The sequence below is a fragment of the Hevea brasiliensis genome, chromosome 8, assembly GCF_030052815.1.
Source record: "Hevea brasiliensis isolate MT/VB/25A 57/8 chromosome 8, ASM3005281v1, whole genome shotgun sequence".
NCBI lineage: Eukaryota > Viridiplantae > Streptophyta > Magnoliopsida > Malpighiales > Euphorbiaceae > Hevea > Hevea brasiliensis.
Genome location: NC_079500.1, coordinates 23,006,785 through 23,078,873, shown reverse-complemented (window position 1 = coordinate 23,078,873; position 72,089 = coordinate 23,006,785). Strand labels below are relative to the sequence as shown.

The following is a 72,089-nucleotide window of genomic DNA, read 5'->3' as shown; positions in this document are numbered from 1 at the left end:
GAGCTTGTTGGGAAGAAGTTGATTCCTGAGATGTTCAAGAGAAACGCCGAGCAAGGTCGCCCAATTTCTTGCCTCATCAACAACCCTTTCATTCCTTGGGTTTCTGATGTGGCGGCAAGTCTTGGTCTCCCTTCAGCAATGCTCTGGGTTCAATCTTGTGCTTGTTTCTCTGCCTATTATCATTATTATCATGGTCTTGTCCCTTTCCCTAGTGAGGAAAACCCAGAGATCGATGTTCAGTTGCCATGTATGCCTCTCTTGAAATATGATGAAGTTCCAAGCTTCTTATATCCTACAACTCCATATCCTTTCTTGAGGAGAGCTATTTTGGGTCAGTATGGGAATCTTGACAAGCCTTTCTGCATCTTGATGGAATCATTTCAAGAGCTGGAGCCGGAGATCATCGAGTACATTTCCAAACTGTGCCCAATCAAGCCGGTTGGTCCTTTGTTTAAGAACCCTAAAGCACCAAACTCAGCTGTTCGAGGCGACATCATGAAGGCTGATGATTGCATTGAATGGTTGGACAGCAAGCCACCCTCATCGGTGGTTTACGTTTCTTTCGGTAGTGTGGTGTACTTGAAGCAAGACCAGTGGGATGAAATTGCATATGGGCTATTGAACTCTGGTGTCTCTTTCTTGTGGGTCATGAAACCACCACACAAAGATTCAGGATATGAGGTTCTTGTTTTGCCTGAAGGGTTTTTGGAGAAAGCAGGAGATAAGGGCAAAGTAGTGCAATGGAGTCCACAAGAGAAAGTTTTAGCTCACCCATCAACTGCATGCTTCGTGACACACTGTGGATGGAACTCAACCATGGAAGCACTCTCATCTGGAATGCCGGTGGTGGCTTTCCCTCAATGGGGTGATCAAGTTACAGACGCTAAGTACCTGGTTGATGTCTTTAACGTTGGTGTAAGAATGTGCCGTGGAGAGGCTGAAAACAAGTTGATCACAAGAGATGAGGTTGAGAAATGCTTGCTTGAGGCAACCGTAGGGCCTAAGGCGGCACAGATGAAGCAAAATGCATTGAAATGGAAGGAGGCAGCGGAGGCTGCGGTGGCTGAAGGTGGTTCATCCGACAGGAATATACAAGCTTTTGTGGACGAGGTGAGGAAAAGAAGTGTTGAGATCACTAGCAAGTCAAGCAGCAGCCAGATCAATGAGCTTGAAGATTTGGTGAACAAGCCAAGCAGCAACGGAAAAGCACAAGTATTGGTGGAGTCCTCAGCATGAAGATAATGTTGTCATTTAATTGTTATGTTTAATAATTAAAATAAGGCTATGGTCTGTTGTTTTTTTTGTTCTTTTACTTTCAGTTCCTGGGGATCATTTTGCATTTAAAAAATATAGGAATCATATTTTGGGGTATTATCCTTGTTTGGTTGTTGTCAATTGCTAGTTGTTACTAAGCCTTTGAATATCTAATTAATTTTGTTTCTCCCAATTTTTATTTCCACTTGTATTTGAATCACTTTATTTAAAAAAAAATGTTTATATATATATATATATATTTCAAAAATAAATCTTCCTATTCCTCTCTTTTAAAAATAAAAAAAAATTGTCTAACTTAATTTAATTTAGTAATTAAAAATATATTATTTATTTAATAGATAAATTTAAAACTCATTCTTTAATTTCTCTAATTTAAAAAAAAAATAAATATACAATATCAACAGAGAGCTGAACCAGAATGTTAGGCCATCACATTTAAGCAGGCTTCAATGCGCACTTCCTCAGCAACCCTGCCCACCCATATCCTGGTACCTACCATACACATCCACCAACCTTACATGATTATTACCCGCTTCAAATATTCTCTTTCTTTTGGAATTTTCTTGACCGGTCCGCCGTAAATTAGAACATTACAATTTATATTTTAATCTATTATAAATTAGATATAGGTTAGAATTTTTCTTATTTTAAATCATCTAACAAGATCAATTTCCATTGTTTAAAAAAATCAATTTTTATTCTTCCTTTTTATTTATTTTTTTATAAATTTATATTTTACTTTATTTATTTTTTTAATTTTACTGAAAATAAACAATATAATTTTATTAAAAAAATACAAAAGAATTGTTATGATCCGATTTTTGAATCAGACTGATACTAAGATTTGGATCAGTATAAAGTCTCCGAAATTAGTAGTAAATCTAATTATTCTAACCCAAACCTTAAACCCATATAAGAAGCTTAATTTAAAAAAAATAAACGAATAAAGTTCAACCATAAAATAATAAGAATTTGAATATCTAATTAATTTTGTTTCTCAATTTTTTTTTCACTTGTATTTGAATTCATTTTATTTAAAAAAATTATATATATATATATTTTAATCTTTCAAACCCTTTTAAAAATAAAAGGAAAATTTTTAATTTAATTTAATTTAATAATTAAATATAAATTACTCTACTTCATTGATCAAATTTAAATCTCATTTCTTTAATTTTCTTACTTAAAAAAAAAATAAATATACAAGAACGAGGGAGACCTGGACCAGAGTGTTAGGCCGTCACATTTAAGTAGGCTCTGCTACGCACTTCCTCAGCAACCCTGCCCACCCATATCCTAATACCTGCCATGCACATCCGCCAACCTTACATGAATATTACCCACTTCAAATATCCTCTCTTTTTGGAATTTTCTTGACTAATAGAATTTATTTATTAAATATAAAAATTTTATATATTTATATTTTGATTGGTTACAAATTGGGTCTAGATAATTTTTTTAAAATAATCTAACTAGATCAATTTTCATTATTTAAAAAAAAAAAATCAATTTCCATTCTTTCTTTTTTTTTATAAATTTATATTTTACTTTATTTTTTTTTAATTTTATTAAAAATAAACAATATAGTTTTATTTAAAAAAATACAAAAGAATCTCTTCTTAATCTCTCATAAAGATAAATTAATACATAAAGCAAAATAAAATAATTTTTAAATATTTCTCTTTAAATCTAAACAGTTTAAAATTAGATCAAAATCAGAATAAAACTTCATAAATTTAAGTCAAATTAAAATTATTTTTTTAAAAGCATATTAAACATAAGTTAGTTGAATTTGATTCAAACTAATATTTTTTTAAAAGAAATTGAAAAATATTTTCGATCATTAAATTTAATCAAAATAAATAATTAATGAAGTTAAAATCAAAAGAACTCTAAATTTCGGCCTGAACTTTTGATTCTGAAGACCAAAATTTATAGGTTTGATTTGAAACTGAACCAGACCAGCTAGCTCACCAGCTCTCTACTCTTTTCCTCCAAAACAAACAGAAAATGAAGACAGAAAAAACATCCCTTCATTTTTTTACTAGGTGCTCTCCCTTTATTTGAATTCACTTCACTAAGTCATTTTTTAGTAGGAAAATTGAGAAAATGAAGACTCAAACTTGAATCTACTTGACATAGAAAATTAGTCAAATCTTGATCCAACATAAATCGTTTTAGCTACAATCTAATAAAATAAATAATAGATTTTGTTTCCTTTTATCATTTCTATTTTGGTAATCAGTACACATTTACAGAAGAGGTCGAAAGCATTATTACAATGTATGCACACAAATAATTGCTTAAGTATTCACAGAACTGTAACTTTCTCATATCACAAGTAGCCAATTCAAGTACTAGATTTGCCTAGTGACCTGAAAAATCTAATCATATGATTGAAAACATCCTCCCTTCCATGTACGCTCATGAGGAAGTCTAGGTGACCATAGTTTTCCAGATAAAGCAACTCAGGTTTGGTCTGCAACTCCTTGAGAGTGTGCTTCACATCTGTAACATCTGCCAAAGCATCATAACCCCCATAGCCCATCCATAATGGCAATGACTTGGGTATTTGACTAAGATCAAATGCTGGGGGTTTCACCCGACCATACAACTTTAGGTTCTTAAATATTCCATAATCATATTGTGAAAATGTACCTTGACGAATCACTGCCAAGCACAAGAAAAAGCAGAGAAAATTCAATTATAGAAGTCATTAGCAATAAATCAATATCCCATTAAAATGCATATAATTTGTCTAGAATCAGAGGAATGAAAAAAATATAGAAAATCTCTTCCAACTTCACAATATCCTACTCTCATCTTATTCTTTCCTCTTATATATGTATATATAAGATCCCATTACCATGCGATTTGCAGTGCTGAATCACCTTCTTTTAACTAATAGGAGGTAGAGACTGATGGATTGACTACCACAATGTCACTAATGGTTCAAAATAAGCCTTTTGAGAGTTTAACTAATTTTGATCAAACATAATAATGAAAAAAAAAAATCAATTGCAGAACTTAAAAGATGAACTTCATTGAAGTTACACATATATATAAGGGGCATACTCTGGAAAAGATGACGCAGATTTTTGGCAGATGATGGATGAGGTTCATATTCAAGAAATTTATCCACACGTGAGTTGTTAAGACAACAATTCTGCCCTGCAATTTCATAAAAATCCCTATTTTAGAAAGCTAAAACAGCACATTTATTCAAAAATTTAACATAGCACAACAGCACCTTTATCTAATTTACCCTCTCTACAAATTGCTAAGCCAACCATACGCTTGATTTTAAAGATATTTTTGTTTTGTTCAGAATTTTACTATTACCCTCAAACTTTGGACACATTTAACGATTTACTCATTCAGGCTTCACAAAAATAAGCAAAGGCATCATGATTAGAAGCTTTAGATACCATTATCGGCTCTTTAAGCACCTGATTATAATAAATATTTATCTAGTCTGACATGCAACTTTACATCCCAGGATAAGTATTTTTAGTGCTTCTACTCGAGGAATGGATATAAAATTAATGGTAGTTGACTTCAAACATCTCCAAAATTTCAAAAGCAAATTGCAGCACTAGAAAAATTGGATTTGGTTACAGCATGTTCAAAATTTCTCACAAATAGAGAGCTGAATTTATTTATTTTAGCTGGATGTCAAAGGCAACCTTAAGCTGATCATAATTCCTACAAGGTTCCCACGTGTTCTGACCATGAAGAAAGAGAGGCTTCCTGAGGATAGAGACAGGCTATTCATGCCAATTCATTCACATGCAGGAAAAGCAGAAAAGGCTTAAATATATGGCATTTCAACAGTACTCAAGTGGAATATGAAAATTTTTTTCTCTCTTTATCAAAGTAAGACTTAATAGGCATTTCAATATATGTGGTTGTTAAGAATACATGGCGGTATGACAAGCGTGTTGAGATGCATGTGGGGCACTAGGCAACATATCAAGTGCATAGTCCTGCAGAAACTAAAAAGATACCTGGGGTAGGCTAAGTGTGCATGTTGATATGAATGGAGATGGAAAATCAGATTTATCAAAAAAAAAAAAGAACAAAAAAGGCAAAATGCCAATTTTGGCCCTTAAATTATTGGCCAAAAGTCAAATAAACCCTTAAACTTTTTTTAGGTCCAAAGAAGCCCCTTAACTATTTAAAATGACATTATTAACTCCAATGTTAACAGAGTTACACGATGTTTACTTCACCTACCAAAAACTTTCAGTTTCTTCAAATATGGTGCTCATCCCATTTCTGTCAGAACTGTTATTTTATTCCATCTCTGTTTTAAATGCATCCCTCACTTGAGCAAATATGAATCCTAGGTGAGTTTCTATGGCAGTTTCAGTATTCCCAGCAACTTCATCATCTTCAATGCCAAACCATCAACAGGATCACTCAAATATAATGGATATTCAAATGTGATTTTACCATTCCGGACTCTGTACTTCCAAATTGATTTTGAAGGCTTCCCATAACAAATTTCTTGCTAAGAAGACATCCCAAAGCCAGTTGGTTCAAATACTTTGTATGGAAATGCGAAAAAACATGCAATGGTTTGATTTAATTATCAAAGGAATATCTAAACCTCGTATGGATATTCCCAGCGGAGGAAGAAAATCTCTATTCTATTATGCTAAAATTTTTATAATGTAGAAAATTTTAGCAGAAAAAAAAAAAAAAAAGATTTGATGAAATTATCAACAAAATGACAAAATCTCACCTTGAGCCTAACCTGGGCATCTCTATTCTCATCTAGGAACTTGACACTCCACATCATAGCAGCAGCAGTGGTGGTCTGCGCTGCGCTACAATTAGCAGTGTTAACAGGTTATCCATGATATCGAGTTGTCTAGCTTTTCACTGGATGGATATGAGACTCTCTATAATATGGACTGTAGGAAGTCATCATGGGTCTCCCTTCCTCCTCGTCTGTCACCAATCATCCCCTTGAAGGTTTCCATGAGCCTTTGACGTGCCTGTTCTATCTACTCCTTTTAGGCATTTACAAGAACAAGTTAAAGATATGTTCATCACAACTGGATTGCTACCTCTACTTGTATCCAGGATTTCCCTTTCTTAATTACCTTAATGCCTTTATAGTATCTGGTGCTAGGACTCATGAGAGGAAGGATAACATGCATGGCATCCGAAACAGCAGTGCAGGCTCTTTTTATCACTTGTAGCAAGGAATCCTCTGTGACACTCATTAGCATATTGCATATTGCATCAAATATCATTTGCATAAAATTTTTTTAGAAATTATTCACTTGACTATAATCACTATTTTACTTGCCTGCTGAATTTTAATCTTTAAGACTCGGCACTAGAAACAGAAGCAAACCAATTACAGAGTCCTTCCTCAACTTCTTACTTGAAATTTGCTTTCTCAAATCAGTGGAACAGAGTTTAAGAGTTGGCCATTTCCCCTCAATCACTCTCATCCCATGGAGCCAAGAGATGGAGGCAATGAATTAAGGAATCTCTAATGGGTCTAATGGCTCTGAATTGAAGAGATGACGGATTTTGTTGGAAGAAATCGTCTGTTAGTCATCACGTGACCACGTGACTAACATCTGGTTTAAGATGAGCTGATATCTGTTAAGTTTGGTGTATTTATGTCATTTTAAATAGTGGCCGGGCTTTTTTGGACCCAAAAAAAGTCTAAAGGCTTATTTAACTTTTAGCCAATAGTGTAAGTGTCAAAATGGGCCTTTTGTCAAAAAAAAAAAAAAACAAAAGCGCAGCTATAAACATTGTACACCACTATTAGCATCTGTTAGCCCTGCAAAATGAAATTATAACACATCTAGTTCTCAATAATGTTATGGAGACTTAAGGTTCTGTTGAAAAGGAACCTAACATGGAACTCCATGAGAGATCTTCAATTAAAAGAATTCTTATCTCTACAAGTGGCAAACCAAATAATACTAAGAACAATCTTAGGAACCCTCGGATCGTTATGCTGAAAATCATAACAGAGCACTAGCAAAAAATTATTTGGACAGGATGGCACAAAGAAGCAATTCCAAGTTAGAAATGCAAGACTCAGGCCAAACTGACAGGAACAGTTGTGAACCACCAAAGAAGAACAATTTGCCCAGTGAGTTCATGAATACAAACTCATAATATCATCGATGACAGTTTCTAATAGATGCAAAAATCATATGACTAACATAATTTGATTGAAAAGGGGTCCCAATTATATTAAATAGAACCAATGAACATTTTCTTTTCAATCATCAACTCTCAATAACCATGCATAGGGTTTTAATTTGTCCCACAGAACCCCAGTTTGAAACTACAAAAACCATTTCTGGATTTAGATAGTATCACGTGTCTGAAAATAATTGTAACTTGAGAAAGCACCAAACCAGATTTACTCATGCTGGTTACATTTAGAAACCATGGTCTCCACCAAAATTATCATTCATGACTCTGCTAAAGTGAAAGATACAGCCAAATCTTACAGCATAGTTCAAATTAATATTGTCCTTAAATCAGACAACAGAACATTTTCCAATTTAACAGATATCCAAATTAGAGTGCTTTGCTCTTTCCTCAACAATATTGAATAAAGTGCAAAATAGAGAATAAATTCACCAGCAGCATGGAAAAATGAACATTGTATAGGGGGAGAGATGACCTGTCATAGAAGTTAAGAAGTCATCACATTCTACATGACCATCGCATATGGAATCCAAGAGGTTAATCAACACTTTACTGCAGACAAATACAGTAAATCATAAAATGAATAAAGTTTAAATTGTTAAAACTCAGACCATTTCAGCAAAAAGTGTAAAACAAAATACGAAAGAGGAGTATAACAAAACCTTCTAAAGTTCAATTCATGTATACCTATGGCAAGAACCATCTGTCAGAGAAAAAAATTTCATTCAGTCAACAAGATCAGCTGCAAGTTAATGGAAAGAATAACAAAATATACCTGATCAAGATGTAAGCCAACCATTCGAAGTACAAGTGGAGCACTTATATGTTCCAGGTATGATATTGGACACAAAAGAGCAGCAGCTTCAACCATTTCCACTATATTTGGCTGAGTGAGGGCAGCCAGAGACATGATTGTCCCCTGTAAATGAATTAAATAAAGTAAGTGCCAACTGAGAGAAGGAACAAAAGCCAGATGCCCCAAGATGTAATTAAGCATGTGTTAGACCTGGGAATGTCCAACAACTAAAGTTTTGGAATTTGTTTTTGAATATATGTGGTGAATCATTTCTGAAAGGTCATATAGAGCCAATTCCTGCCAGCTCCAATCCCAAAATTCCTGCAAGAAAAAGGCATTCTGAGTTTCTGACTACAATCACAGTATGGAAACACAAAATGCACCCAAACATGGCCAGAAAGATATTGACAGGCTATCCACTACATGCACAACCAGCCATAGAATAACTAGAGTTACAGAAGCAGAAAGACATATTTTATAGATTCTACCTACCTTTTCTTTCTCTGACAATGATACATGCCCATAACTCCAAAATGTCCCACGTACGTTTCCAACCCATACATCAAAGCCCTGATCTGCAAGGATGTAACCTAATGACTGCTCCGGAGAGTCCAAAAACCATGCATCACCTGCCTGTTTGTTTTTTCAAAATGAGTAACACATTAAGAACTAAGGATGTGAAAAACTAAGCTTCAGTTCATTGTAAACAGCCAATTCCATATCTCAATGCCATGCTATGGGAATCAACAACAAAGCCTATTTGTCCTTCACAATATATTAGGTTACAAGATACCCCTTTTGCACACCTTTTTCATAAAGCAACTAAATTAGATTAGCGCATCCCAACAATTGATTTTATTTGGAAATGTACCCAACAAAGAAATAAATAACAAATAAATAATAAAATGAATTCTGACTTTGATTCAGAAACTTTTTTCAATTTAAGAAAAATAAACTACTGATAATTTAAGTTATTAAAAACTAAAAGATGTGCAAATGAATAAATAAATAAATTTATAAACAACCCTAATTAACATATTGAAATATATATGAAGCCTGGGTAATTTCCAGTTAGGGGAACGGTACAAATTCATTTAATACTAAAGCAGTGTCCTGAAAAGTAACAGAGAAAAGAAAGCATTTAACAATTAAAACCAGAATTTACGAAGTATTCAAAACCATAGTATCAAAGTAAAAAATCAGAAAGCAGAATGGGAAGCAATTTCACCATAAAGAGTCCATGTTGAAGCAAAACAGGAGGGCCACGTTGGAGCCTTATATTCCCATTACGAGATGAAACACGTTGAAGAGCTAGTAAGTAACCATCCTTCGTTTGTATCTAAAAAGGTAAATCATATCAGCAACCCAGAACACAAACACACACATATAGACATAGATAGCCTAATCATCAAGCAAAGCTTAAAAGCCTCTACGAAAACTACAAAAATACCTACAAGTTCAGAACAAAATTTCCCAATTCTACAGAAACAGAAATTTCACTTACAGCCTAATCACCAAGCAAAGCTTAAAAGCGTCTAAGAAAACTACAAAATACCTACAAGTTCAGAACAAAATTTCCCAATTCTACAGAAACAGAAATTTCACTGGGTAAAAAAGAAAAAGAAGTTAATTTTAGAAATTGGCTTGTTTAGTTGCTTGAGAACTAGAAACAAAATAAAAAAATCAAAATCTTCAAGAGAATGTGACATTCTTGCAATGAACAGAAATTGCTCAGAAAGATATAACTCAAGAATTTAAGGAATTAGAGAGAGAGAGAGAAAGAATACAGTGTGTTCTGTGCAAGGGTAACCGGCAGGTTCAATGAGTTGACTGCATAAGGTTTCTCCCGGTAATCGGAGCCGTAGATTAGCATTGTCGGAAGTGAATTCTCCTAAGGTAGTGGAGATTAAGAGAGAGAGGATTGTCAGCATTGTCATCCCCATTTTCTTGGATTGAATTGGCGCTAGAAACAAATGGCTGATGTCTAAAGCCCGGAACTGAGGAACTGCGATTCGCCTTGTTTGATTAGTTGAATTTGTGAGCTTAAGCTTATCCCACTCGCTCTAAGGAGCGCGTTTTATTACGAATCGGTTTAGCACTTGGGAGCGCTCATTTTTAGTAATTAAAATGAAACCTACTTTAAAATGCATAAATCAACCTAGACCTGGTCGGGTTCAAGGTCAGAACCGGAACGGTTTTGATTTTGGGAAGTGAGGGACTAGAGCCGAACTAGCTCAATCCAAATTCTTCTTGTTTCAGTCTTAATCGATTTTTTTCTTATTTAATAGGGACCAAAGAATTGAGGATTCGAATCTGAATTTAATCCCAATTTAAATTTATTAAGAAAATATTACACTTTCAATTACTAAATTAAGTCATAATAAATTTTTTTCTATCGAAAGATAAAATGCGTACATACACAACGCTCAAGGATAGGACTCTATATCTTAATAAAACTATAGCAATTTTATTAAAGAGTGGACATTAATCAACTTTAAATATATATATATATATATATATATATATATATATATATATATACCGTAAAAAAAATAACGAAAAACTTGTTTTTGTTTATGCCTTTGCTTAATTGTCCAAGCAATTGAAAGGTGGCCATTGACCTGTTTGGCCATCCTCCAAATAGTGGTTTTGAAAGGTTTTAAAAGATTTGTTGCCTCTTAATTATCTAGTCTTGCAGGTTGTTTGACTGGTGGTTTATTAGAGATGGGAATGCTATGAGATGATAAGATTCATTAGTGTAACTTGGCTATCTTCTTTGACTTTCGGTTATTGGAAGATTCCAATTTTGGTTTTGAGCATTTTAGTTTTGATATGTACATAGTTCAGCGCGGTTGGATTCAATTTTATTGTAATAAAAAGTCAATTAAAATGTTTAATATGTATATATATAACAAGGCCAATACTTTGTTTTTTTTTTTTTAGTATTTATATTTTTTAGAAATTTTTAAAGGTTTTTTTTTTCTATTTTTCTAACATATTTTTTAACATTTAAAATTTATATTTATTTATAATTAATTATGATTTTGGAAATCTAATTATGTGAATTATATCATTAAATATTAAAAGTCAATCAGAATGGATTTTAAGTGAAGCAATTTGAGTAATACACAATTAATTTCAATTAACCCTCAATTACACATTTTGATTAATCATTTGACGTTTGCCAGTATGAGTGAGAGCAACATAAACCTTGATAAATCAATGCTTAATTAAATCTTAGCTATAAAGAATGAGCCATAGAAATTATTTCCCATCATCGTATTAAGGTCGAAGGGAAGCATTTGTAATTATTTCACGAGTTGGTGAAAGCCAAAGCTCTAACATCCCTGTATAAAGAAATGCACTAAAGCAATGGTAGAAGAAATTGAGTCGATGAAATTTTAGGAATTGGTTGATTTGTTGATGTGACGCAAAGCCATTAGAAAGAAATGGTTTCTCAAATTATAAAACATAAGGTTGATGGTAGTATTGAAAATAAAAAATTAAATGATCGGATCTTTTTTTTTTCTCAATTTTTGGTATGCAAATTTCATACTTAATAAATAAGTTGTGTGACCAATGTATGCTTTGAGTGCTTGTTGCTATATACTTGTTATGATAATATAGTATATCACATCATAAATCTTAGAGTAGATACAATATGTGGTATGTTCTATTTTAGATCTTTATCACATTCAAATATCTTTCAATCTCTTTTATATATCATAAATTTATAATTTTGTCTGTATTAGAAAGATAATTATAATTGACTAGTCAATGAACATAGATTAATGTGACAATTCCAATACTCTTTCTCTTCTCATGATTTTCTCAACCTTAATTTAACTTGTTTTTCTAAGAATGTTCCGTTAAATCAAATATCATATAGTCCTTTGACTAAATTAAGTTTCAAATAACTGATCAAAATAGTAAGATTACATGGTAAAAAGTTACTTATAACATTTAGGGTCTCGCACAATATCAAGTAAAATATTACTTATATTTCTCTTATTGTGCATAAGCATATGTAATATGAATCCCATGCTATATCATTTTTTTAACTTTCCATGAAGTGTATGTCTAAATACCATACAAATGATAATTCAGGTATTCTTAATGCCTAACTTTATTCACTTGTCTACTCTTATTACAGTAAAATTCACACTGGCATTCAAACAGATAATATACTTAAATCATTTATTGTTAATGCAACTGTTTACGATGACCTTATATGCTTATTTCCACATGGGTGACATTCATGTTATAAGTTTGAGCTCTCAATGTTATCATTGAGATATAAAAACTTAAAATTATGTCATCTCCATTGACCGCTAAGATAATGAGGCGATTACCTATGTGTTAAGGCTAACATTTTTATTTATCCGATATACTTTTCATGTTTTCGATTTATGCACTAAACATAAATATAATATTTTTAATTTATATATTTTGCAACTAATGCAATTAGGCTTCAATAAAATTAATATTAATAATGTATTATTCGTGAATAATGTATTAGTCATGAATATTGTGGAAAATAAATAGTGTATAATTACATTAACATCTAAGCTAACCCAATGACTTGATATGAATATTGAAAAATGTCTTTTTTTTTAATAGGAACTGCTAACATTTTTAATATGTGGAGACATATTTCACATTCACTTCTTTATTTATGTGTAATCATGTCTCTAATAAATATATTTGGTGACTTTGTGTTTGGTTATTCCATAATAATTGTGACTTTTCGTATAAACTATTGCTATATATATTTGACTATCATAATTAAGGGCCCATTTAGTTGGCACACTGCAATCGAAATTAGTACTGAAATCGAAATTGAGTGAAATCGAAAATAAAATGATAAATTTTTATTTATGCTTGGTTCATTGTGAAATCAAAGTTAGAATTCTTTTCAAGGCATTTGATTTGCATATATAAGTCGCAAAATCAAAATCAAACTTATTTTTATACTTAATGAAAATCAACTTAAAATTCATTTTTTATATTTTTATATTTTTACTTTTTAATTTTAATTATTATATGAGAATATAAAAAATAGTATTTTTGATATTTTTTAGTTTGAATTAGTTATAATTATAATTTTAATTTTATTTTAATTTTATTTGATTACAAGTGTTTGTGTGTGTATATATATATATATATATATTATCTTTCTACTTTAAATAATTAAATTTAATTATATTCAAATTTTTTATTTTAATTAATTACATGAAAATATAAAAATAATAGTTCTATATTTTAATTATTATTATAATTATTTTAATTTTAATGTTTTTTATTTTAATTAATTATTCTAATTATTAAGATTATTTTAATTATAATTATAATTATTTTAGCTATTATAATTTTATAATTATAGTTATAATTTTTATTTTAAATAATATTTGAAATATTATAATATTATTATTACAATAACTCTTTTAAATATAATTACAATTATTTTCATTATTACAATTATTATATTTTTAATTAATTATTGAAATATAAAAATATTTTTTATATTTTTATTTTAATTAATAATATAAAAATATAAAAATTGAAACATCCTAATAAATACAAGGGTAAATTTGAGTATTTAACCTTTAATAAGATAATCAATTTAATTCATATATTTTCATTCCCACGTTGAAAAGGGAAATAATGATTTTCTTAATTATTGGAATCAGATTCTCTAATTTATAGAAATGAGAATGAAAAAAAAAAAAATCAAATACCCATAAAGGGAATCATTCTCTTTTATTCCCATTCCTAAATTTTTTTTAATGATTCAACTGGAGTCTAATTGTCAATGGGCCAATAACATTGTCAAAAGCTAATAGCATTGTCAAGCACCTCCAAATGTATAATGGATCGTCTAACCAAATATCCTTTTGCATATCAGCTAAAAAATGTCTTAGCTGAAAAATGTCTTAAATTTAGCTTCTATTATGGATTGGATGGGACTATATAGAATTGTGTATTACTATTCCTTATATAGTGTATATCATTTAGTAAGAAAGCAAATATAAAAGTAAATTTTCTCTAATCTTAATCTTCTACTCAAATTGTCAGTTGAATAGTCTTTTAATTGTAAATCATTCCTTAAAATACTACAATGAGTGATCGACTGTATTTTTTAGATACCTTAGTATACTAAGAATAAAAATCTAAAAATACACTTCTGGCAAAAGTTTAGAAATCCAAAGTAAACTTGAAGTATTCTAATATATTTGTTGAAGGGAATTATTAAATGAATTTTCATATGTTTTGTGCTGTGTATTGACTTTTTTAAATTGCACAATCTAACACGGAGTTGCATTTGACTTAATTAGCTATTTTTAAAATGTTTTGATAAGAAACTAAATTTAAAAGTTGAAGGTTAAAATAGATTTTAATTAAAATTAGGGAAAATTATATAAAAAAAAAATATAATGTGATTTAACTCATTTTCACCATCATTACGAAACGATGACTTTCCATCTTCTCTCCATCAAAAGGTGTTTACGTAGAACAAAAATCAGCAAACATGAAAGAGAAATCTACTGACGTTGAATAAAAAAAAAGTGAAAATTATAAAAAAAGTACCCAGTGATTTTACTCATTTTTACTTTAAGGTCCGTGATTCATTTTATGACAAAGTGGTATTATGAGGTTTTACACTGTTAGTAAATCAAGTAAATTATTTAATTCTCAAAAATAACTAAAATATGAGATCTTTCACTTTCAGAATACCATGGAAAAGTGTATACATGTTCTTTTTGAAAAACTCAATTTACCAGTTCTAGTATTTTTTAAATGCCAAGTCTCCAGAGTAGAAGAATATGACACGGTATCCAGAAGTGCTAAAACCACAAACTTCTCAAGGTAGTGTTGATGGAAGTCATACCCAAAGTGAAAAAAGGTATTAGCTACCTCATAGAAGGGAGGAACAGGTGACTAGCTAGTCAAGAGCACTAGTTCAATCTAGCCGCTCGAACAACAGAACTGTTGCTCCTACCCAAATTTTCAGTAATACTAATCCAGTAACTCACCCGAAAGTTTATGTAACACCCCTCACCCAACTACAATGTAGCCGAGCAAGGCGTGCTACATTCGGTGTCGAAACACCCTAACTTATCTTACTTTATTTCTTTAAAAATTTTATTCTCGTTATATTTAATATCGATTATTTTTTGACGGAGAAACTAACGGAATTTCCCCTATTTTATTATCGTTTGACTTGTTTTACTGTTCACCTGTTTGAAAATTTCAATAATATGTTGCAATAAAAATCTTATCAATTATTCTCATAATCATCTCATCATTTCATGCATCATCTATATATTTCTATTCTGTATTCAAATCCATACAATTTCATTCATATCCATTTCCATACATTCCCATTCATGCTCAACTCATATGTGAAAATTTTCTATCTCCATTAATTTACAACACGTAAATATTAATTATAATTTTCTGGTTTACAATTCTTAGTTTACATTTCAACATAAGAAATATTTATACTATACAAAATACATAAAATGACTAATGTGAGCCCTATCTTCATGCATTGCTAAGGAGTTAACTACCTTGAGCATTTCTGACACTTCTGCAGATCTGGACTCCAAAAATCCCAGTCAACTGTCCACTGGGTTTTAGCTTCAGTACCTGCGCGAAAGAAACAAATCTATCGCGCTAAGCATTTCTGCTTAGTGGTGCAATAATATAACAATAAAATAATATACAAATAAAGGCAGAAATAAACCATAATTTGAATAATTTAGATCTATAATTGATTTAGTTTCTAATATTAACTATCCTCTATCCTGCCATATTCTTCTTGGGAGGTGCTCAGTTCAGAAATTTGCATTAATAATGTACCAGATACGAATAATATAAAATTTAAACATATACTTATATTTTTATGTAAGTCACATTTGTAATGTTATTTAAGTTATAATTCTTCTACTAGTCTTTTTAACACTTCCTTGATACTTTCTAAGTTGTTTACAATCATTTCGTAATATTTAAAATTTTTAGAACTAATCTAATTTACTTCAGACCCTTCTAAGAAATAAATTTTTGGAGCTAATCTAATTTATTTCAGAACTTCTTACTCATTTATTTACTTTCTAGCATTTTTAATTGCTAATATTCATAACTTATTTTAATAAATTAGACTGCCCAAGTAACCTACGACAGGCTGACTAAACTGGATAATGGGTCGCTAGCACTGGACACTGCGGTGCCTCGTGCCGTCATACCATGGGACGCAGAACGTCAACTACGTATGCAGTCAGTATGGCTAAAAAGCCATGATAGCACATAATCGGGCATTAAAGCCATGAGTACAAACATAAAGCCATCAGTACGGGCATAAAGCCTTTCGCAGTACTGCTAAAATAATACCCTATTGGCATGCCAAACTATCCAATCTAACACATATGTCTAGGTAATACAAGGGCATATAATATCATTAAATATTAATATATTGTGTTTTATGACTTCATTTGTCACACCCCGGCTTAGCGGGCCCCAGCTCAAGCCCCTCATTGGGTGGCCATCTTGCCGGCGTACCCCCCTAGAGGCCGGCGGTGCGACTCACAAGGTACTGTCCGCTTTGGTGGAGTTCAATCCCTTCGCCCTGCAGAGCTAGGATTCGAACCCATATCACCTCACGGATTTGCTTCGCCTCTTACCAATTGAGCTGCAGCCTAGTGGAGAGTCATGCTCCACCTGCAGCAGCTGAGACTAGGGGCATGAGAGAATCTGCTCCGCCAGCTCAAGCAGAGCCTGCTCAGCCTCCACAGGCCATGTTCCAACAAATGGCCGACTTCTTTAGACAGATGGCTGGGGTAATGCCAGCAGCACCACCACCACCACCAGCTCCACAGCAGAAATCACACCTGGAAAGGTTAAGAAAATTTGGGGCAGTGGATTTCTATGGTAAGAGAGAAGATGACTCTGTTGCAGCCGAGAATTGGTTGAACAGAACAGGCAGAGTTCTAAAACAACTTCACTGCACTCCAGAGCAAAACCTGGAAGCTGCCATCTCTTTGCTGCAAGACGATGCCTATGAGTGGTGGGACACGGTGTCTAGTGAAGTGCAGCCAGAAGCTGTCACTTGGGACTTCTTTCTTTCAGAATTTAAGAAGAAATATGTGGGTACTGTATACCTGGAAGAGAGAAGAAGAGAGTTTATTAACCTGAGGCAGAGACAGCTGTCAGTGGCCGAATATGAGAAGGAATTTGTAAGATTGAGCCGCTATGGAAGGGAGATAGTCCCTAATGAAGCTGAAAGATGTAAGAGATTTGAAGAGGGACTAAATGACAACATCAAGATCCAGCTCACTGCCTTGGGAATCACTGACTTCACTAAGTTAGTGGAAGCTGCATTAAAAGTGGAGAAAGTGAGAGTAAATGAACAAAATAGAAAAGATAGGCAGCGTAAGAGGGAATTTGGACCAGGACAGTCAAGTATACCGACTGTTAGTAAGAAGTTTAAGGGTTCTGGTTCACAAGATCAGACACAGGGCCACAGAGGCCAGATTGGAATATCTATAGCTAGTTCTCCGGGCACAATAACAAGGGGATCAACCCCAAAGCCTGAATGTATGCATTGTGGTAGAAGACACAGAGGGGAGTGTCGACTGTTAACTGGAGAGTGTTTCAAGTGTGGGGCTACGGATCATTTCATAAGAGATTGCCCTCAGAGGAGTGGTTCAATAGCTCCAGTACAAGTTGATAGATCTTCCCCTATAGTTCAAAGGGGTAAAAGATCGGGTAGAGCAGAAACAGCTGACATTTCACAGAAGATTGTTTCTGAGACAGTTGAAAAGCACGAAGTCAGGGTGGTACCACAAGTATATGCTATGGAAGCTCAGGAAGAGCCAAACCCAGACACTGATGAGGCGATGCAAGGAAGTGAAGAAACAAGGAGGTAGCAACTCCCCGATTACATAAGTCAGGTAAATTTCGAGGACGAAATTTAAATAAGAGGGGAAGAGTTGTAACACCCTCCCCGTAGCAACTCCGTACATTCTACTGTTCCGGTGACCGGTGTCGGTCCGGACAGCTAGAACGTTCGAAAAAATATTTAAACTTAAGTGAGAAACCATAATTAACTCAAATATTAATGAGAAAAATTTAGTAAAAATTTTAGAAATAAAATACAAACAAGTTCAACGAGCCGGTGCCCAAGCGATAGGTAACCGGAGGGAAGTTGCGGTTCTCGCAACGAGGAGGCCTAGACCCGAGGGAAAAATTATAAAATAATTTTTGGGACTCCAGAGAAGGGTCATTGAGGTTCCTATGGCATTAGAATGCCAAGAAAATATTTAGAAAAATTTTTCAATCGGTACAGACAATTTTGACCCGTTAAGCCAAACGGAGGGCATTTTGGTCATTTCGCCTTCCGAGGTGATTTTTGGCCGACTTGTCCAGTTGAGTAAATAATTAATATGACATAAAATATGAATAAACATTACTAGAAATTAAATTGAAAATGAGTAATGAAAGAAGAAAAGAAAAGAAAACAAAAATGAAATAAAAATCAAATTTATGACATAGGATGATGCAATTAAAACCCTATCAACCAATCATATTTAATCAAGCATAAGAATAAAAGTCAAAAGACCCTAAATTAAACCAAAATTCTGCATCTTCTTCCTCCAATACGTGAACCTCTCTCTACTCTCTCTTCTTCATTTTTCTTCTTCTCCCAAGCTTAAATTTCCCACAATTCTCACCATAAAAACCCTAGCTCCCAACATTAAAAGTTGATTTTAGACCTTGATCAAGTGTTTAGTAGCAAAAAAAAAAGAGGATAAGTGAAGGTTTAACAAGTTGGGAATTTTATCAAATAAGGTTAGTGCCTAATTCCACTTATATCTCTATTATTCCATGTTAATTACTTAAAATAAGTATGAATTTGTGAACCAAATGAATGAAAGTTAAGGGTATGTATGCTATGGATTTTGGCTGCCCTAAGGAAGGAACAAAGGTGGAGTGTTTTTGATGGTTTTAATAGACTTAGAATGAATTAAAGATTATGCTTAAGGTGTATATACACATATATAGTGAATGGAAGTGCTTAATTAGGTGTATGTGTGAATCATAAGGGAAAACTAGGGTTTTGAGAAGTGAAAAATTGAATTGGCTTAGGAAATTGTTAGAGCACATTTTAATGGTCAATTAGTGACCATTTTAGGTATGTTGACCATAATTAGAACTTAAAAATAGAATGGCAAAGTGAAGGTGAAATCGCCCTAGGATGACATAGGGACTGAAAATTCAGTCCCTTTGCACTGCCATAACTTGGGTTGTGTTAGTCCAATTGGTGTTTGGCTAATTGGACATGAAACTAGGCTTATAATGGCACATTTTTGCTGAAGAAACCATGCCCAAAAGACCAAAGCAAGAGGACCAAAACTTGGCCCCAATCCGGACACCTGCCTGACCCTCTGCAGAATTGACCAAATGAACAGTAACTGTTCATTTGGCCATAACTCACTGTAGATTTGGTCAATTGACCTGAAATTTTTACAGCAACAAGTTAAGACATAGACAAACAACTTTCATGAAGGAACCTATCCCAAATTATGGCCAAAACCTAACCCAAATGGCAGTGGCAGCCACTGTTCAAACCTGCAACTCTGCAGATTTTGATTTGAGCAGCCATGTTTGGATGGCTATAACTCTCTCTAGAAAACTCGGATTTAGGCAATTCTTGAACCGATGGAAACCTAAGACATAGTAGAACATTTCATATGAAGAAAGTTAGACCAAATTATGAACTTAACTTGGTCAAATTATCGACAAAGTTGGACCAAAAATCTGCGGCACCCAATATAGCGGCATGAATAGTGCACGTGAACAGTAAACTTATTTTGGCCATAACTTGAGCTACAAAACTCCAAATGGAGTGATTCAAAAAAAGAAATTCAACTAGACAGAATAAGGAACAACTTTCATGTTTACCATTTCCTCAAATTCCCACTGTAGAAATATCAAATGGAACAATAAAGATGAAGCACCAAATCTGAAAATTTTGCTCAATTAGCATTAAGCTTAAAAATGGTATTGGCAACCAATACCAACAAGTTTGAAATACAAAATGTGGTATGTTTGAGGTGTTAAAACCAATACACCTATTTTCTATCCAAAAGTCAACATTTTTGTTGACCAATGAGGTGAATAGTGACACCAAAACCAAAAATTGGCAATTTTGCCAAAATGACCTAAGCTTTGAGAAAGTGACCAAAACCAACAAGTTTTGAATACGAAATGTGGTATGTTGGGAGTACTAAAACCAATGTACCTATTGTTTATGCAAAAGTCAACATTTTAGTTGACTAATGAAATGAATAGTGACATGAAAACTTGAAATTCAAAAATTGTGAAACTTAAAAATGCAAAATGCCTAGTAGGCCTAATGTGATTGGTTTGGATAGTTTGGCATGCCAATAGGGTATTGTTTTAGCAAGATCTGCGAAAGGAAAGGCTTTATGCTGTATTCATGGCTTTATGCGTATTCATGGCTTTTATGCGGTATTCATGGCTTTTATGCGATTATGTGATATCATGGCTTTTTAGCCATCTTGTATCACGTGGTTGGCGTTCTGCGTCCATGGTATATTGCCGAGGCACGCGGTGTCGGTGCCAACGACCGTTATCGATCCGATCGTCGGTATAGGTTACTTGGGCATGGAAAAGTATAAGCGTAATCGAGGCGATTGTTAAAGAAAATACGAAAATTAAATATCGGGAATGATTACGATAGAATACAAAGAAACTCAAGATCGGGAAGAAAATAAATAAGCGAATGCATGAAGAAGTTAATATCATAAAACGTAATTAGCCTCGACTAAACATTAAGTTGGTAATTATTCGGTTCTTATGAACACAATGGCTAAGAAATTATGATTTTTATATTGCATATTATTTCTTTCTATTTTATTATTTGCACCACTAAGCTTTATGCTTAGCGTCGCTTTGCAACGCGTAGTGCGAAGATCGATCGAGAGCGATGACCACAAATTGAGTAAGTCCATCTGCTGATTCTGCATAGTGTCGTGTCACCTCAGCATGCGATGCATTGGTAGGATGCCAGATGTCATTTTGGTATTTTGTAATTGATTTTATTTTCTCATATGTATTTGAAACTTATGTAATGTATTTTGATATTCATGTAAATGATGAAAAGTGTGGTTGTAAATGGAAAAGTGAATGTTATCTATGATTTATGCATGGTTTCATATGAGATGGATGAATGAGAACTGAGATTGAACATTGTTGAGAATTTGATAAATGGAGTTGAGATGATGGAAAATGAATATAGGAAGTGTTTTCCGAGTTCACGCTGTTTTCTCCATTTTTAGCAGTACTACTCCATGGATTTTCTTTAAAATTTTCGGAACCTCAAATAAATAGTAATTTCGATAAATGGCTTAAAATGAATTATATTTAACAAGTTATATTCAAAACTACGATAAAAATGTATTTATGATAAAATAGAGTGCTCCGGCACACTGAGTGGCATAACTTGCTCGGCTGTTGTAGTCGGGTAAGTGTCACATTTAGTGTATCGAGCACGGTTTAGGCGTTTCTGGGCCTAGATTGAGTCCATACCATGCATTGCATTTGTAAGAGTCGAGGTGACACTAACGCAGATCTGTTTATCTTTCTTATTTTGAATAGGATATGGATCCTTCCTCCTCAACGGCTCTCTGAGAGGAAGGATCCATATCCTATTCAAAATAAGAAAGATAAACAGATCTGCGTTAGTGTCACCTCGACTCTTACAAATGCAATGCATGGTATGGACTCAATCTAGGCCCAGAAACGCCTAAACCGTGCTCTGATACCACTAAATGTGACACCCCTTACCCGACTACAGTGTAGCCGAGCAAGTTATGCCACTCAGTGTGCCGGAGCACTCTATTTTATCATAAATACATTTTTATCGTAGTTTTGAATATAACTTGTTAAATATAATTCATTTTAAGCCATTTATCGAAATTACTATTTATTTGAGGTTCATAAAATTTTAAAGAAAATCCATGAGTACTGCTAAAAATGGAGAAAGCGATTCTTCTAACTCGTGGAAAACACTTCCTATATTCATTTTCCATCATCTCAACTCCATTTATCAAATTCTCAACAATGTTCAATCTCAGTTCTCATTCATCCATCTCATATGAAACCATGCATAAATCATAGATAACATTCACTTTTCCATTTACAACCACACTTTTCATCATTTACATGAATATCAAAATACATTACATAAGTTTCAAATACATATGAGAAAATAAAATCAATTACAAAATACCAAAATGACATCCGCATCCTACCAATGCAATCGCATGCTGAGGTGACATGCACACTATGCGAATCGCAGGATGGACTTACTCAATTTGTGGTCTCTCGCTCGATCAAGATCTTCGACTACGCTGCAAAGCTTACGCTAAGCATAAAGCTTAGTGGTGCAAATAATAAAATAGAAAGAAATAATATGCAATATAAAAATCATAATTTCTTAGCCATTGTGTTCATAAGAACGAATAATTACCAACTTAATGTTTAGTCGAGGGCTAATTACGCTTTTATGATATTAACTTCTTCATGCATTCTGCTTATTTATTTTCTTCCGATCTTGAGTTTCTTTGTATTCTATCGTAATCATTCCCGATATTTAATTTTCGTATTTTCTTTAACAATCGGGCCTGATTATACTTTTCCATGCCCAAGTAACCTATATCGACGATCGATCGATAACGGTCGTTGGCAATCGACACCGCGTGCCTCGCCGTCACATACCATGGGACGCAGTAACGCCAACCACGTATGCGTCGATGGCTAAAAGCCATGATATCACATAATCGCATAAAGCCATGAATACCGCATAAAAGCCATGAATACGGCATAAAGCCATGAATACAGCATAAAGCCTTTCCTTTCGCGATCTTGCTAAAACAATACCCTATTGGCATGCCAAACTATCCAAACCAATCACATTAGGCCTACTAGGCATTTTGCATTTTTAAGTTTCACAATTTTTGAATTTCAAGTTTTCATGTCACTATTCATTTCATTAGTCAACTAAAATGTTGACTTTGCATAAACAATAGGTACATTGGTTTTAGTACTCCCAACATACCACATTTCGTATTCAAAACTTGTTGGTTTTGGTCACTTTCTCAAAGCTTAGGTCATTTTGGCAAAATTGCCAATTTTTGGTTTTGTGTCACTATTCACTCATTGGTCAACAAAAATGTTGACTTTTGGATAGAAAATAGGTGTATTGGTTTTAACACCTCAAACATACCACATTTTGTATTTCAAACTTGTTGGTATTGGTTGCCAATACCATTTTTAAGCTTAATGCTAAATGAGCAAAATTATAAGATATGGTGCTTCATCTTTATTGTTCCATTTGAAATTTCTACAGTGGGAATTTGAGGAAATGTTAAACATGAAAGTTGTTCCTTATTCTGACTAGTTTAATTTCTTTTTGAATCACTCCATTTGGAGTTTTGTAGCTCAAGTTATGGCCAAAATAAGTTTACTGCTCACGTGCACTATTCATGCCGCTATATTGGGTGTTGGCAGATTTTGTCCAACTTTGGTCAGTAATTTGACCAAGTTAAGTTCATAATTTGGTCTAACTTTCTTCATATGAAATGTTCTACTATGTCTTAGGTTTCCATCGGTTCAAGAATCGCCTAAATCCGAGTTTTCTAGAGAGAGTTATAGCCATCCAAACATGGCTGCTCAAATCAAAATCTGCAGAGTTGCAGTGTTTGAACAGTGGTTGCCACTGCCATTTGGGTTAGGTTCTGGCCATAATTTGGGGTAGGTTCCTTCATGAAAGTTGTTTGTCTATGTCTTAACTTATTGCTGTAAAAATTTCAGGTCAATTGACCAAATCTACAGTGAGTTATGGCCAAATGAATAGTTACTGTTCATTTGGTCAATTCTGCAGAGGGTCGTGCAGGTGTCCTGATTGGGGCCAAGTTTTGGTCCTCTTGCTTTGGTCTTTGGGCATGGTTTCTTCAGCAAAAATGTGCCATTATAAGCCTAGTTTCATGTCCAATTAGCCAAACACCAATTGACTAACACAGCCCAAGTTATGGAGTGCAAAGGACTGAATTTTCATCCTATGTCGCCCTAGGGCATTTCACCTTCACTTTGCCATTCTATTTTTAAGTTCTAATTATGGTCAACATACCTAAAATGGTCACTAATTGACCATTAAAATGTGCTCTAACAATTTCCTAAGCCAATTCAATTTTTCACTTCTCAAAACCCTAGTTTTCCTTATGATTCACACATACACCTAATTAAGCGGGCGGCTCAAGCCCCTCATTGGGTGGCCATCTTGCCCTAGAGGCCTGGCGACTCACAGGTACTGTCGCTCTGGTGGAGTTCAATCCCTTGCCTGCGAGCTAGATTCGAACCCTTATCACCTCACGGGTTTGCTGCCTCTTACCAATTGAGTCGCACCATTGGTAAGAGGCAAGCAAACCCGAGGTGATAAGGGTTCGAATCTAGCTCTGCAGGCGAGGGATTGAACTCCACCAGAGCGAACCAGAGTCGACGCTCGTGCCTCTAGGGGGGTACGCCGGCAAGATGGCCACCCAATGAGGGGCTTGAGCTGGGGCCCGCTAAGCCGGGGTGTGACAATAAAAAGGCGCAGCTCAATTGGTAAGAGGCGAAGCAAACCCGTGAGGTGATATGGGTTCGAATCCTAGCTCTGCAGGGCGAAGGGATTGAACTCCACTAAAGTGGACAGTACCTTGTGAGTCGCATCGCCAGGCCTCTAGGGGGGTACGCCGGCAAGATGGCCACCCAATGAGGGGCTTGAGCTGGGGCCCGCTAAGCCGGGGTGTGACACTTCCATTCACTATATATGTGTATATACACCTTAAGCATAATCTTTAATTCATTCTAAGTCTATTAAAACCATCAAAAACACTCCACCTTTGTTCCTTCCTTAGGGCAGCCAAAATCCATAGCATACATACCCTTAACTTTCATTCATTTGGTTCACAAATTCATACTTATTTTAAGTAATTAACATGGAATAATAGAGATATAAGTGGAATTAGGCACTAACCTTATTTGATAAAATTCCCAACTTGTTAAACCTTCACTTCTCCTCTTTTTTTTTGCTACTAAACACTTGATCAAGGTCTAAAATCAACTTTTAATGTTGGGAGCTAGGGTTTTTATGGTGAGAATTGTGGGAAATTTAAGCTTGGGAGAAGAAGAAAAATGAAGAAGAGAGAGTAGAGAGAGGTTCACGTATTGGAGGAAGAAGATGCAGAATTTTGGTTTAATTTAGGTCTTTGACTTTTATTCTTATGCTTGATTAAATATGATTGGTTGATAGGGTTTTAATTGCATCATCCTATGTCATAAATTTGATTTTTATTTCATTTTTGTTTTCTTTTCTTTTCTTCTTTCATTACTCATTTTCAATTTAATTTCTAGTAATGTTTATTCATATTTTATGTCATATTAATTATTTACTCAACTGGACAAGTCGGCCAAAAATCACCTCGGAAGGCGAAATGACCAAAATGCCCTCCGTTTGGCTTAACGGGTCAAAATTGTCTGTACCGATTGAAAAATTTTTCTAAATATTTTCTTGGCATTCTAATGCCATAGGAACCTCAATGACCCTTCTCTGGAGTCCCAAAAATTATTTTATAATTTTTCCCCCGGGTCTAGGGCTCCTCGTTATAGAACCGCAACTTCCTCCTGCTACCCATCGCTGGGCACTCGTTGAACTTGTTTGTATTTTATTTTTAAAATTTTTACTAAATTTTTCTCATTAATATTTGAGTTAATTATGGTTTCTCACTTAAGTTTAAATATTTTTTCGAACGTTCTAGCTGTCCGGACCGACACCGGTCACCGGAACAGTAGAATGTACGGAGTTGCTACGGGGAGGGTGTTACATCATTATTTCATAATAATTTTCAATTATAATGTATACATTCATTTGATCATTTATATGATCACAATTCACATCAATTATCCTTTTATACCATTGTACTCAAAGTACTTTTCCTTTCTACAATAATGAGAACTAATGTCTCATTCATACATTAATATGGTTCATTTATTCATTCATTATGTTATTCATATTGATCATAATTCAAAACAATGGTTCACATGTACCATTGTATTCAAAATATTTTTCCTTTCTCATTTATTCATTTTATGAATTCTATTTGTGATGGACATATAAGCCCTAACTACCTATTCACATCAATTAGGTAGCTTACTTTTCATATTTCAAGTAATCCATGAACATTTCATGGATTCCAAATTTCATACCTTAATTCCCTCTACCAATTTAGTTCTTACACTTTGTGTCTTTGTACTACTATTTACATTACTATTCACTCAAATTATTGACTTTTTAATACATAATAAATTTATTAAACCTAAGTTTACCAAGATACCACATTTTGCATTCTAAAGTAGTTGGTATTGGTTGCCAACACCATTTCAAAGCTTAGTGTTGGTTACTTTACAATTTCAGATTTCAAGCACTAAGTTTTCTGTTCTATTGGTCATTTGTACAATAGGAATTTGATAAAATTGTCTTCATGAAAGTTATTCCTTATTGTGTCTAGTTATATTTCTTTTTTCGAATCACTCCATTTGAAGTTTTATAGCTCAAGTTATGGTCATTTTACCATAACTGGCCGGATTGACCTGTACCCAGATTTTCTGGGCAATTTGGTTCTGCCAGATTTTGTGACCTAAGTTCGGTTGGCAATTTGACTAGGTTATGGTCAGAATTTGGATTTATGTTCCTCATGATAGTTGTAGGTCTATGTCTCAGCTTTCTGTTGGTAAAATTTCAGTTCAATTGGACCTTTCTACACTGAGTTATGACCAAATGAATAAACACTATTTATTTGGTCATTTTGCCTAGGCAGAATGTAAGTCACCTAGATTAAGGTAATTTTTAGGTTAACTTAGTTTGGTTTTCTGGGCAGGGTTTCTTCACCAAAGTTTTTCCATTATGTGTCTAGTTTCATGTTAGATTGGCCTTGCACCAATTGAACCTATATAACTCTATTTATGGCTGCCCAAACTTGCTAGACTCACAACTAGTCCTGCAGGTCACCAAGGGCTGCATGCCTGAACCCAACTCCATTATCCTTACTCACTTCAATTCCTCCTCACACTCATTCAAATGGTCACTAATTGACCATTACAAGGTTAATATACCATTTTATAAGCAAAACTCCAATTTTTTCATAAACCCTAATTCCCAAGTGTCCATTTCATGCTTTTCATGTCATCTAACACATCCAATACACATAGTTCAACATCTAACTCAAGTTATCTCATCAAAAACCACTTCTAAACAATTCAAGTCATACAAATCAATAAATCTCATCCTTCTCCCATGGCTGCCAAAAATTAAAATGTTCCTAACATGCATATTTTCTTCAAATTTTCTCCATTTTCTACTCAAAATTCAAATAAAAAATATAAGGAGAAAAATAAGAGATTTAGCACTAACCTTGAATGGAGTCACTTCTAAGACTTCAAAACTTCACTTTCTTCCTTTCTTTTTACTGTCCAAAGCTTGCTCTAGGTGTGATGATAAATTTTTGTGAAGGGAAGCTAGGGTTTTGAGGTGGGTTTGAGGGTAGAACACAAGCTTGAAGTGTGCTCTAATGGATGTTTCTCTCTTCTCTCTTTCTCTTTTTCTCTTGTTACGGCTGCCCATGGTGAAGATGCAGATTTTTTATCAATTTGTCTCAGTTATCTCCCTTTTAATTGGTTTTTAGTGGTTTGTTGCAAGGTGATTGGGTGAGACCTAATGAATGACATCATGTAATGTCATATTTCCAATTTAATTCATTTTCATTTTCTTTTCTTTTTTACTCATTTTCAATTTAATTTTTAGCAATATTTATTCACATTTTAGATCATAATAATTATTTACTTAACTGGACAAGTCGGTCAAAAATCATCTCCGAAGACGAAATGACCAAAATGCCCTCCATTTGGCTTAACGGACTAAAATTATATGTACCGATTGAAAATTTTTTTAAACCTTTTCTTGGCATTCTAATGCCATAGAAACCTCAATAACTCCTCTCTAGAGTCCCAAAAATTATTTCATTAATTTTCTCACCGGTCTGGGGTCGGTAACTGTCTTTACCGATATTTTCCCGTACGGTCACCCATCGCTAGGGCACCGGTTCATTTAATTTGGTTGTATTTTATTTCTAAAATTTTTTTCTCAATTTTTATTATTATTATTTGAGTTATTTATTACTTCTCACTCTAATCTAAATATTTTTCCAAACGTTCTAGCTGTCCGGACTGACACCGATCACCAAAACAGTAAAATGTACGGAATTACTACAGTGAGGGTGTTACAGTTTATGCCACATCAACGATTCCGAAAGTGAATGTGTAAACTCTAGTTTCAAAAATTTATTAATAGTGATTACGAAAATCATGGTCTTCGTGCAAAATTCCTCATCAGCATACCTTTACTTTTGGCACAGTACACAAAGTGAATAAAGTCTATTTCTTGTATGAAATATTTTTGGTGATGTGTGAATTATTTTTTTTTAATATTAAAAATATTATTTTAATGGTACATTAGTGAAAATTGACAGTTTAAGACAAATGTTGTGCTTTGCTATCTGAGCATTAACATAGATACCACTTTATTATAAAGTAAACCACAACTCTAAAGTTAAAATGAGTGAAATCACCTGGTACTTTTTTATAATTAATCAATTATTTTATATTCTATGTTAGTGGCTTTCTTTTTCACCTCAGCAACTTTCTTTTTCATGTCAGCACCTTTTGATGGAGAGAAGACAGAAAGTCATCATTTGTTGACGGTATAAAACCTCAAGATATCAATTTGTCACAAAGTGAACTACATAGATCTTAAAATAAAAAATGGGTGAAATTACAAGATAGTTTCTTGTAATTTCCCCTTAAAATTAAAGACTAAAATCACTTTATAATATAAGTGAAATTTTATTAAAATAAAAAATGCTCTATTTAAATCTATATCAAATTTAAATATTAAAAAATTTAAATTTAATATTATTTTAATTTTAAACATGAATTAAAATTTAATTTTTATATTATTTTATATTCCACGTCAATGGCTTTCTTTTCTATATTAGCAGTTTTTTCTTCCATGTCAGCACCTTTTGATGGAGATAAAACGGAAAGCCATCATTTGTTAATGTTACAAAACCAAATTTCAAGATATTGCTTTATTACAAAGTGAACTACAAACTCTGAAATGAAAAATGATTAAATCACAAGGTACTTTCTTGTAATTTCCCTATAAAATCAAAGATTAAAATCACTTTATAATAAAACCAAATTTCAAGATACTGCTTTATTACAAAGTGAACTACAAACTCTGAAATGAAAAATGATTAAATCACAAGGTACTTTCTTGTAATTTCCCTATAAAATCAAAGATTAAAATCACTTTATAATATAAGTTAATTAAGAGTTTTTTTTTATAATTCAATACAATTTTATTAACTCTCTTGTTTATTGTAAAAATATAATTTTATTAAAATTAAAAATACTCTATTTAAATCAATATGAATTGTAAATATTAAAAATTTTAAATTTAATACTATTTTATATTTTAAACATGAATTAAAATGTATATATGTACACAACATAAATAAATCCATTTAACCCAAAAATAAGTTAACCCCAAACTACTTTTTAAATAAAAAAATCTATTGCGTTCTTTACTCTTTTTTTTTAATCAATTATATTTCTAATTTTTATCTATTACACTTTTTTATTTTTCTTAACTAATAAGCATATTTTTTAAATTTATTAATAAAAATAATTAAAATTTTATTTTTAGCCAATAGAGATAATTTTTAAAATTTATTGATAAAAAATCAAATATTGCACTTGACAAACATATTTTTTTTTACTCTTTCATAAAATTAAATAAATTTATGATTTATTTTAGTATTTATTATTGAATTAAGTAAGTTGTGCTTATGCTTTAAAAAAAATGTTCTTGTTGATTATAAAATATAAAAATTAATAAGTAAAAAATTCAAATACTAATTTGTGTACCAAATCAATCGCAGCAAGTAAGATACTCGCAAAATTCAAAATATCACAAAACGACCAGGTTCTATGAACCAAAATAGTATTCCCATTTCCAATGTCTCGCACACCACCAGCGGGTCCAGGGTGAGTCAAGCAGCCTCCATTATAGTCAATGTCATTGCTCGTTAAAATCCTACTCTCTCCCCATAACCACAGCAGCTTCCACCACCTCCACCAATCATTATGGCATTCTCAGAGTTTAAGCCACTTGATGAGAAATCTTTGATAGAGTACATCAAGACCAACCCCGTTTTATCCAACAAGATTGGCAACAATTACGATGACTTGAATATCAAAGAAGTTGGAGACGGGAATCTCAATTTTGTGTACATCGTCGTTGGCTTTGCCGGTTCTTTTGTAATCAAACAGGCAAGTGTTGAAATTTTCGAACTGGGTTTTCAGTTTTATTTATATGACGAAATTTACGAACTGGGTTTTGCTTTAGAAGTAAGCTATTCTAGATAAATTTTACTGTTGTTTAAATTTGACTGATGCTTACAGTTGAATCAATTCATGGTTGAGCTAAACTAATTTTCGTTCAAAATTGATATTTTACTTGTATATGAAGTGGGATACCATTATTTAGAGACAAAACTTGAAGTATTATTTATGGCCGTAGTTAAATTTTGCTGTGGTCTAGTGCAGGCTCTTCCTTACGTACGTAGTATTGGAGAATCATGGCCCATGACTAAGGAAAGATCCTATTTTGAGGCTCTGGCACTTAAAGAACATGGTCGGTTGTGCCCTGAACATGTTCCTGAAGTTTATCATTTTGACCGTACGATGTCTTTGATTGGTATGCGATACTTGGAGCCTCCACATATTATTCTAAGAAAAGGGTTAGTTGCTGGAATTGAGTATCCTAATCTAGCAGAACATATGTCAGATTACATGTCAAAGACTCTTTTTTACACATCCCTCTTGTATCGTACCACCACTGAGCACAAACATGATGGTTAGTATTTCTCACATTTGTTGTTTGCTTTGATTCTTTAGTGTTATATATATATATACACACACAATTTCTCATTATTGTTATCATACTGCTAATCTAGAAGAAATTTTGCCAACATGCTCACTTTAAATGCTTTATGCAGTTGCTGAATTCTGTGGGAATGTGGGGCTATGCAGGCTCACTGAGCAGGTTGTTTTTTCTGACCCATACAAAGTATCTCAGTATAACCGTTGGACTTCTCCTTACCTTGATCATGATGCTGAGGCTATCCGTGAGGATAATGTTTTAAAACTTGAAATTGCTGAATTGAAATCCAAGTATTGTTTCCTTCTTCGTAGCTTATTTTTCTATTTGTTTCGAATGGCATGATCTAACTGTGGATTTGATGAAATGTGTTTTGATTCTTCGAAATGAACTTGGTTTGCATTAAAATTTCATAATTTGTGTTTTGTGTTTAATGCTCATATTTAGTCAAATTTTTGAATAAATGTGATTTATATTCTGCATAAAGATTATTTTAGTATGTTGTGCACCACTGAGTCCTAGTACTCAGCGATAGCTTTTATTGCTGTCGCAGATATAGAGACTAGAGGAGCAGCAGACTGAGCTGCTAAGGATTAAAGATCATTCAGCTTGAAGTCATCGGGTATAATTTATACCCTAATTGTAAATATTTCTTTTGATGTATGTATTGCATATAAATGTATGGACATGTAAATGGGTCTTGAGCAGCTTGTACAAAAATTTGTATGAAATTTGTAATAAAGTTTAGTTTGTATTTCTTTTGATGTAAATTTTGTAAGAATGTATATAAATTGTTTTGTCTCTAATGAAATATGAGTACAACTATTTTATTTAATTTAAATGAAATGTATTGCTAGTATGCTGAGGATTATTGAATTTTTAACTTGAGAAATTTATTGAAATGATTGTGAAATTGATTGAGTTTGATTGTGAAATCGAAGTAGTGGTTGAGAAAAATTTTTAGAAGTGCTTTTTACAGGTATTTGAAGAACTGGTTTCTCAAAATACAGATGAACTCACAAAATTTTTATAAAATTTACGGAAAACTAAAATGGACCAAAAATATTAACTAGATTTACTTTTAATCATATGTTTTAAATACCTATTAGAAAATGCTCACCACTTGTCAAAAGTAAGAAAATTGTTTAAAATCCCTTGTAGGGTACTTAATGAGTTATCGGTAGGTGAAGTTCGGTAGTTCGTTAGGTATTCTAAGGGATCATATTATGCCTTACATAGGGGTAAGGTGTGACATATTTTAGTGGTATCAGAGCAAGTTTTTGAAGTATGTTTTAAATTGTGAATTTGTCTTTTCTTTGTTAAGTATAACTGCTCAATGTCCATAATTATTACATACAGTGCATTACATCATGAATATGAACTAATGGGGGGAAATCTCTATGTGTTATTTGTTCAGGAGATACCCTAACTTCAGATTGAAATGGAAGAAGGGGATCGCTCAGTTGAGCAGTCTGTTGAAGCTGAGGCACAAGGGGAAGCCCCAGCTTTACCGAATGTCAGTGGGTCAGTAGCACCAGCCCCGCAAATGCCGCAGTTCCCTGCACAGTTTGCACAGCAGATGGCGGCAATGTTTCAACAAATGGCTGGGGGTATGCCTGTTCAAGCTCCACCCCAACCACTTGTGGCACAACCATCGCCTCCAAATGCATAAAGATGATAAATTACTAAAGTATGGGGCTACAGTATTTAAGGGTACAGTGGACCCTTTAGAGGCAGAGCAATGGCTTGAAAGAATGGACAGAGTATTTAAGAAGCTACACTACCCAGATGAGCTGAAGTTTGAATATTCTGTGTCGCTACTACAAGGGGATGCGTATGATTGGTGGAAGACCATCCCCCACAGCTTGGCTGAACCACCAGCACTGACTTGGGATGACTTCATCAGAGAATTCAGACAGAAATACATCCTAGACGCATATGTTGATCAGAAATTGTAAGAATTTTTGAGTTTGAAACAAGGGAGCCGATCGGTGGCAGAGTATGAGAGGGAGTTCTCCCGCTTAAGTCATTATGCTGGGAGTCTCCTTATTACCAGCAAGGCAAGATGCAAGAGATTTGAGACGGGTTTGAAGCCCAGCATAAGGATGCAAGTTGTGGGATTTCGACACAGCAATTTTTCAGAACTTATGTCTCAAGCACTTGAGCTGGAGAGAATTGAATCAGAAGCAACCCCAGTGAAAGAAAAATCGTAAAAGCCGAGAAATCAAAAAGACAAGGGGAAAATCACTTGAACAAAGTTCGTGCTACCTGAAAGAAAAAGAAGTTTAGTGGACCCAAAGCAGGGGTCGAGGTGGAAGATTTGGTAGGGGCCGATTCTCCTGGACAGACCCCTAGGTCCGGTCACAATGAGCAGGTTCACATTCGCCCGCCGTGAAGACTTGTGGCAAAATTCATGGGGAGTGTTATTGGGCCACCGGAGCTCGCGCTTTAATTGTGGAGGCAAGGGCCATATAGCTAAAGACTGCACTAGTGCTCGAGATATGGTCCACTCCTACTATCTGAAGGATTTATTCGAGTCTTGCTCCTAGAGGTTCACAATGGGCGGCAGAAAGAGGCAGAGGTAGAGGCACCGCTTGCAATCGAGTGGCACGCTTAGTCGGTCCAGACAAGGAAGTGCTTCAACCAGAATCTACACAATGAGACAGCGAGAAGAGGCTGAGACTTCTGATGTGGTAGCTAGTACATTCTCTATCTCTGATCAAGAAGTATTTGTATTGTTTGATCCGGGTTCAACCCATTCATATGTTAGTGCTAGCATAGTCAGTTCACTTGCTGTTCCATGTGTGCAAATGGGTTTTGAAGTGCTAGTAACTAGTCCGTTAGGACAAGAGGTCCGGGTCAATAGAATTTATAGATACTGTCCTTTGGTGATCCAAGGACATGTTTTCATGTTAGACTTAATTGAAATGCCCTTCAGAGAGTATAATATCATCTTGGGCATGGATTGGTTAGCCAGGCATCACGCCATGATTGATCAGAGATCAAGATACCACTTTTGGTCTCCCTTTGTACGCTGATGTGGTAATACACGGGGAGAGGCATTTACTGCCATCAAACATCATTTCGGCTGCACTAGCCAGAAGAATGATCAGAAAGGGGTGTGAAGCATACTTGGCACATGTGATAGACACCCAAGTGGGGAGTCCAGCACTAAGAGACATCCCTACTGTATGTGATTTTCCGGATGTATTTCCTGATAAATTGCCAGGATTACCTCCAGAAAGAGAGGTGCAGTTTGAAATTGATGTTATGCCTGGTGTGGACTCAATCTCCATAACACCATATAGAATGGCACCAGCAGAATTGAAAGAGTTGAAAGTGCAGTTGCAAGAATTGCTTGACAAGGGCTTTATCCGCCCTAGTGTGTCATCTTGGGGAGCGCCAGTGTTGTTTGTAAAGAAGAAAGATGGCACTCTCCGCTTGTGTATTGATTATCGGCAGTTGAATAAGGTGACAATAAAGAATAGATACCCATTGCCCCGCATTGATGACTTGTTTGATCAGTTGAGGGGTGCAGCTGTGTTCTCCAAAATTGACCTGAGATCAGGTTATTATCGCTTGAAAGTACAAGAGCAAAGTATTCCTAAACCGCCTTGTAACCCACTATGGCCATTATGAGTTCCTAGTTATGCCATTCAGTTAACTAATGCTCCACCGCTTATGGATATGATGAATACTATCTTTAGACCATACCTCGACCAGTTTGTTGTGGTATTCATAGATGATATATTGGTCTATTCGAGGAATGCAGAAGAGCATGATAGACATCTGCGGATTGTACTGCAGACTTTGAGGGAGAAATAGCTATATGCCAAATTATCGAAGTGTGAATTTTGGCTGAAGGAAATATCTTTCTTGGGGCATGTAGTATCATAAGAGGGCATTAAGGTAGATCCAAGTAAGATTGAAGCTGTCCTTAATTGGAGGCCACCCAGAAATATCACAGAAATTCGCAGTTTTTTGGGTTTAACTGGATACTACCGTAGATTTGTGAAGGGATTCTCCATGTTGGCATCTCCATTGACCAAGCTGCTTAGAAAAGATGTGAAATTTCAGTGGACGGATAAATGCTAACAGAGTTTTGATGAATTGAAGAAATGTTTGACTGAAGCTCTAGTCCTGACTTTACCTACCCCGGGTAAAGAATACACAGTTTACAGTGATGCTTCTCACAATGGGTTAGGGTGTGTATTGATGCAAGATCGAAATGTTATTGCCTATGCATCACGCCAGCTGAAACCGCATGAGAGGAATTATCCGACACATGATTTGGAGCTTGCAGCTATTGTGTTTGCTCTTAAGATCTGGAGACACTATTTGTATGGGGAAAAGTGTTACATCTACACAGATCATAAGAGTTTGAAGTATCTGGGTACTCAAAAAGAGTTGAATTTGAGACAGAGGAGATGATTAGAGTTGATAAAAGACTATGATTGTCTGATAGACTATCAGCCAGGGAAAGCTAATGTTGTGGCTGATGCCTTAAGTCGCAAGACTATGGCAAGTATACGAGTTACTCCTTTGTCTTTGGTACATGAGTTAAGATCATTGCATGCCAGCTTAGAGATTAATGATGATGGGCAGACAGCAGTTGCATGGCATGTACAGCCAGTGTTGATTGATCAGATTAGAATGGTCGCTCGTAATGATCGTATCGGGTCGATGGAAGAAGTCCGAAAGGGCAAGAAACCGAATTCTCAATCGAGATGATGGTTCATCGCTACACCAGGGCAGAATATGTGTTCCTAATGATGTTGAATTGAGGAAGATCATTTTGAAGGAAGCACATGAGTCTCCTTTTGCCATGCACCCTGGTGGTACAAAAATGTATAGAGGGCTAAAGGAGCATTACTGGTGGATGGGTATGAAAAGAGATGTGGCAGAGTTTATTTCTAAATGCCTAACTTGTCAGCAAGTAAAGGCAGAGCATCAAGTACCCACTGGGTTGTTACATCCACTACCAGTACCAGAATGGAAATGGGAAAGAATAACAATGGATTTTGTAATGGGACTTCCGAGGACACAGAAGAGTCATGATGCAGTATGGGTCATTGTTGACAGACTGACCAAGTCTGCTCATTTTCGCCATCCGATGGACTACGCTTAGAAAGATTGGCCAAGTTGTACATTGATGAGATTGTGAGACCGCATGGAGTGCCGATCCATCGTGGTCGCATGCAGATCCTAGGTTCACTTCTAGATTCTGGGGTAGTCTTCAGAGAGTCCTAGGAACTAGATTGAATTTCAGTACTGCATTCCACCCACAGACAGATAGCCAATTTGAGAGGGTAATTCAGATCTTGGAGGATATGCTACGGGCTTGTGTGATTGAGTTTGAGGGCAGTTGGGATACACACTTGCCTTTGATTGAGTTTGCTTATAACAACAGCTATCAATCAAGCATTGGAATGCCTCCATATGAAGCTTTGTATGGCAGAAAATGTAGAACCCCATTATGTTGGGATGACGTGGGTGAAAGAAAGATGATTGGACTCGAAATTGTTCAACAAACTGAGGAGAAGATCAGGGTGATCAGAGATCGACTTAAGACTGCATCAGACCGTCAGAAGTCCTATATTGATTTGAAGAGAAGAGATATTAAGTATGCAGTGGGTGAGAAAGTTTTCCTCAAAGTTTCTCCTTGGAAGAGAATTATGAGATTCGGCAGAAAGGGGAAACTGTGTCCTCGTTTTATTGGGCCATGAGGTTCTGGAAAGAGTGGGTCCTTTGGCATATCGGTTGGCATTACCTCCAGAGTTGGAAAAGATACATAATGTTTTCCATGTATCGATGTTGAGGAGGTATCGATCAGACCCATCTCATGTACTACCAGTAGAGGAAATTGAAGTAAATCCAGACCTCACATATGAAGAAGAACCCATAGAGATTCTGGCTTATGAGGTGAAGCAGCTACGAAACAAGCAGATACCATTGGTAAAAGTGCTGTGGAACCATCATTCGGGCCAGGAGGCTACTTGGGAACGAGAAGAGGACATAAGGAGACAGATCCACACTGCTCGTGAGTGTGATACTGTAAAATTTTGAGACGAATTTTATTTAAGGGGAGAATTGTAACACCCTGCTTGCATAGCTGTAGATTTTATCGTTAGATGACCGGTGTCGGTCCGGACAATTAAGGGGATTAGAACCACACTTAAGACAACTAGAGAAGCTATAAACACAAATAATTAGTAATTGCCAATTAGTTAAGTACAAGTAAGAAAAACAGAACATAAGAAGTTAAACGAGCCGAGAGTCACAGCGATTGGTGACCTTCTCGGGAATGTCTGCGAAGTCATTTTAAACTCAAATTTCGAACCGTAAAAAGTGAGCTGCAGTCCTTAGGACCCTTATGAACATAGTGGAAAAGAGAAAATCACGAAAAAGAACTGTTAAGCTAGTCAAATAATTAGGTCAGGGAGCCGGAAGAAATATGAAATTATTTGCAAACCGGGATGAACCGGCGAGGGGCAATTTGGTCAATTGACCCCGAGAGTCGACTCGACCTAATCACAAATAAAATCGGAGAAAATAAAATTTCGGAGAAAAAAACTAATAGAAAAAAAAAAGAGAGAAAAATGAAAAAGTAAAAAAGGTGATGACATCATGCATGATGCCATAAAAGGTACAATTAATAAATTAATTAATTAGGTTTTTGTGGTCTTCCATAAGCAAAAATTGATAAAAGAAAACAAAAGAAAAAAAATATAAAAAAATCTCTTCTTCTTCTCCTTGGTGCCACCCCACTCCCTCCTTCATTTCACCATTGCTAATCCTCCATTAAAGCTTGCACTTGAGCTTTAATTCCTCCACTCAACCTTAATAACTCCCCTAAAAACCTCACTAGACCTTGCAATCTCAACTTAAGAACAAGAAAGAAAGAAGAAAGAAGGAGAACAATTGAAGATTTGGTGTTTAAGTTGAGGTTAGTATGTTAACTTGTCATTTTTCCATTTTAAATGCATATGTGATGGTTGAAATGAGCTTAGAATTAATGAAATGAAATGAAAATATGGGGGAAGGACCATTATTGAATTTTCAGCCAGCTTGAAGGGGACCATGATTTGCATGAATTTAATGGGTTTGAATGAGTTATGGACCTCCCTTAGTTGAATGATTATAGTTGGGAACTTTGAAATTGCTAATGGTAATTAAGTCGTGAGATTAGGGTTTGGAGGCCTATGGTTTTGAGGAAAATTTTAGAGAAATGCATAAATGATGACCTTGACCTATTGTGAAGTGAAAAATGGTCAATAATGACCAAAAGAGATGTGTGGGAATTGTTAGAATGGAAGTCAAATTCGTAGGGTAAATGGTCATGTCACGGCAAAGATGACCAAGCAAACTTTGAAGGACCAAAACAGAAATTTTACAAGTCCAATTGATATGTCACCAATTGGGGATGAAAATAGACATAAAATGACACAATTTTCATTAAGGAACCATGCCCAAAAACTAACCAAAACCTAGTGAACCAATTGACCAAAGTTGGTTAAGAGCATCACATCAGACAAACTGACCAAATGAACAGTATTTGTTCATTTGGTCATAACTCGAGCTAGGTAGGTCAAAATGACCTAAAATTTTACCAGTAATTAGACAAGATATAGATCTAAAACTTTCATGAAGAACACTAACCCAAATTATGCCATTAACCTAATCAAATTATTGAGCAAAGTTGAGTTACTGAACCTGCAAAACTGCAGATTTCCATTTAAACAGTAAAGTTCCAATGGCTATAACTCTCTCTAGAAAACTCCGATTTAGGCGATTCTTGAACCGATGGAAACCTAAGACATAGTAGAACATTTCGTATGAAGGAAATTAGACCAAATTATGGACTTAACTTGATCAAATTACTAAACGAAATTGGATCAAAAATCTGCCAGAACCAAAATTGCAGCATGAACAGTGCACGTGAACAGTAATTGTATTTTGGCTATAACTTGAGCTACAAAACTCTAATTGGGGTGATTCAAAAATGAGAATACACTTAAGACAATAAGGAACATTTTCTATGAAGGAAGGTTTGCCAAATTCCAACAGTAAAAGGACCAATGGAACAGTGCAACCGAGACACCAAAAACTGAAAATTGACAATTTTTCCTAAAAGACTTAAGTGTTGAGTAAACAACCAAAACCAACAAGTTTAGTGACCAAAATGTGGTATGTGGGTGAAGTTGGAGTTCCCATACCTATTAAGCCTTAGAAAGTCAACTATTTGACTTGAATAGTGTAGTGAATAGGAACCCGAAATACAAAAATTTTGAGAACGTCGAATTTAACACGTTAGAGCTAGGTAAATGTGAAGCTAAATTTATTTTGGATTTATGTTTAGTTCTAGTACTGAAACATTGTAAAATTGTGTGTTTCAATTGAAAAGAATACCGGGAAAGAACCCGAGGAACCGAGTCAAGGCCAAGAGGCGACTCGCTTGAGGTTTGTGCACAACATCACTATGCTTTAAAATTCATTGATAAAGTGAATGAAATATGCATTTTACTTTTGATTTAAATTGTGAAAGTTATTGTGTATATTTGAAATGACAATGTTTAGCAAATTGTTAAGATAAGTTTTGAAACCACAGTGTCATGACCATATATTTGAACACCTCACAAGCATGACTAGTGGGGGTAATTCGTTTCGAATTTTGATTCCTTCTCTGGAGAAGTGTTGAGGTGTGCCAGTAGAAGAGGATGTGAATGGATATCCATATATTTGAGCTAGCTAGCCTTGTGATGTGATTTCTCTTTAGCCTCTGGCTATTGAGATTCTATTTGTTTCGAATGGCATGATCTAACTGTGGATTTTATGAAATGTGTTTTGATTCTTCGAAATGAACTTGGTTTGCATTAAAATTTCATTATTCGTGTTTTGTGTTTAATGCTCATGTTTAGTCAAATTTTTGAATAAATGTGATTTATATTCTGCATAAAGATTATTTTAGTATGTTGTGCACCACTGAGTCCTAGTACTCGTGATAGCTTTATTCTCATGCCGCAGATATAGAGACTAGAGGAGCAGCAGACTGAGCTGCTAAGGATTAAAGATCATTCAGCTTGAAGTCATCGGGTATAATTTATACCCTAATTGTAAATATTTCTTTTGATGTATGTATTGCATATAAATGTATGGACATGTAAATGGGTCTTGAGCAGCTTGTACAAAAATTTGTATGAAATTTGTAATAAAGTTTAGTTTGTATTTCTTTTGATGTAAATTTTGTAAGAATGTATATAAATTGTTTTGTCTCTAATGAAATATGAGTACAACTATTTTATTTAATTTAAATGAAATGTATTGCTAGTATGCTGAGGATTATTGAATTTTGAACTTGAGAAATTTATTGAAATGATTGTGAAATTGATTGAGTTTGATTGTGAAATCGAAGTAGTGGTTGAGAAAAATTTTTAGAAGTGCTTTTTACAGGTATTTGAAGAACTGGTTTCTCAAAATACAGACAGAACTCTGTCAAAATTTTTATAAAATTTGCGGAAAACTAAAATGGACCAAAAATATTAACTAGATTTACTTTTAATCATATGTTTTAAATACCTATTAGAAAATGCTCACCACTTGTCAAAAGTAAGAAAATTATTTAAAATCCCTTGTAGGGTACTTAATGAGTTATCGGTAGGTGAAGTTCGGTAGTTCATTAGGTATTCTACGGGATCATGTTATGCCTTACAGAGGGGTAATGTGTGACAGAACAGGCTTTGATGATGTTTTTTGGAATTTTTCAACAAAAGGGAAAACAACCCTTTTACCTCTGAGCTTTGTAGAAATATGATCATAATTTAGAGTGTATGGAGTGATAAGATTTATGAATGGAGTGTCAAGTATAACAATATGATGAATGTTATACACAAGTAAAAATAAAGTTTTGATATGTAGACCGTTGTTTAAAACATATACATCAGTCTTAGATTCAATTCTAAGATAAGAATTATTTGCAGCTTTGAGTCGTTCCTTCGTGGCTTGTTGAAATCTTTTCAGAATTATTCATTTCTTGATATAATTAAGGTCTGCGCCTATATCAAAGAGAGCAACAATATCCAGTCTAAAATCATCAGAAAATTTTAAAGTGATTTTGATCAAATACTTTTGGAAAGTGACTTATTTTAAAATAGAGAGAAAATTTTCTGGAACATCTTTAAGAGTGGCTATTTGAGGTGCTTCAATTTGAGGCTTGGGTTCATCTTCTTTTTCTTCAAAAAATTTCTTAAAAAGAAGTTAGATAATGGTAGAGTCTTCTTTTTACTTGGCTTGGAGTTGTTTAAGGTAAGATTTTATGGTCTTAATCTCAGTTTGGAGTTCTTGGATAGTAGAAGTAGGGGTTTTGGCTTTGTTTGTTTTGGCCTTTTGGAGAATGACTATAAGGTCATAGGTGTTGTTGGCTTTAGTTAGAAATAGTGGTGGAAGATAAGGTATCAAAAGATTCTTGAAGCTTTGTGAGATAATCCTTTTGAACTGGGGGATCTTGAATGTAGTTGATTACTTCGATGAAGAATTTTTTTATCCTTGGTAAGTATGTTTAGTTGTTTCTCTAGTTCTTCAGTAGATGAGGAATCAGAAATAACTTCATCAAGTTGAAGGGCTTGGTTGTCCTCAGAAGAGACTAAGACAGTGCCTTCAGAGTCTGAAGATTCAAGTAAAAGTGCTTCAATTTTGCACAAGGCTTCTTCTTCAAGTTGGAGCTTATGGAGTCTCCTGTTAATCTTGCAATATTTTGTAATGTGACCTTTTTTGCCACATTTATAACAAGTAACCTCTTTTCTGGAAGTAGATTCTTATATGGCTTTGGGTAAGATTTTTGGTGTTTTTTAGTGCAGGCATTCTTTCTATAAGACTTTTTTGGTTGGTGAAAAGGTTTATCTTTAGAGTAGTGTTTTCCATGCTTTCGGTTTCTTTTGGTTTGATAATCTTGGCAAGGTTTGGAGTTTGACCAAAGATGTCAAACTGTTGGCAGAAGGTTCCAAGCTCTTTCTTAGTTTTGTGCATTTCCTGTTTCAACTGCTTTTGAAGCTTAAGATTTTGATAGATCTTTATACCTTCTTTGTGGGCATAACTGATGAGCTCATCATAAGTTAACTGATCATATGGAATTTGCTCATTGTAGTGCTTCTTGATTTTATTTCTAACCTTTTATCCAAGGAGAGGAGGGCGACCAATAAGAAACTTTTCTTTCCAAAAAGGTTGGTTGAAATCTTCATGAAGCATAACCCTTGTGAGAAAGGTATCCTTATACCATTTAAAATCACTATGCTTCTTGCACCTAAGATTAGAAAGAAGCTCAGCATTCTTATCTTTAAGATGTAATAGATCTCCAACAAAATAAAGAGTAAATACACGGATGAGTGTGGCAAGAACATTTTGAATTGGTCTGTAATTTTCATTAAGGATTGGTTCTTGATCGTCATCAAGTTCTACTAACTTTAAAATCTCTAGCTTTTTTCTAAGAAGTGAGATAATAATCCTATCATCCTTTGAGTTGTCCTGAGAATCCTACAATAAGAAGTTCTGTAATGGCTTGGTCAGAGGTGCCTGTTTGGGTTCGGTAGGCATTTGCTACCATAGTCATTTACTAGAAGATGTTGAGGATGTTATACTCAGACATTCCATCTATATTCCATTCATAGACAGAGGAAGCATTGTAACGACTTTGAGAAAGAGCGCTTAGTTTGTCTTCAATGTTGATATTTGGAATAGTGGCCCTCAGATAATAGAGTTACTGAGAATTCTGCCAATGGACTTTGCTGACTTCTAAGGAAGATCTTTTTGGCAAGCATTTTCTTCTTCAGAAAACTGTTCCATAACATTGACAGAAGTTTCAGGGGTATCTGGAATAACAACATTGAACTTAGTTGAAGTTGAGGGATGAAGTTGATTCAGGCGACCCTGAATTGCTTGAAGGAATTCTTTTTATTTCTCTACTAAAACTGAGATAGAGAAGTCTTTGACAATTCGAAAGGCTTAAAAACTGGAGCTTTTATCTTTGATCCCGTAGATGAAGTAACTATAGTGGGATGTTGAATTTGCTTTTGAATATCATTTAACTAGTTTCCAATAATATAAAGGTGATTATTGGTCCAGTTGTTTCGTTGGATGATATTCTCAAGATCCTTGTTCGTATCCTTCTCACTTTTGACTTTAAAAGGTGAGGCTATGAGGGTAGCTTTGTGGTGTACAAACTAGAGTTCTCTGAGGGGTGGATGAATAGATTGAATCCATTCATTCTTTGAAGTTTGCTAGGAAGGTATTTCAGAGATTGGATTTAAGGACTTTGCAAAAGGATATTTCAAATTATTTCCAGAAGTATAAATTTCAAACCAGTAAAAAAAAAAAAACATGTGCTTGGTGCTCATGAATGATTGCATAAAACTTTTCTTGGATCTCATGTCTCTGGTTAAAGAAATGTTTAAAAAACCAAAGTTTTTTCTCATGATTATAGGAAGCATAAAAATCCTTTTGAAGATATGCTTTATCAACTTGAAATTCTTTTTGAAGAACATTTATTTCAACATCTATATTCTCAATCACAGAGAAGAATGTTGGAGAAGTAGGCATTGGCTGTTTTTCAGGAGTGGAATAAGCAGGTTTTGGTTTGATTATGGAAATATTAGCAGTCTGCATTGAAGTTCTTGGTATGTCAGAAGTTGAATATCTAAGAAAGTATGGGATTTGGTTAAAATGCTTTTGAGTGGTTGGGAAGTTAACAACAGAAGGTGTTCGGGAAATAGGAAAGTTTATTACGGAGAGTAGGATTGAAATTCTTCCTTGTTCAATGGTTTCAAAAGAGGAGATAGAATCATAAGAGCGTCTTGAGCTTATGGATTTTCTAGCAAAAGATAGCTTTACTTTTCCATTTGAGTATTGGGCAATTTGTTTAAGCTGTGCATTTGAGCTTAGAGGAGACACCGACTTGTGTTTTGAGGCTCCTTCTGATATCCATTCATCTAGAAGGGATACTTCATTCCATTTAATAAACCTAGGAAAATCAAAGCAACATGAATAGATCTAGGAAGCATTTTATAGTTATAAGTCTTAATCTATAAAACAAGACTATCAAGCAAATTTTTATCATTTAGAGATATAGATAATTTTTGGGCAACACTCAAAAGAGATTAGACCAGTACATAAACTAGACTCAACAGAGCTAAGTAGAGAATCTTGAAAGTCAAAAAGCCGTGCATCTCAAAGGATAGTTAAGATAGAAGTGTTCAAACCTTCTTTGGTTAAGGGCTTTATTCCTACCTGAACTAATTGTATGTGGATGCAGCTACATCCTTTGGACTTATGTTTACTCAGAGAAGAAGAAGTTAAAGTTTTATAGTTTCAAAAGGCTTTATGATATGGATGTCTCTTTCTTCAGTCTTGATGCTATAGTCTGTTTTATTAAGGAAGTTAAACTTACTTTATTTATAGGTCCGATCTTTCTGGATTTTAGGAAGTTTTCAATTATCTATTGATTTTTTAAAATATTCAATAATTAATTCTTCACTATTTACTATCTTCTCCCCTGTCCCAGAGGTAAAAGAGCTAAAAACATATTAATTCCTGCAAAATATATCCATGATTTGAACTATTTGATCAATACATTCCCTACAGTTTGGATTTGTCATTTCTCATTTTTTTTTTCATTTCTCATTCTTCTCATTTTTTTTAAAATTAATTGAGATTTAATGGACAAAAAATAAGTAATGAATTACTTAAAAAAATAGTGATTACACAATGTAGCTCTCTTTCTAAATATATCTCATCGTAAAATTAAATAATCTCATAATACCATAAAATTAAATAATCTTATAATTATTAAATAGAGTGATTAGAATTTGAAATCTCTAAAGTTCTTATAACTTTTAATTTTTTTTAAGAACTTTTTATATCTTTTAAAGAAAAAAAAAATTAACTAGAGTACTTTTTAGAGGGTGTTTGGCTTAACTTATGAAAATCAGCTTATAAGTGCTTATTATATAATTTGAGCTTATAAGTACTTAAAATTTTAAATAGCTACAGGTTTGATTAAAGTGCTCATAAGTAACTGATAAATAATTAATGTATTTGATAAAAAATAGCTTATAAATACATTTATTATTAAAATAACTAAAAAGGATATTAAGGAGATTTATGATGAATTTTTAAAAAATTAAATAAAAATAATATAATAAAATATTTGGCTAAATTAACTAATAAACACATGGCTTCTAAGTAATAGAATGAAAAATTAAGTCCCCAATTTATCTTTTTCAACTTATAAGTCTAAAAATTATTATAAATAAATAAGTCAATCTATATCTAGAACTTATAAGCCGGTAACAAAAAACTTTTTAAATGGCTTCTGTCAAATTTAGTAATATACAATTGTATTAGGAATTAAAGTGCTATTTTGTGTGGCTATATCCTTATCTTTAATGATGGTCTTGTATTTCTATTTTTAATTTATTGAAATTTCCTTTATTAAAAAAAGAGGGATACAACTAAATTAATTAAAAAAATACACCATGTACATAAATATAAATATTAAATAATAAAATATTTATTTAATATTACATTAAAATTATTAAATCTTAAATACAGTTTTAAATGCATATAAATTTGAAATGCAAATAAGTTTAATTTAGCTTATTTGGAACTTTTTGTTTAAATTAATTCATAAATTTCAATTTAACTTAAAAATTAAAATTAAATTTTTTGATTTAAATCAAAAATTAAGAAAATTAATTTCTTCATTATTAAACTAAATTTCTTAATTTTTTAATTTAAATCAAAAAATTAAAAATTTAATTTTTTTGATTTTTTAATTTTGAACTAAATTAAATTTAAATTATAATTTTAAACTAATTTAGTTAAAAATTAAAAATAGGTATATTAAACTTACCCAAGGGTAAAGTTTAGCTTTAAGCCAATTTGAAATATACCCATGTCCGAAAGACACTGCTAAATCCATTCGACTTCAGCGTCTTCAATTAGCTCCATTTCCCAGTCAGGTGTGAGCCTTCGTTCTTTACGGCAGCGCTGCTCCTTGGTCTTCCAAGCTAGGATTCGAGTGGACAACAGTCTCAACTGGGAGCTGATTTATTTGGGCTGGGGCGATTTTTGAGTAACTAGGCTTGCTCTTTAGCCTTCTTTGTTTTGGGTTTCCATTGATGTTTTAGGCCTCAAACCCCTTTTTTCAATAAATTTACTCTGGCTTACCATTTAAAAAATAAGAAAAATCCATTCTAACAGCTACAATTGATTTGCTGAAGTGCTGCAATAACAAGCTATCCTATCGGGCCTATCCTATTTCTTAACCCTCGTATGATCAATGACAAAACGACCAGGTTCAATGAACCACCACGCTACTATTCCTACAGTCCTACTCCCCCAAGCATGAGCGACGCCCCCTCCAATTTAGTCAATGACATTGCTCCTTAAAAGTTAAAACCCTCCTTCTGCCTTAAAACCACTGCTGCAACCACCACTACCACCACCGATCATTATGGCGTTCTCTGAGTTTAGGCCACTTGCTGAGAAATCTTTGATAGAGTACATCAAGGCCACGCCTGTTTTATACAACAAGCTTGGCAATAATTTCGATGACTTGAAAATCAAAGAAGTTGGAGATGGGAATCTCAATTTCGTCTTCATTGTTGTTGGCTCCGCTGGCTCTTTTGTCATCAAGCAGGTAAGTTTGAAACTTGGGAGTTGGGTTTTCAGTTTTATGTGATAATTTTTCTTTTCTGCTTGGCTGCTGAGAAAGAGATAGAAGCTTTAATTTAGTTGAGTTTTTTAATTGAAAGAGTATAACTTTTTGATTGGATTGGTTGTGGAGTTGCAATCTGGGAAATAGTTTTTTTTTTAAGAGTTGGAAAATCAGAAACTATTGACATTCATAGCTTTGCTTTGGACGTCTCTGAACCACTGCAAGTCTGCAATGAAGATGGTGGAGATAAGCTTTTCAAGATAGATTTAGCTTCTTTTTTTTTTTTTTTGACAGATGCTTACAGTTGAATCAATTGATGGTTGATCTAAACTATTGTAGTGTTCAAAAATATTTGGAAACAATCATCAGGTACTATTTGTTGCTTGTGTTTTATTTTTTAATTTTTTTTTGCAGGCCCTTCCTTACATACGTTGTATTGGAGAATCATGGCCCATGACTAAGGAAAGAGCCTATTTTGAGGCTGTGGCACTTAAAGCGCATGGTCAGTTGTGCCCTGAACATGTTCCTGAAGTTTATCATTTTGACCGAACTATGTCTTTGATTGGCATGCGATACCTGGAGCCTCCACATATTATCCTAAGAAAAGGATTAATTGCTGGAATTCAGTATCCTCATCTAGCAGAACATATTTCAGATTACATGTCAAAGACCCTTTTTTACACATCCCTTTTGTATCGTACCACCACTGAGCACAAACGTGATGGTTAGTATTTTTCTCATTTATTGTACATTTTTATTCATTGGTTATATGGACAATTTCTCATTATTGTGAGGACATTGCTAACCTTGAAGAAATGTTGCTAACATGCTCACTTTAAATTCTCTATGCAGTTGCTGAGTTCTGTGGGAATGTGGAGTTATGCAGGCTTACAGAGCAAGTTGTTTTTTCTGACCCGTACAAAGTATCTCAATATAACCACTGGACTTCCCCTTACCTTGATCAAGATGCTGAGGCTGTCCGTGAGGATAATGTTTTAAAGCTCGAAATTGCTGAATTAAAATCAAAGTATTGTTTCCATCTTCATGGCTTATTTGCTTTGCAAAATGTTTTAATTAGTTATTTATCTAATCCATTAGAGTTGCTTTTATCATAGGTTCTGTGAAAGAGCCCAAGCCTTAATACATGGAGATCTTCACACAGGTTCTGTCATGGTTACTTCTAACTCGACTCAGGTTATAGATCCAGAATTTGCATTTTATGGACCAATGGGTTTTGATGTGGGAGCTTTCATTGGAAACTTGTTTTTGGCGTACTTTGCTCAAGATGGCCATGCTGATTTAGTAGATGACCGAAAAGTACGTTCAAGTCTTGTTCGGTTTTCCTTTTCTACTTATTTATTTTTATTTCTTTTGCTGTTGGTTTCAGATTTCCTATTTCATCATCTGTGTTTTATGTGTCTATCATATTTCAAAGCCATGCATAGTTGAATGCTCTGGTCCACGTGTTCATTTCAATTGAAATGGAGTGTTATTACCTGCATTTGTTTGCTTTTTGGTTGTATCATCATGCATACATTTCTTCTTTATTTCTGGATTTTCAAAATGCCATTAGTAATGGATCTCTCTCCCCAACATGTTATTCAATTGCTGTTGTGGATGCAATTATGGTGTTGCAGACTTGTGGCTAGCTCTTCTGTACATCTTTTTATTTTTTTATTTTTTTATTTTTTTATTAAACAAGTGGCAAGATGGCTCAAAGTAATAGTATGACAAGAATTTACTGAAAAAATGCTGGATTGCCAATACTACTAAAAAAAAAAATCAATTGAATGCAAAAACATAAAAAAAAAAAAAAAAGAGAGAAGAGGAGCAGTAGTTCTGAACCAAAAAAATTAACCATCAATTGAAGGAGAGGAGGAGGAGGAGGAGGAGGAGGAGAAACAGGCTTGAAATAAAGAAAAGCAGTTAAGAGAAGAAGAGGAGGAGAAACAGGCTTGAAATAAAGGAAAGCACTTGAGAGAAGGAGGAAAAACTTACCTTGGTAAATATCCTTGAGGAGGAGGAGGAGGAGGAGGATGAAGAGAAGTTTACCCTGGTAAATATTCTTGAGAAGGAGGAGGACATCCTTGGTGAATATACTTGAGGAGGAGGAGGAGGAGGAGGAGGAGGAGGAAACTAAATAAAGAAACTTACCTTGGTAAATATTCTTTGGATGAAGTTGAGGAATGTCAAAATGAAGTGAGAGATCTAGCGGAAAACCAAAATTTGACTCTCAAACAGGTTTCAAATAAAGGAAAGCAGAAGGGGAGGAGGAAACCTTCTTTGTGGAGTCTACAGTAGTTTTATGATAAATATATTCTCTGTTACTTTATTCTCGGTTACTTTACTCCTGATGATTTGTAGCCCTTAACTGCCTTTAACTTGGTTCATTGCTGATATGAATTTCTATATATCACATTTTATGTGCTGTGTTCTCTTCCTTTCTCTATTTTTTTTTCTGGGATGTTATTCATTTGAGTAATTTAAAGAATTTGAGGCTGTAGCATCAGTGATATTTCTTCATCAGTGACTTAAAACTTTAGAGGATGTTGAGTAAACAATTGTTAATATTTTCCATACATGATAAAATCAATATGGTAAATTACAAACATTCAAATAAGTAAAATAGTGAATTGTGTGATTTTACCATGAAAACTTGTAAAACCGTATTGTTTTTCATCATTGGAAATGCAGTTTCAACTCAGTTTTATTTGATTGCAAGTCTAAATATGTTGTCCATTATTTTTGTATTTATAACTTACAAAATCATACGAGTTAACTTGAGATTTTAACAATAAAGCACCAACACATTCCAAATAAAAAAAAATTGAAGTACTTGTAATCTAATTATAATAACTTTTGAAAATAGCTAAGCTATATTAAGATTCATAAAATAAGCCCATATTCTTTAATTAGAAGATGCATAAGACTTCATAAAATTTACAAGAGTAATCTAAATTGTCATAGTTAAGAATTAAATCAAGATAATTCCTGAACTTCTTTCTACTCTCCTGCATCATTCTATTTGCTTATAGACTGTCAAGTGACTCACAGCTTCCTTGTAGGTTTCACTTTGTAGTACTTATTATTTAATTACTATTGAGGTATACGTCTGAAGGTCACATTCTAATGCAGTCATTTAAAGAATGGGTTTTGAGGACGACTGAAGACACATGGAATCTTTTTCACAAAAAATTCACAGCACTTTGGGACAAGCACAAGGATGGACATGGTGAGGCATATCTTCCAGCAATTTATAATAACCCTGAGCTTCAGCAGCTTATACAGGAAAAATACATGAAAGATTTGTTCCATGACACCCTTGGATTTGGTGCAGCTAAAATGATAAGGTGAGATGACAACATCCTACTTTGATAATTAACTCACTACTGGAATCATTTTCAGTTGTACAAAGGATAGTAAAAACCATCTGAATCTTCTAGTTTGGAATTTAAATATTTGATTTAAAATTGAATAATGGCCTATTATTGTTGCTGCTGCTGCTGTTATTGATCATTTTTTGTTCTCCCATCTGTAAGATCTTGTCTGACAAACCATATGATAAGGATCATATTTCCCTAAAATTAGATGTTTCTGGGATGCGCTCTGCTTTGGATTTTAGACTTTCAGCAAGATTATTGAGCTAATGTTGATAAATACTAAACGAAGTTTAGATCATCACTAATTTGGATGTGCTGTATGGCTTCTTCTTCACCATTTATTCCCATCTGAGCTACTAAACATCTTATTAAGTTACAAAGATTAAGATTATCTGAGTAGTTGGAATAATGCGGGGGGAAATGGAAATTGAGTTGAATCAGCTTTTGATAATGAGCTCACTATCTTCCTATTTGACACCATGATGATATTGTTGTATTTTTTTCAATTGATAGGAGAATTGTCGGTGTTGCCCATGTTGAGGATTTTGAATCAATAAAAGATGCTAGCAAACGAGCTGAATGTGAGCGGCAGGCCCTCGAGTTTGCAAAACTACTCCTCAAAGAAAGGCGGCGATTCCAGTCCATCAATGAAGTTGTGTCAGCTATTCGGGCATAAGTTCATGACAAACTTTTGGGTAAAATATTATGCACTGTTACTGATTTTGGTTCCGAATACAGCTTTTCCAGTCCATGTTCCGCACTTCTCTTCAGGAGCAAATTACTTGAATTAACTTCAATATATATTTTCAGCATTTCTAAGAAATAAACCTTAGTAATCTTCCCATCAGCGATGAGAATGCATCTGGCTTTGTTCTATGTTTATTCCTACTGTGATACTGTAAACAATAATTTGCCAAGATGATTAGTCTAACTTGCTGTCAATCCATTCATTGTATATTTTATTTTGACTAAAAAATATTAAATTATATGCTAGACATTATTAAACAACACCAAAATAATAAACAAAAGCATGAAAAATAGAATTACAACCCTAAACCTGACATTAAACAATTTTGGCTACAACTTTATGTTACTGAAATTGCTTAGAACGTAATTCTCTACCATATGATGTCAATGTCAGTAAAATTATTTCTTAAAACATAATCTAGAAGCGGAAAGCATTTTTCATGGAAATTAAGCTAGAGAAGGAACATAATGTGCTCATCAATATCAGTGAAATTAGACCCGAGTCTTAGAAAAAAAAAAAATCATATAAAAACATAATCCACCTTTAGCTCATAAATGCAGGTATCGAGAAGGCGTATGGCATGAAACATGTATTACTGGATATAAAGAAGACTCTGAAGGAGATTCTGATCAGACTGAAGATTCTGGAGGTTTTGATTCCAATGAAAAATCTGCTGTTCAAGCTTTACCACTTACAAAATGATTAAACCAATTACTGTAAAATTATCAGTCGGTAGTCAAATTGTAGCTGATTTTCTGGCAAATTTCATTTTTCTTCTTCTCTTGTTTTAACATATGTCCTTTTTATTCATGAGTTTAAATTCAACCTTATATCTGTTATCAAACCTACTGCTACCTTACATTGTTCTCTAACTTTTCAATATGATAAGTGTCTCATCCAAGTTCTGAATACCTTGAAGAGGATTGATTTGGCTGAAGTTAAAGATGGTTTGTATGCAATGGTAGAACCTGCCACACCCGTCCTTTTTTCATCTGCTACAATAAATTCCATTTGCGATTCTTCCATTTCGCAAGAATCTCAACCTCCTTTTAATCTTTGGCATTGTAGACTTGGACATCCATCACAAGCTATATTACATATCATCCAGAATAAACATCCTTCTATTACATCAGTTTTAGAACAGGTTTGTGATGTTTGTCATCTTGCTAAAAAAAAAAAAAAAAAAGCCTTTTCCAATCAGTAAATCCAAAACTACAGCTGTTTTTGATCTTCTACATATAGATATCTGGGGTCCCTTCTCTGTAACAGTCATTCATGGCCATAGATACTTTCTTACAGTTGTAGATGATTATTCTAGACATGCATGGGTGTTCTTAATGAAGAATAAATCAGAAACTCAGTCTTTACTTCAATCATTTTATGCTCTTATAGAAACTCAATTTTCTGCCAAGATCAAAATTATAAGAACTGACAATGGATTAGAATTTAATATGCCCCAATTTTATGCTTCTAAAGGCATAATTCATCAAATCACTTGCGTAGAAACACCTCAGTAAAATGCAATAATGGAGAGAGCACCAACACATTTTGAATGTGGTTAGAGCTTTACTTTTTCAAGCTTGTCTACCCATAATTTTTTGGTCTTATGTTATCTTGCATTCAGTTTATTTGATCAATAGACTTCCCACCCCTATTTTTCAAAATCAATCTCCATATGAGGTACTTTACCGCACCATTCTTGATCTTAATAACCTTAAAGTTTTTGGCTCATTATGTTTTGCCTCCACTATTACTGCACAAAGATCAAAATTTGACCCTAGAGCAAAGAAATGTGCATGTCTTGGTTTTAAGAGTGGCACTAAAGGATATATTTTGTTTGATCTTCATTCTAGACAGATTTTCATTTCTCGAAATGTGATTTTTCATGAATCAGTTTTTCCATTTCATTCATAGCCTCATTATTGATCTAATTCTTTTCCAATTCCAATGCCTCAAAACATCACTCTTCCCATTATGATTTTACTGATCCTCTTGCTAATTCCTTACAACCTTCTTCATCACAATCATCTACTCCATATATTGTTCCCAGAAAATCTTGCAGAACCAGAAGACAGCCTTCATATCTCCAAGACTACCATTGCAACTTATCCTCTTCAACTTTAGTTGCTGAAAATCCAGGGATTCTTTATCCCCTTTCCAATTTCATTTCTTATACTTTTTTATTCGTTTCTTATACTTTTTTATCTCTATCATATAAAAATTTTGTTCTTTCCATCACCACTTTAGTTGAACCAAAGTCTTATTCCCAAGCTATAAAGTTTGATTGTTGGAAAGAAGCTACGCAAGCTGAGATATCTACTTTAGAGCAAAACAAAACCTGGGTACTCATAGATTTACCAAGTGCAAGGTTCCCATTGGTTGTAAATGGGTTTATAAAATCAAACACAAAGCAAATGGTTCTATTGAACGTTGTAAGGTAAGATTAGTTGCCAATGGCTATACACAAACTGAGGGCATTGATTACTTTGACACCTTTTAACCTATACCAAAAATGACAATAGTAAGACTCTTGCTTGCTCTTGCTGCTATGCACAATTGGTTCCTTAAATAATTGGATGTGAATAATGCATTCTTGCATGGAGATTTGCATGAGGAGGTGTATATGGTTTTGCCTCAAGTGTTTTCCTCTTCTAAACCTAACTAAGTGTGCAAATTAGTCAAGTCTCTATATAGTTTAAAGCAAGCTAGCAGGCAGTGGTTTTCTAAACTTTTAACAGCCTTGCTATCTATTGGTTACACACAATCAAAGTTAGATTATTCTTTGTTTGTTAAGGAGACATCTACTTCTTTTACTGCCCTTTTAGTATACATGGATGATGTCATTCTAGCAGGAGATGACATGTTAGAAATTGACTTTGTTAAACAATTTCTTAATTACTCCTTTTGCATAAAAGCCTTGGGTGATCTAAATTTCTTCTTGGGTTTAGAAATTGCAAGATCATTGATAAGCTCATTTTATATAGGCATTTTAGGATAATTTTGCATTTATTTTGCCCCTTTTAATTAAGTATTTTTAGGATTTCTATCTTATTTTAGTTAATTTGTTAATTTTAGTTTCATTATATTTGATTTTTGGATTTTTGATGTTTTTAATAAGTTTTAATATGGTTTAAACGCAAAAAGGTACATGTGAGAGAAATTCAAGGTGATTTGAAAGCTTAAAGTGGTGAGAAAAATGAAGAAAATTCACCTAAGAAAGCAAACCAGCCGAGATTTTCAAGGACCTCAACATGTCCCATGTTGAAGGGCGTGTGAAGATAAGAGTCAGTGAGCAAAATCAACATGAGGCATGTTAAATTCAACACTGGGTTGTGTAACTAGAATTTTTGGAACCAAACTTACCGAAAGTTTCAGAGACTTTGACATGTCTCGTGTAGCTGGTTGTGCAGAACCTAAAGCTCCTCTCCAGAAATCAACATGAGGCATGTTAGATGATGCTGGTAGATTGGTGACATGGGAAATTTTTCTTATTTTACACTTTTTACACCTTTTGTCTTTATCTCTTTAGAGGCCACTTATAAGGCAAAACTTTAAGGGATACATAAGTATCATATTCTCATTTTTACTATAAGAAGGAAGAGAGAGAAAATCTTCTTTGAGGGAAATTAGTGCAGAACAACGTTTTTGGAGGAAGGCTACCTACAAAGTGATGTCTCCAGTTGCTATTCCTCAGAGATTTGATTCTTCTTTTTCTTGGTTTTATTTTTAGTCTTATTTTCATGTTTTCTTGCTTTATTTCATATATTTTACTTGTAAATGCAAATATGAGTGAGTAGATACTTAAGATTTCAGAGTTGGGTGTAATAATTTAAGTTTTATTTGTGGATTTGGATTGGTTTTAACTAGATTTTAATATATATAAGCTTTGATTATTATCTTGTGTGCTTATTTACATGCCCATTGTTGGTATCCTTCGGGTTTTATTCTTAATCTTAGATTGAAGAATCGAGAGGTAAAAATCAATGATAGATAATCAAGATAATGAACTTAATCACTTAGTGTTAGAAATAAACTAGTGGGTTAAGAGAAATTTTTAAGTTGATTAAAGTACTTAAAGGGTTTTAGGTAATTAAACATCGCATGAGAATGTGGTTTAATTTCCTTTAAAACATACTTTAGTTTGCTTGAAAGAGAAATTAAAGGAAATAAGAATCAACTTCCTTCAAACTTGTATTTCCCTTAAATTTGGTTTTGCCTATCTAAATCTCAATAAAATTTACTTCATGAACCTTAACTCTAGAATCAACTTTGCTATTAATTAATTCAATCTCTATTTACTTGCTAGTATTTTAGTAAATTAGCATAATGTTTAAAAATTTAGTTGTTTACCTTATTATAATTTCCTTATTTTTTTCAATTTAAATTTCTACATCTCATCCTTTAGTTTTTTATACACCTTATGGTTAGTCCAAATAATTGAAATTTTTATAGTTTGGTACTCAAACATCAAATCTCTGTGGGATAATATCTTTTCTTTACTACTTGAATGATCTTTATACTTGCAGAGTATAAACCAAGTTTTTAGCACCGTTGACGGGGATTTGATTGTTGTTTGATAGTAGACGATTGATTGTTTGGTTAATTTGGGCATTTTACTTTTGATTTTAATTTTTCTTTATCATTTTACTTTGAGATTTTCTTTGTTTGTTTTTCCAGGTACTTATCTTTTATATGAGAAGAACAAGGAGTGAGAAAATTGATTTAATTTTTGATCCTAAGAATGAGAAGATAGCTAAGGCTTTGAGAGCAGAATCTAAAAGAAGAAAAGCTGAACTTAGAATTCAAAGATAACAAGAGCAACATCAGGAACAACAAGTGATAGAAGTTATGGCAAACAACAACAACAGATCAGTTAGGGGTCATGCTTTTCCTAGTTTTGAAGATTTTAGACCGAGTATTACAAGGCTTAGAGTGGAAGCAAACAACTTTGAATTGAAGCTATCACTTTGTCAAATGGTTTAACAAGCATAGTTTGGGGGAGGTCCTATTGAGAGTCCACATGTGTAGGTTGCACATTTTCTTGAGATTAGTGACATGCTGAAGATAAATGGAGTGTCAGATGATGCCATCTGGTTGAGATTATTTCCTTTTTCCTTAAAGGATCATGCTAGAGAGTGGTTGCATTCATTACCTCCTGGTTCTATAACTACTTGGGATGAGTTGTCACAAGCTTTCTTGGCTCAATACTTTCCCCCTAGCAAGACTGCAAAATTGAGGAATGAATTAACTTCTTTCAGACCAAGGGATGATGCGAGTCTTTATAAAGCATGGGAGAGATACAAGGATCTTCAAAGGAGATGTCCACATCATGAAATCCCTAAATGGATACTAGTTCAACATTTCTACAATGGTGTTTCTCTAGCTATCAGAAGTATAATTGATGCATCTTAAGGAGGTGATCTTATGGAAAAGTCAGAAGACGAAGCTTATTTAGCATTAGATAAAATTGCTTACAACAATTATCAATGGAACTGTGAAAGGAATGAAATGAAGAAGTCATCAGCTAGTGTTCATGAGTTAGATGCCATGAGTATGTTCAATGCCAAATTTGATGCTTTGACAAGAAAAATGGATAAGTAAAGCATGAAGGTTGATACTTCAATTGGAGGATCTAGTCATACAAAAGATGTTGGTGCAGGAAATGTGAACTATGTTAATGATTTTCCAAGAGTTTGGAAATGAGCAAGTTGATTTTATTGGGAATTACAATCAGAAGCCAGTTGGTAATCCTTTTTTTGCTACATATAATCCGGCATGGAGGAACCATCCTAACTTTTCTTGGGGAGGTCAATAAGGACAACCGTAGCAGAATTATCAATAACCTCTCAACTTTCAACAGCAACAGAATTTTCAGCAAGATAGAGTACCACTTAGATTTCCACCATAAAGGAATCAAAATGCTCTTGTTCCATAACCACCAGTTTCGTCTTCAGACCAAGATTCAGTTTTGAAATCTATGATAGAGAATTTCTTATTTGCTCAACAGAAACAAGGAGAAATGATTCAACAATTAACTTCAATGATAGATCAGCTCACTACTCATAACAAAATGTTGGAAAATCAAATAGCTTAGCAAGCATGCTCTTCTAGTAAAGCACAAGGGAAACTTCCAAGCCAATCAGAGAATCGTAGAGAACATTATAAAGCAGTTATTCTAAGGAGTAGGAAAATTGTAGGAGAAGAAAAGAAAGATGAATAGAAGAGGAAAAGAAGAAAGAAGATGAAAACAAGAATGAGTCTACTTTAAATCATGATGAAGTCAATGAGGAAGTAATTAAGAAGAAAGAAGTTGAGAGAGAAGTAAGGAAAAGTAAGAGCCTCCACCACCATATAAGTCACCATTACCATATCCACAAAGGTTTCAGAAGCCAAAGTTAGATAAACAATTTGGAAAATTTTTGGAAGTTTTGAAGAAGTTATATATCATTATTCCATTTACAGATGTAATTTCTCAAATGCCTTCATATGCCAAGTTCCTGAAGGAAATTTTATCAAATAAGAGGAGGCTAGAAGATTATAAAATCATGGCATTAATAGAAGAGTGTAGTGCTCTTTTACAGAATAAGCTCCCACCAAAGTTGAAGGATCTAGGAAGTTTTTCTATTCCTTGCCACATTGGAGATACGAGCATTGACAAAGCATTGTGTGATCTTGGAGCTAGTGTGAGCTTGATGCCACTATCCATATGTGAGAAGTTAAAGGTTGGAGAATTAAAACCAATAACCATTTCTTTGCAACTAGCTGATCGTTTAGACTAGAGAAAGAGAATCCATATAGCTGACCCCAAATTCTTAGGATAAAGACTTAATTGAGTTGAGTTGAGTTGAGTTGTAGATTTTATGATTCTTGAAATGAAAGAGAATATTCACATTCCTATCATTCTGGGAAGGCCATTCTCAGCCACAACTGATGCTATCATTAGGAGTTAGAGAAGAAGAGGTCGAATTCAATTTGAATCAAGTTTTGAAAAAACATCATGAAGTTGATCCTTGTCTAAGGGTAGATGTCATTGATGAGATTGTGGAAGAAGAATTTAGGAAAAGATATCTTGAAGACCCTTTGGAGAATTGCTTGGTGCATAGTAAGACAACAAATGATGAAAATTCTGAAGTTGCAGCTTTTGATTAAATTTTGGAAGCTACTCAAGTAGCTATAGGAGATCAAATGTTGCAAGTTAAAGAATTGAAGCATAAAGTTGCACAACCACCTTTGCTAGATAAGAAAGAAGCACCATAGGTTGACCTCAAACCACTTCCATCTATATTAAGGTATGCTTTTCTTAGACCTAATTCTACTTATCCTGTCATCATTAGTGCAAGTTTGAGTGATGTGCAAGTTGAAAAGTTATTGAGAGAGTTGAGAGCACATAGGAAAGTCATTAGTTACACCATTGATGATATCAAGGGTATAAGCCCTACATTATACATGCATAGAATCCTTTTAGAGGATAATTTTAAAGCCACCATAGAACATCAAATAAGGTTAAATCCTAATATGAAAGAGGTGGTGAAGAAAGAAGTTTTGAAATTGCTTGATGTTGGGATCATTTATCCCATTTCTGACAGTAGTTGGGTTAGCTCAGTTCATGTAGTTCCTAAGAAAGAAGGTGTGACTATTGTGAAAAATAAAAATAATGAGTTGATACCTACTAAAATAGTCATAGGTTGGAGAATGTGTATAAATTATAAGAAGCTTAACAGTGCTACTAGAAAAGATCATTTTCCCTTGCTTTTTATTGATCAAATATTTGAGAGGCTAGCAAAATATTCATATTTTTGTTATTGGATGGGTGTTCTGGTTTTTTCCAAATCCTAATACGTCCTCGTGATCGAGAGAAGACGGCATTTACATATCCATATGGTACATTTGCATATAGAAGGATGCCATTTAGCCTTTGTAATGCACCAACTATTTTTCAGCGGTATATGATGACCATTTTCTCTGATTTTATTAAGGAAATTATAGAAGTTTTTATGGATAATTTTTCTGTATATAGTTTTTCTTTTGATGATTGTCTCTCTAACCTTTCTAAAGTGCTTAAAAGATGTGAAGAAACAGATTTGGTGCTAAATTGAGAAAAATGTCATTTCATGGTGCAAGAAGCCATTGTTCTTAGACATTTGGTGTTTAATAGAGGAATTGAAGTAGACAAAGCCAAGATAGAAGTAGTTGAGAAGATGCCTCCACCAACTTCAGTGAAGGAAATTAGAAATTTTCTTGGGCATGCTGGTTTCTACTGGTGGTTTATAAAGGATTTTTCAAAAATTGATAAACCTTTTACAAATTTGTTAAATCATAATGTTCCTTTTAATTTTGACCAAGCTTGTCTTGATTCTTTTAACAGGTTGAAGGAAACTCTAACAATAGCACCTATTTTGCAATCTCTGGATTGATCACTTCCATTTGAGGTTATGTGTGATGCTAGTGACTTTGTTATGGGAGCTATGCTTGGTTAGAAAAAGGAGAAGAGGTCTTATGCAATATGCTATGCCAGCAAAATTTTAGATGATGCTCAAGTGAACTATGCCACTATTGAGAAGGAATTTTTAGCTGTGGTGTTTGCTGTGGATAAGTTTAGGTCATATTTGGTTGGATCAAAAGTGACTATCTATATAGACCATGCTGCCATAAAATATTTGTTGAATAAAAAGGAAGCAAAGCCAAGATTGATAAGATGGGTTTTATTACTTTAGGAGTTTGATTTAGAAATAAAAGATAAGAAAGGAGCTGAAAATGTTATAGCAGACCATTTATTAAGGATTAAGCATGAGAGTAAAGATGGAATTGAAGAGGAATTGCTAATTGATGAGTTTTTCTCAAATGAGCAATTATTGGTTGCTGTTGATGCATTACCATGGTTTGCAGATTTTGTCAATTACTTGTCATGTGGAGTTCTCCCACAAGATTTGAGCTATCAACAGAGGAAGAAACTTTTGCATGATGTGAAATTCTATACATGGGAGGATCCATTGTTATTTAAGAGATGTAATGATGGCCTAGTTAGAAGGCGTGTGCCTGAAGAGGAAATAGATAATATTATAGAACATTGTCATTCTTCTGACTATGGTGGTCATTTTAGTGTGGATAGAATAGCGATTAAAGTACTTTAAGCTAAATTTTATTGGTCACATATGTTCAAAATTGTGAGAGAATTTATTTTGAGATGTGATAGATGCCAGAGAGTGGGGAATATATCAAGAAGAAATGAAATGCCGCAATAAAGAATTTTGGAGATTGAGTTATTTGATGTTTGGGGCATTGATTTCAGGAGACCATTCCCATCTTCTTTTAGGAATAAGTTTATTTTGGTAGGTGTGGATTATGTGTCAAAATGGGTTGAGACAATTGCTTCCCCTATAAATGATGCAAGTGTAGTAGTGAAATTTTTGAAGAAGTTTATTTTTACTAGATTTGGAGCACCAAGAGCTATAATGAGTGATGGTGGATCTCATTTTTGCAATAAACAATTTGAAAATCTTTTGAAGAAATATGGGGTTACTCATAAGGTAGCTACACATTACCATCCTCAGACCAGTGGGCAAGTTGAAGTATTTAATAAGGAATTGAAGATAATTTTATAGAAAATTGTTAATCATTCGAGGAAGGACTGATCATTGAGATTAGATGATGCATTATGGGCATACAGGACAATTTATGAGACACCAATTGGAACTACACCTTTTAGTTTAGTCTATGGGAAATCATGTTATTTGCCGGTTGAGCTGGAACACAAAGCATATTGGGCAATCCGAACTATGAATTTTGACTTAAAAAGTGATGGAGAGAAAAAATTACTTCAATTAAATGAAATTGAAGAGATAAGGTTGGATGCCTATGAGAATGCTAAGATTTACAAAGAGATGACTAAATTTTGGCATGACAAGTATAGTAAAAGGAAAGAGTTTAAAGAGGGTGACTTGGTTTACTTGGTTGTATAATTCTAGACTTAGACTCTTTCTTGGCAAGTTGAAATCAAGATGGTCTGGTCCTTTCAAGGTTGTGAAGGTTTATCCATATGGAGCTGTGGATATTTGGAGTGAAAATTCTAGACTTTTTAAAGTTAATGGTCAGAAGCTCAAAATTTATGTCATAGGACAGCCAATTGAGAAGGAAACAAGTTATTTCCTTGATGATCCATTAATTCATTGATTTAAGGAGGGTCAAGCTAATGACCTAAAATTAGCACTCTTTGGGAGGCACCCTAAAATTTTTCTCTTTATAATTATTTTATATTTCTTTTGTTTTATACCCCATTTGAACTCAAATTTGACATAAAATTCCTTTTTGCAGGTTAATGGTGAATTTTAGGCAAATGTGTATTTTGAATTGAAGAAATATATGTTAGGGAGGTTTTTGAGCTTTATTTATGTTGCATGTTATTTTTAACAAGTCAAAATCTGAAATAATTTGGGCTTCATGTTTATTGCAGCAATATGGTAATGTGGAAGGTGGGATTTGTTTCAAAATTTTAAGGAAATTAGTGAGAAAAATCTAAACTTTCTTAGTAAACAATAGCAATATGTTCTTCATTTACTCTTTGAAATTAATTTTTGATGTATTACACTGAGATTGACATATTTGCAATTGAATATTTTGTGAAATCTCTATGCATAATTCTACAGTGCTTTTGTCATGTGGATAGTATTTGTAGCAAAATTTTTATTCTTAGTTCATGTGTTTTCAATGCTATGTTTGGGATTGATGTTGGTGTTATTTCTTGTGGTGCGATTGTTAATATGAATACTAGTTGAGCAATGTTTTAGTTTGTGTTTGGTGGATTGATGAGTTTTAATTGTTTTTAGTGATTAATCAGGCTTTGATTTGGGTTTTAAGTGAAATTTTTGTGTTAAATTATGTCTTGAGATAGGTTTAAGAGTGCTTAGGGTCATGTTTTTGGGTTGTATATTAGGTCATTTAACACTAGGTTCAACATGATGTATGCTGAGGGTAGTGTTTTTAGTGCTTTAAATAATAAAAAACTTAAAACCTGCCTAGAGTTTTAGATGGTCCCACATGCCTCATGTAACACCTCATGTAAAACTTTCTACGATCACATGAGGCATTGTCGACACCATATTTTGGTCGATCCCCAGAATCAATAAACTTCGAAACCGATTCCTAGCACTAAGTCTTTCCTTGCCATCTAACCACGGTTCCGATCTCTCTTCACAGAAAGTTGAGTCAATGTTAAGTCCTCATATCAACACTAAGCCTTACCGGTCTCTCAATCATTCACCGATCTCTCAAGCCAATTGTCAAATATCCTGACCAGTTAACTATATTCCCGATCTCTCTTGTCAGACAAGATTGAATTAACACTAGATCCCTGCTGCCAGTATTCATGGTCGACCTCCCTTTTAAAAGTTTAGGAATAATCAAGCAAAGGTTCCAATCCGGTTTAATGAAGATCCCGATCTTAGATGTTCAAATTTTCAATTAAGTTCTGTTTAGCGTTGGTTCCTTACCAATCTCATGCATGTCTTGTTTTCCGATCTCTCACACTTAGGATAATAATCGTTTTCAGTTATTTCAATATACTCAGACAATCAAGTGTTTAAAAATTTTCCGATCACAACCATTCATTGAACAAAAGAGTCATTTCATTTCATTTTATTTCAGAATTTGTACAAGTTATTCGGCTGGGGGATCACCCCCAGCCTGATCTACATTTCGCTCATCCTCTCCCTCCTCTTCACTATCCTCACCCTCGCCCCCGGGAGCCAGGTTGGCCATCCAAGAGAAGTCCTCTTCTAGGTAACACTTCTGGAGTTCGGCCAAGAGGTCCTTGTGAGCATTCACATAGGCACCAGCTATCCCTGTCACCATTTCTTCGTCTTTCGCCTTAAGCTCCTCGATAAGTTGAGCGACCTGAGAAGCTTCGTTGGCGGCGCTGGACTTCCAGGAGCACGATCCCTTTCAGCCAGAACATGATTCTGTTCGGCCAACCTGTCTTCATAGAACTTCGCCCGCCCCTCAACTTGAGATATGTAATCCTGAGCGGATGCGAGTTGGGATCGGAGGGAAGTCACTTCCTGATTCTTCTTCTCGACCTCCTTGCCCAGGCGATGAGCCTTTTCCTGAACTATGGTCTGGTTCACCAGACACTCCACGTTCAGGCTCATGGATCGAGTCAAGATATCGTCAAGGCTGTCCGGGGATAGCCTGTCCCGATCCTCCCGAAGGCAGATGAAGACCCCAAGACTTTGGAAAAACCGGGGTTCTCCCGAACAGTCCAGTTATTCTTCAGGGACTCGATCAACGTTTGAGCGCCACGAAAAGAGGCCCTCACAGAAGATTGAGAAGGACCCCTTTCTGTGCTTGGAGCAGCTGAAGGAGGTGGAGGCGGCTCTTCCTGTTGAGGAGGAGATCGGACAGCTTCAATGATCGGCGGCCCCGAAGGTCGGGGCGGGTCCCCTTGTACCTCCCTAGGTTCATGACCGGGTGTTCGAAGCATTTCCGAACGCTTCATCTCCTTTATTTTCCGGGAAATCTCTCTCTCCTTCTTCCGCTTCCTGGAACCTTCGCCGCCCGCCATACCTACACAAAAAGGAGGTCAGTGAGATCGATAAGGTCCAAAGATATGAGAAATAGAAAATACCGATGCCAAGATCAGAGAGCTGAAGCTCGCGCTTTTTTCCCGTGATCAACTCCATCGTCCAATGATGCAGCTCGGCAGTCACCGCATCTAAACAGGAGTACTTTAGAGTGGCAGCTTGATTCTTCAGTTCCAACACTATTAAGCTCTCCTCCTTGCTCAGGGTAATACGCTTCGGAATCAAGGGCCCCTGATGTCACCAACTACGGGGGAAGTCCTCAAAGCAGGTCGGATTTTTACTCCTCAGAATGAAGAAGCGGTTCTTTCAATTTTTAAGGGAGGAGGGCAGATCGGTAAAGAGCCCGCAATGAGGCTTCGCTTGAAAGAACCAGTGCTCGTCGTCCTTTCGGCGAGTTAGCCTGTGCAGTTCGGCGAACACCTTAGCCGTAGGTCTGATTCCCTTAGCTCGGCACAGGCCTCGGAAGGCTACCAAGATCCGCCATGAGTTAGGATGAATTTGGGCAATGCACACTCGGTGAAATTTTAGGACCTCCTTGAAGAAGTCGTCGGAGGGAAGAAGACCGACCTTTAAGCGTTCCTCGTATACCATAACCATGTCATTCTCTTCAAAGGAGTGATCGGCTCGGTGATCGCCGTGACAACGGATAAGTTCATATGAATCGGGCTCAATGTTGTACTCCTGGCTAAACGATTGCAGATCGGATTCTTGCAAGATCGATGGCAGCTCGTCCATAGGGAGATTCTCCCTCCCTGAAGAAGGTGCGTGCCTTGATGGTCCGATCCGCCCCCGAGCTGGAACAGAGACCCTAGGAGGTTCTGGTTATGCGCTGGGCCCTACCACCTCTTCTTCGTCAGACGACCATGAGAACTGAATGGAAGGAGGGCTCGCCGCTCTCTGACCCTCGGCACCGCTCATTTTTAAGGAAAACAAAGAACTTAAAGCTAAAAGAAGGATTAAAACCCTTACCGGAGCTTGAACGGAGTCGGAAGAGCTTGAAAAATCGGGAGAGTTTTGGAATTGCTCGCGAGAGACAGAAAATGGCATAAGTGAGAAATTGGCTAACCCCTACCCCTATTTATACTCGTCCGAGCATTTAATGCTCACGAGGTTCCAGGCAGTGCATCGGTTAACGGGATTCGCCAGCTGTTCTGACACGTCTCTCGAACATTCTAAATTACATGAAGAGATCGGTTAACTGCAGATCGGCATAATAAGTTGAATATTTTGAATAAAGGATCAGTTAAGAGTCGTTTCGTTAGGAACCAGATCGGACAAACATATCAGAGATCGGAAAATAATCAATAAGATGATAATTGGCGAAATAAGATTTTCATTTCCAAAAGTCAAGTTTACATCATTTGAGCAATCTTAAGAGATCGGGATACATTTCTAAACGTCAAGTTTACATCATTTGGGCGATCTCAAGAGATCGGAATACATTTCCAAAAGTCAAATTACATTATCTGGGCGATCTCAAGATCGAAATACATTAAAGATCTGATTACATTAAAAGGCCGATCTCTAAAGACCAGCAGAACATCCTATCTAAAGAAGCCCATGTTAATAGTCAACATTGTGACTGATCCAAAGGGTGTCGCCGACCGGAGCTTAACCCGCTGTCGGAACACCCAATGTGGAGGAAAGACGCTGTCGGAACACCCAATGTGGTGAGAAGCCGAATAAACTCAGTTGAGCCACTCGAGACCGGTACGATCAAGGTCCGCAAACCAGATCGGTCAATTGATCTAGTTCTCTCACCATCATCAGACAAGGTTATGCGATCACCGGGGTCATAAATTTTCAGTCGAGGAGTAAGGAAGTCCATCGGAAAAGGACCAAAGCCACAGTTGTAGCCGGAACTTCCGCCGGAACAGCTAGAACTGGGAAGTAAGAAGAAAGAGAGGAAATCGGATGAAGGAAAGTCTCTTTCGTCAGGGGTATATATAGGGGAAAACGGGCATTTATTGCTGAGCAGAAAACGAAGCGGACGCTTCGGGAATCGAGGGGAAATTAATGCTTTGACCGGACCAAGGCTGATTAAGGGATAATAGAGATCGGAAGATAGGAGATCAGCATAAGAGATCGGAATAGGAGCGTGTCAAGAAGATCGAGAAGGGGGAGGGATCGGAAGACAAAAAGAATAAGACAAATCCCAAATAACCGTCGTCAGAATCAGAGCCGAGGTAGTTAAAGCGTTGCAGACGAGATCTCCACCGCACGCCTAAGAATCGCCCGCAATGCTGACAGGTGCCAGGGTATGTCATGACAGTCCTGTACATCCCAATCTCCACCGTTGATTTCACTTGTAAGGACGAGCCCGGGGCCCTTGGATCGAAGAGGAAGACGACAAGACCGGCTCCTTTTATGCCCAGCCCTCGGATCGCCCAAGTCAACGAAGTTTTGGACCGTCAGATTAGAAGGAGAAAAGGACAAGTATCCTGAGAATGATCTCGACCATTCGTCTTAATTCTCTTTAATTCCTGAGCCTCAGATCATGTCCTTTGAAATCTTGACCCTCCATCTCCCTCAAGACAGATCCTAACCCTTCAGGGGAAGCACCCGGTCCCTATAAATACCTGCAAGAAAAACTGTTCAAGGGACGAAAAGACGAAAATATAGACAAGAGGCAGTGACTATAGTGGGATAACTCTGAAACTTAATTCAGTTTGTTACTCTGCTATTCTTTTTGAGTTTTCGTAAGAAAAGCTTTTGAAACTAGTTTTCTGAAGCGATTTCTTGCAAAAGGGATTCTTGAATACTGAAATTCTCCATTGTCAGTTCGTTCATTATCCTGTGGCACTCTCACTTTCTGTCTTTGTTGCCCCCCTGTTTCCATTTATATTGTCTAAGCTTAACTCCACTCTAACTTGGTTATTTTGATCCGTTTACATTTTAACGAAGAATACTTCATTCTGAGGTGAACCTTAGTCCTCTTGCTGCCAACCTACAATCTTGCTACTTTTTGTGATTCTGTGGTTAGTCCAATAGACTCGACTCCCTACAGGTCAGTATCAATATCGCCATGTTATTAAGTCTAGTTCTGGTTTCACGTATTTTCCTTTGTCCTCTTTCTCATGCCTGTTGTTTTCTTTAAGTTCATGTCACGCTAAAATACAAGGAGAAGATTTGCTTTAAGTTTACTCCCGTGCTGGCTAGCCCATACTTTTGTATTACTTTATTATTTCTGAACGCGAGTCACCTAGTCCCGAGTTACGTAGAAGCAGCTAGACAAAATGTAGGTAACTGTGTTTAAAGTGTTTCTTTTAAAAAAGGGGGTCTAAATAACACGTCAGGGTAATAGCAAAATTGAGTCACTAGGCTGACGTAGAAGGCAATTCGGCATAATGTCATAAGGTAGAATGAAAATCAGAACTCAGATAAATAAAAGGGTACAGATAGAATACTGGTAAAGTAACTTTGGGGGTGGGGGTCAGCAAAATTCAATCCGACGACCCTTCTTTAGCCACAAAGTACCAACGAGTTAAAAGAAGTTTTATTTCAACCTTTCGCACCTCTAAATACTAGGACTCTTAAACTTAGACTCTTATGATATATAGTTGCGTCCAAATTTAAAAGAGATCGGAGGAGAGTTCTTATTCGGTTCTCAATCTAAAATTTAAAATAATACCTCAAGGGAGATCGGAGGAGGGTTCTTATCCGGTCTCCACACAAATTTTTAATAATGCTTCAAAGGAGATCTGAGGAGGGTTCTTATCCGGTCTCCACTCACAATTTTAATAAATATTTAAAAGAGATCGGAGGAGAGTTCTTATCCTGTTCTCAATCTAAAATTTAAAATAATACCTCAAAGGAGATCGGAGGAGGGTTCTTATCCGGTCTCCACACAAATTTTTAATAATGCTTCAAAGGAGATCGGAGGAGGGTTCTTATCCGGTCTCCACTCAAAATTTTAATAAATAACTTAAAAGAGATCGGAGGAGAGTTCTTATCCGATTCTCACACCAAATCTTAACCTGTACGCAAGATAATCCCAAAACCAAAAATGATTCGCGACGTCAATTCACTAAGGTTGTCTCATTTACTTATGTATCTGGGTAATCCGAATTTAGTGAAAGATCAAATATTCCTTTTGTCAAAAGGATTAACATTTCCGTTCAAGCCCTCTTAACTAATTTATGAAGAACGTGAAATTAAGTCTACTTACCCTTATTAAGGGACGAGGTGGGGTGCCTAACACCTTCCCCACCAGTTTACGGACCCCGAACCTAGAATCTCTGTTTTGAATTGGTTTCATATTTAATTTATCTTCCCAAATGGTTTTCTTTAGTTTCCCTCAAAACTAAGGTGGCGACTCCTCACTCTTTCCCACTTCGGTGAGTGATCGTCCAGGCGACCGCAAAATCCCTTGCGACAGGCATGTTACTTTTTCCTTTATTTTAACATGCCTCATGTTACTCATCTCTTAGTCAGCAACACAAGGCATGTTACCCTACAATTACTCCCACCTGCCTCATGTCAAGCCTTGAGAATCCCATAACTTAAACCCTTACCCTCGTCACTCTCTTTTATTTCACTCTTCAAGCTGCATGACCCAAACTTCACTGTTCCTCCCATGGTGTACACCAAATAGGTCTTTACCCACATACTTAAACATCGAGCCCTTCGAATGGCTAGAGATAGTGGTTCTTCGACCCCAACACCAACTTCCACACCACCTCATGCCTCACTGAAGCTCCCATTTTGACCTCAAATCCCCAAATTCCCGATACAAACCCTAGTCCCTCATCTCACCAATCCTCTTCTTCCACCCCTGTCCTCGATAATACAGTTAACCAACCCACACCCTCTTCCAAGAAACAAACCAAATTCGCCCTTTCTACTGTGTATGAGTCACGAAAAAGGAAAAAGCCAATCTCTAGCCCTCCTATTACGCAAAAGCAACCTAGGGTTGTTTCTTCACAACCTGTTAGTGCTAGGACCCGCTCTACTGCACAAGGTCCCATTTATCCTTAGGTTTCTTCTACTCCAAACTAGGGTTCAATAACCTCTGCATCAATCCCCAGCAGTGTTTCAGTTTGCTCCAATTATTCCTCTATCCATTGAGAAGTTAAATTCCTCATACCCATGGACTTTTAGAGATGACAATATGAGGAAAAATTATGAGACACTATCCAAAAAGAAAATTGTAGCCACTAAGTATATTGATGAACACAGTCTCAGGGAGATAGGGCTATATGATTATGTTAGTGAATATTTGGAGAATGTAGGTTGGAGTAATTTTGCTAAAATCCAAGAACCTGCTTCTAAAGAATTGACATTTGAGTTTTTGAGCTCATTGAAATTGGATTTGCAGCCCATGAACAATAACCATAGGGATACTATATTTTTTAGATGCGTGGGTCAGGATAGGGAGCTTGAACCTGCTCAGTTGAATGCTTTATTTGGTTTTAGTGATGATGGTGCAAAAGTAATAGAGTGGCAGAGAACCATTTATGATCCACCTTTATTTTGGAAATCCATTGCACCATATGGGAGATATTACAACCCTAGTCTTGCCAAAGCCTCAGCTATAACATGAAGGCGCAACAGAAACGGTTTGAAGGTTGGATTTCAAAAATTTTCTAGGGTTTCATGCAAACATACAATATGTTTTATGATCCTAACCAACCTTAAGCACCCAAGGTATGTTAAAAACACACTTTTAACATGCATGATTATTTCATTTGCCATTAAAGATTGTAGTTTAACAATTGAACTAATTCAACCCTAGATTAAAAAGGGTTTGAAGAAGACTAACCTCAAAGGCGTAGAATCACACTTCTTGCTCCCTTTGGTAGTCTCCAAAGCTCCACTTGTAGCTTATCTAGTTTGTCCACTACAAACTACCACCAAGATCACCATTGGCAACCCAAATTCTCTCTTTGGTGTTTGCCAACCACTAACAATTAGGGTGTTTATTTTTAGGTGATTTATGTTGGATGTACATTACTAGAAACAATTTCTAGTAATTTTGATTTAAAGAAAAACAAGCTTTTTCTATTGAATCAATGGAAGAAAGTTGAGAGAAAAGGGGAGAGCTTTCTTTGCCGTCTAACAAGAAAGAGAAGGAGAGAGAAGTCACACTGTATCTAGTCTTTCTTCTTATCTTGTATTTATATACAAGAGACAAAATAGTTAATAGTGTGCCACATGTCATGATCCTATTCCATCTTGCTTTTAGTGTGTCTTAATCTCATTAAGACAAGTGTCAATGCAAGATTATATGATCAAATATCATCTTCCATCACATGGAAGACAAATGGCACACATTTATAGGTGCCCTGTGTCACCATCTCATGGTGCCATGTGTCACCATGTAGAATTACCATTTTGCCCTTGTATTAAATTTTGAGTTCTCAACTCAAAATAGTAATTTCTCTCTCAAATTAATCTATATCACATATAAATTAATTTATCAATTAATCTCCATTAATTAAATTCAATTTACATCATACATCCATTGTCTAAGATTTGATTTCAAGTCATGCTAGGGACTTTGCAATCTTATTGCAAACCAAATCTGTTTAATTAATTAATTAATTAATTAAACTCTTTAATTAATCAATTAAATCATAATTTACTTGGTGGTAATACTTGTGTAGGTGTGTGACTTACTAGGCTCATTACTAATTGGCAATGAGAAATGATATTAACTCTTAATATCATTAGAACTCTTCCAAACCACAAATGATTTCGCCAAATCATTTTAGGCATCTCATAGACCATGGTTGATACCTAGCATAGCATGCCATGGCTTCCTAATTAGCAACAAGAAATATCTTAAAATGAACCTTTAATCATACATGATCATGCACTAAAATCCTTCCGTATTATGTCCCAATCCCATTAAGGGTCACGGTGGAGTTAAACCCCTTATCTTGGAATCTTATGCACTCATTCGAAATCTGATTCTTGACATATAAGACTTTACCATCAGGAAACATCTTTACTAATAATGTCATTCGTCCTGGCCAGGAACTTAATCTTGTCAAGAACAGCTCAAATCCACATAGGACTTTTAACCCTGTTTACTCAAGGCTACGGATCCCCTCTTGACTGAACACCTGTCCCAACATATAACTAATTTGAACCAACACACACCGAAATATCCATACACAGTACAAATATGTAAGTGGTATCAAACTCAAACCACCCATATAAGAGACAACCGTGTCATCTCAGGTCTGAGGATTATACGCACTAGTATGACACAGATAACATTTTATTGACTCGAGTAAATGCCATGTTCATGTTATCTATAGGTCACATGTTTGACCTACTTATCTCATAAGTGTCCACTGTATTTATCCCGATATCTCATATCAGATGGCACGTGACTCACCATTCCAATACATCAGTATCTCATACTGATCAATAGAGATAAAAAGAGATGACAGCTCTTTGGATATGATGTGCCCACCAAAATATCCTTTAGCTGCGAACTCTGATTTATAGCAAATGTCCCATATATTCTGTCACTCATATTCTTATCTCATAAGAATAGAATAAATAACATATTGCTAATGGACAATTTCAAATAAATATGTTATTAAATATATACAATATTTAAATGAAATGTTTATTGCCATTAATATATTTACAATGTAATTTACAAGTTACAAGATTAGTGCATGCTCTAGGGCACACACAACTAACATAACAGGCCTTGCTCTTAGGTATTTGCAAAGATTCATATCTTATATTATTTTAGGTAGGGGGCACAGCAATGGGGTTATAGGGAAAAATGATTTATGCTTTCTATGGTATATGAAAGAGAAGAAAAAGATAAATGGTGCTTACTTTCTTTATTCTCATATGGAACATATATTGTCTAAGCACTCTGCTAGGAGTATAGTTCTTAGAGGGATGGTGATTGTGATTGCAAAGTCATTTGGTTTTATCCCTGATCAATTTGGTATGATATCTATGGTTGGGCATTTCTTTTTGGATAGAACCATCATGACTCTAATGAAGATTTGCATGAAGAGAGGTGATGTATATGTGTTGGTAGATGAAAGGAATGTTAATATTGGTGTTGGTGTAGGGCAACAGTAGCAGCCACAGGGTGATTACATCACAGAACAATAACCTAATGTTGGGTCTTCAAGTTCCTAACAACCACCTGCAATTGGTCAATCAGAGCTATTTTCTTTTCTTAAGAATTTGGAAGCCAAGGTTGACAGATTGACTAATGCACATCAGCCTGCTATTGATACCCCATCCTCTTCCAATTCTGATATTTTGGTTGCCTTGACAGCTTTATAGGCTAAAGTTGATAAATTTGGTCAG

General features: G+C 34.9%; 3 protein-coding genes and 1 non-coding gene across 9 annotated transcripts in view; 2 read left to right on the top strand and 2 right to left on the bottom strand.

Annotated features, from left to right (window-relative positions):
• Positions 1-1,447, top strand: part of LOC110663524 (gallate 1-beta-glucosyltransferase 84A23) — a 1,827-nt gene extending 380 nt beyond the window's left edge. The window contains exon 1 of the mRNA XM_058151480.1: positions 1-1,447. This exon is cut by the window's left edge and continues 380 nt beyond it. Coding sequence (XP_058007463.1) covers positions 1-1,236 — 1,236 coding nt within the window. The 3' untranslated portion in view covers positions 1,237-1,447.
• Positions 1,448-3,467: 2,020 nt separating this feature from the next.
• On the bottom strand, positions 3,468-10,281 carry LOC110663526 (triacylglycerol lipase 1). Of its 4 annotated transcripts, XR_002496557.2 has the most exons (11): positions 10,054-10,281; positions 9,495-9,605; positions 8,759-8,899; positions 8,477-8,587; positions 8,246-8,389; positions 8,133-8,173; positions 7,946-8,022; positions 6,387-6,496; positions 6,023-6,278; positions 4,351-4,446; positions 3,901-3,945 (listed from the first exon to the last, which is right to left on the bottom strand). XR_002496557.2 is itself a non-coding variant. In XM_021822867.2 (9 exons), exons 1-9 carry the CDS (start codon positions 10,207-10,209, stop codon positions 3,626-3,628), a joined length of 1,197 nt encoding a protein of 398 aa, XP_021678559.2. In that variant the 5' UTR covers positions 10,210-10,279; the 3' UTR covers positions 3,468-3,625. The 4 variants fall into 4 exon arrangements, 1 of the variants encoding a protein (XP_021678559.2); XR_009150660.1 differs by lacking the exons at positions 3,901-3,945; positions 4,351-4,446 and adding an exon at positions 5,163-5,270; XR_009150661.1 differs by lacking the exons at positions 3,901-3,945; positions 4,351-4,446 and adding an exon at positions 5,163-5,261.
• Positions 10,282-30,402: 20,121 nt separating this feature from the next.
• LOC110663522 (methylthioribose kinase) lies at positions 30,403-52,066 on the top strand. 3 transcript variants are annotated; one of them, XM_021822862.2, is made up of 7 exons: positions 46,704-47,076; positions 47,509-47,818; positions 47,947-48,121; positions 48,210-48,411; positions 50,230-50,444; positions 50,988-51,169; positions 51,783-52,066. In XM_021822862.2, the coding sequence occupies exons 1-6, from the start codon at positions 46,891-46,893 to the stop codon at positions 51,148-51,150; spliced, it is 1,251 nt and encodes a 416-aa protein (XP_021678554.2). In that variant the 5' UTR covers positions 46,704-46,890; the 3' UTR covers positions 51,151-51,169; positions 51,783-52,066. The 3 variants fall into 3 exon arrangements, with proteins under 3 accessions (XP_058007461.1, XP_021678554.2, XP_021678555.2); XM_021822863.2 differs by having other exon boundaries at positions 51,770-52,066; XM_058151478.1 differs by lacking the exons at positions 46,704-47,076; positions 47,509-47,818; positions 47,947-48,121; positions 51,783-52,066 and adding exons at positions 30,403-30,778; positions 31,055-31,364; positions 31,507-31,681 and having other exon boundaries at positions 50,988-51,416.
• Positions 52,067-56,451: 4,385 nt separating this feature from the next.
• Positions 56,452-56,558, bottom strand: LOC131182776 (small nucleolar RNA R71). The gene has a single exon (XR_009151037.1). It is a non-coding gene; the product is annotated as a small nucleolar RNA R71 (small nucleolar RNA).
• Between the last annotated feature and the right edge of the window lie 15,531 nt (positions 56,559-72,089).

Excerpts from the sequence above, each read along its gene's own strand:
- LOC110663526 (XM_021822867.2), bottom strand. The coding sequence starts at position 10,209 with ATGGGGATGACAATGCTGACAATCCTCTCTCTCTTAATCTCCACTACC. Across the intron at positions 9,606-10,053 it reads ACCCTTGCACAGAACACACT|ATACAAACGAAGGATGGTTA; the intron begins GTATTCTTTCTC and ends TTACCTTTTTAG. Across the intron at positions 8,023-8,132 it reads CATGAATTGAACTTTAGAAG|TAAAGTGTTGATTAACCTCT; the intron begins GTTTTGTTATAC and ends ATTTGTCTGCAG.
- LOC110663522 (XM_021822862.2), top strand. The coding sequence starts at position 46,891 with ATGGCGTTCTCTGAGTTTAGGCCACTTGCTGAGAAATCTTTGATAGAG. Across the intron at positions 47,077-47,508 it reads GCTCTTTTGTCATCAAGCAG|GCCCTTCCTTACATACGTTG; the intron begins GTAAGTTTGAAA and ends TTTTTTTTGCAG. Across the intron at positions 48,412-50,229 it reads ATTTAGTAGATGACCGAAAA|TCATTTAAAGAATGGGTTTT; the intron begins GTACGTTCAAGT and ends ATTCTAATGCAG.